The sequence below is a fragment of the Lactuca sativa genome, chromosome 9, assembly GCF_002870075.4.
Source record: "Lactuca sativa cultivar Salinas chromosome 9, Lsat_Salinas_v11, whole genome shotgun sequence".
Classification (NCBI taxonomy): domain Eukaryota; kingdom Viridiplantae; phylum Streptophyta; class Magnoliopsida; order Asterales; family Asteraceae; genus Lactuca; species Lactuca sativa.
Genome location: NC_056631.2, coordinates 56,089,524 through 56,161,612, shown reverse-complemented (window position 1 = coordinate 56,161,612; position 72,089 = coordinate 56,089,524).

The following is a 72,089-nucleotide window of genomic DNA, read 5'->3' as shown; positions in this document are numbered from 1 at the left end:
ACAAATCGAAGTCTAATTATATGCCTCCATAGTTGCTCTGACACAGAGCGGGATTAGTTGGTCTTTGGAACCCAGTCCATTTTGAAATTGGGTCGACCTTTGTCATCAATGCAGGGTGCTCTCTCCATGACATATCCTGCAATGTGTCCAGGTGTTCCACAATGAAAACATGTCTTTTTTTTCACTGTGAAGTTGTTTATTCCTGCCCCTGGTGGCGTATCCATGCCTTGTCTCTTGCTTTTCCCACACGCATAGTTACAACAAGCACTCTGCTTCACTAGAATTGGTGGCCTGTATTTCTCAACAGCAGGTTGATCAGAAGTAGTTGAGTTCAAAGCAACAGATTTAGAGTTCAAGGAGGTGTTAGTTTGTTCAGTAGTGTTCTCCTTGTTCTCATCTTCTGCTACTTTACCTGCACATAAAGTAGAAACATTAGTATTTTCAACCAGAATACCTCCTGACACAAATCCAGATTGCTTGCCATAATAAAGATGTGCCTCCTTGTCAATTTCTTCCTGTGTCATCAAGATGGATGTGTAGTTATGATTGAAAGGTGGAGGAACACTATCATACCCTATACCCTTGTTTTGATTATCCTTGAATTTTAATTGGGTTTCAAATAGGGACTCGACTATCTGACTTGACACAGTATAATTTTTAAAACTAACATCTGTTTTTCCACACTTAATTTATAAAGTGTCAAGTTCTTCAGTTACAGCAGCAAGTTGTCCCTTAATATAGTCATAATTTTCACACTTGTTGCTATACTCTTCATGAAGTTTCCTAAAGTCCTTGGTTTTTGCTTCTAATTCAGCCTTCAGGGGTTTCTGTCCTTTCCTGAGTTGATATCCTTCATATCTCAGGTCCTCAACTTCTCTTTTTAATAAATCAATTTGTTCCCGAATAAATTTAATCGTAGTTTCACAAGCTGGGGTATATGTAACTTCAGTGACCGGAATGTTTTCAGAACGCATTGTTTTTCTACACTTCAAAGCATCAAGTTCTTCAATTACATCAACAAGACTAAGATGATTGAGATCTTTTGTCTTCTTGATGATAGCCACGTTCATATCCCACAATTTTGGAAGTGAATTCAGTAGCTTTTTGTTTATCTCAGATTTAGTTAAGAAGATCTCAGTTATATTCATCTCAGTAGTGAGTGTGGAAAATCGTTCCAACTGAGTTTTGAGGGTTTCTCCAGGGATATAATCGAAAATGTTGAAATTTTGTCTTAACAAATCCTGACGACTCTCTTTCATGTTTTCAACTCCCTCGTAGACCTTGAAAGCCATTAAAAAGCACAAGTAGAAGCCAAAATCAAACTTAAAAGTCAAACCCTTTGATTATAAACCTCAAAAGTCAACCTTAAAAGTCAAATTTAAAAAGTTAAACTCAAAAGTCAAACTTGAAAAGTCAAACTTAAAAGTCAAACCGAAAAGCTAAATTTGAAAATTTAAAAGTCAAATGAGAAAGTCAAAGTTTAAAATCAAAGGTCAATCCTGAAAGTCAAAATCAAAATTTTAAATAAAAAATCAAAAATATAAGTTAAAAATATTTTTTTAAAATTATTTTATTATTATTATTATTATTATTATTATTATTATTATTTTATTTTAATTGTTTTTTTATTTTGGATGAAAAAAGGAATTTAAAACTAAAATAAATTGAATTTTGGGCTGAAAGTGACAAATTAACGAAATAAGGAACCGGACAGGATTGTTTTTGAATTAAATTTCGAAGGAGGATATCATCTTGCAGTGTAGTTGAGCTGGTTAAGGCGCTGAGTTGATTTCAGGCGAGACCCGGGTTCGAATCCCGAGATTCCCCATTTCTGTTTCTATTTTTGAATGCGATGCGAAGCTGATTGCGAGGCCAAGGGGCGAGGATGAGCTACGAGGCCGTAAACCACCAAGGCCGAGGCCGCAAACTCCGAGCCGTGAACCTCGGGCCACAAACTCCGGGCCGTGAACTCTGAAACCCTAGCCGCCGGCCGCAAACTCCGCCACCCCCCTCGCAGATTTCGATCAAAAAGACCAAGTTTTCGACTTGAAGCTCCAAAACTTGATCAAAAGCCTTTTTTTATGAAAAACACGAAAAACAACCCCCCCCCCCCCCCTTATTTTTCAGAGATCTTTCTAAAAACGCAAAAATATTTCGAAAATAAGATCAAATAATGCTCCAAATCTGACAAAATTGACTGGTACAAGCAAGCTTTGATACCAATTGTAAGTCCCTAAATTGTCTGTTTATCAATTAGATCCGTTTGATGGTGCAGAATCCCAATCAAACGGATGATGTCAAATCAAATAGAAGAGAAGGAGAAGAAGAATATGATGAATCTATGTATGAATTGATTAGAATGAAGATCCGGATACAAAAGATTCACACACACACAAAAAACTTCTCTCTAGTTTCTCTCTTGGCCATACACTCCTTGCTGTTCATCAATCTCTACTCCTCACCCTAACACCTATATATATACAAGGGGAACATGGCCGGATAACATGGGCCGTAAATAGGTTTACGGCTGTAAACACTGACCGTAAACCCCACCTGACCGTAAACTAGACTGAAAGTTCATAAAATATTACATAAAAATATAATTGCCCAGAAAAGCAAAGTATAAACCATATTTTGACCCAACACAAGCATCACAAAGACAACTACCATACATACTATGCTACTTAGCTAATTAGCATACATTGTGCTAAGAGCCACCTCCTGGTCTTTCATACATAATGCCTAGGGCTAACCCTTGGGATCCTCCTACCATACATAAACTAAATAGGCCGGCATTGGTGCCTTAGACCCATACAAACAGTGAGGAGACTCACCTCACACTACTAAAGTCTTGCGGATGAAGCTGTCGCTGTTGGCTGACAGATACCCAAACTGTCAACATCAAAACAACACCCAATTAATAATTGGGTTCCAATGCATAACCCTAACTCCATACTTGTGGAAAAGAGACTATTTTACCCCTAACCTAGCTTCAACCAAAATCAAGGCCTAAACTCAAACTCTGGAGGCCCAAAAGCCAAATAGTAAATCAAGGCCCAATATATGGCTCAATTTTCCAAATTGGGCCCAAACCCCTTACATGGGCCTTATCCTAAAGCCTATCCTTATAACCTATCCATACACCTGCTCTCAGATGGCCCGACAAAATCCCAAACACCTAGGCCCAAAAGGAAGGCCCAACTCAAAGCCCTAATGAAATTATGGTTTTCACATAAAATGTTGATTAGGGTTAAGTAAGAACACTTAACCCATTAAGGGCTTAATATATTAATTCCAATATTGCGTTAAGTTAATTTCAAAGGATTATTAATTAATATTTTAAGTCTAGTAAATAGTTTCAGTGTGGGTCCCGATCCATTCCGAGATTAGGGTTTCATGATATTAGGGTTTTCTAAACCCTAATTAGGGTTTACAACTCATAATTTAGTTAATTAGTTAATTAAATTGTAGGGTTTCAAAGCACTCCATGGATGATGACAATGGGCCCCTTTGATGAATTCTAGGTTAAAAGCCCAAGACTTGTCTTTTCCCTATAAATAGTCATGTATTATTCATTATTAGGGTTAAGAGTGAGGCAAAATGTAGCCGCCACGTGAGGTTTCTTATGTAGTGTTAGATTCTTTAGTCTATGCTTTAAGTGTAATTTATTCCTCTTGTTTGAATAAATCGAGTGATCATTTGACATAATCTTCATATTTGTGTTTGTTCTTATTTTCCGCATCTTGTTCATCAAATCTCAATTAGGGTTTTAGTACCAACAAGTGGTATCAGAGCGGGTCTTTGAAGATCTATTGATTTTTGAAGTATCGGTTCTTGATTTGATGTTTTTCTACACAAGTTATTGAAGATTTTTTGGTATTTTGGCAGTTTGGAATCAAGATTCTTGTACAAGCTACTGTTCATGTTCATGAAGATTTATGGTGTTTTTCTACTGTTCATGTGGCATCGTTTCAATCCAATTCGTTTTTAGTTCGTATTTTTTGATTGGATCTGTTCATTGGTTTAGTCAATCGATTTTATTTCTTTTGTTTTGGCCTAAAGATTTGGCACATTACTGTTCGTGATCCACTATCTAAAGCCTATTTCCGTTTGCATCACTTGTTCTGTGTTTCAGTCATCCGGTTCGATCTTTCTTGGTTTGTCAAAACTAAACATCGACGACTTGTCTGAGGTTATTGTTTGTCGACGTATGTAAATCAATCGATTCTTTTCAGTTTTAATCCAAGATTTTTTTTATCAAATCAATTTTCTTATTTCTATTCATATAATCGATTTGAATTTATGATTAATTTGATTCATGTTGATCTTGAAAATTTCTGATGATCTGTGAATGAAATCGATCTTTGAAGAATCAATCTTTGGAGAATCGAGTTGTTGTCTGTTGAATGCAGTCTTTGAATTCTTATGATGAACAGTTGACGAATGGATGAACTAGGTTGAATCTCGATTTGGATGGTCCAACCAGAAAAGTCAAAATTGGAATTATGGATTTTGAACGTTGTTCTCCTCTGTGATTGTGATCAGAAAGCAGTCGGGTTTGTTCAAATGATTGAAAAACGACGTTGAGGCTTCAATTGGCTTCTCGGAGTTTCAAAAGAATACTCGCAATTTGGTGCTTAACGGGTCTCAAAATCAGAATTGATTATCTACAATCGGAAAAGGAATATGGGACTTAATTCGAAATTATTACATCAAAACGAATTCGAAATCGGAACTGGATTTTGGAACTTTTATGACGAGCGACTCGGAATCGGAAATTGTTAATCATACTTGGAATCGTAATCCACATCTGCAATCGGAAGTGTGATGTTGGATGACTTGATTCGGTGCGAACTGTTGCTCGGAATCGGAAAAGTTGATTGGAATTATTTGGCATGCGGAGCTATCAACAAATTTTCTTTTCGGAATCGCAGTTCTTGCTTCACGAATCGTTGTTGCTGTTATTCGTTCCAATTGGGAAGATGACTTGGCTTTACATATATGGTCCCTGTATCTTTAGTGATTTGATAGTTTAAGTCCATTTTCTACTTTTGTTCAAATCAAAGGGAGTATGATGCAGAATTACCATTTCAACCCCCTGTCTTTCAGCAAGTGACGGTTTCTGCCCAATATTCAGAAAAATTTACAAATTTGAGGGCCGGTGAACAATTTTGAATTCATTAACGCACATATTTTTTTGTGAACAGAAAAATTACAGTTTCCATCAAGTCTTGGTGGTTCGGAAAGTCATTTTTCGTGATAACGTCAAATTTTTCATGACTTTTTTCGGATTTTATACTTCATTGTATATATCATTTTGTCGCGGGGGAGCTTAGTAAATTTTTATCCATTCAAGATCATTCTCATGACCATTTGAAGGCTTTATAATCCTGTTTTTTATTATAAATCGGGGGAGAATTTGATATGGCCATTCGAAATTGGATTTGTAACTTTTCAAATTTGAAAGATTTTTTATAAAGTTCGTGGTAGAATTATGAAGGTAGCTTTTACAGTGGAAGTTCTTCATCGAGCTCTGCTAAAGCTTTTACAGAGAAGTATCCTTTACAGTAGAAGTTCTTCATCGAGCTTGGCTAAGGACTTGTTATATCTCCGACTTCTAGTATTTTCTCGATCAAGTGGCGTTCTGAATCTTAAATTTTGGGTTGTTACATGATATTTTTTTGATGGCTTATATCATTAGCTTATTTGAAGATTATTGTGACTTGGAGGGGGAGCTCTTCAAAGAGAAGAAGTGATTCGGTTTCTTTGTTCTGAAATGGGTTTTTATGGCGGGTTTGGTTTTCATGAAGATTCTTTGGGATTACATTCGAAAATGAAGTTTAAATACATTACTTCAGTGCTTGATTTATATATCCTAGAGCCCGTGTTTGAAGACTATTGAAGAATCAAGATCCGTGGATTGCTTCATATATTCCTCGTTGTAGATCTTTTCATTTGCTAGATTCTTGTTTTGGAAGTTAAAGCATTGTCATCCATTCCATACTTTGAAGGGGAGATTGTAGGGTTTCAAAGCACTCCATGGATGATGGCAATGGGCCCCTTTGATGAATTCTAGGTTAAAAGCCCAAGACTTGTCTTTTCCCTATAAATATTCATGTATTATTCATTATTAGGGTTAAGAGTGAGGCAAAATGTAGCCGCCACGTGAGGTTTCTTATGTAGTGTTAGATTCTTTAGTCTATGCTTTAAGTGTAATTTATTCCTCTTGTTTGAATAAATCGAGTGATCATTCGACATAATCTTCATATTTGTGTTTGTTCTTATTTTCCGCATCTTGTTCATCAAATCTCAATTAGGGTTTTAGTACCAACATAAATAAATATATATGTGTTTATAAATCGAGCACCACCCACTGCCACCTCGGGCAGTAGTGGTCGGCGGCGGTCCAAGGCAGCAGGAGGCAGAAACCCCCATTTTAGTGGTGAATGCTTATAATTTTTAACCCAAAACATGATCAAAGCAAATCTAGTACACAAAAAAATGCCCAAGGTGGCAGTTGGCGATGGTAGAACAGCAGTAGGAGGCGGCAGCCAACACCTCACGGTGGTTGTAGTGGTGGTTTTCTTTAATTTACGGCCAAGGATTTGCTCCTTTACACTTACAACAATAAAACACACACATTCACACAAAGCACACACACACAACCACTTCTCACGGTGGCTGGTGGTGGCAGAAGGACATAACCGGCGGCAGCCACCATGGCTGGCTGCCATGGTGGCCCTTGCATTTTCCAGCCAATAACTCACACACAACCCACGATAACGTCTAAAACATGCACATACACACACACAACGACATGAGCTGAAATATGAACACACACACACATGAAACACCCACAACAACACCAAAACATGCACACACGCACACGCAGAACACCCACCACGCCGGACTTCGGTCTTGGAAGAGGAGAATGATTACGAAAGGCGACGGACGGAGCTGTGGAACACACAATGACAACAGCAGCGACGACAACACCAACCGACGATGTTCAACAATGGCGACGCAGCCCAACGGTGATCACGACGGCACGACGGACGTCTCGGAAGAAGGATACAATGTAATAGCAGCCGTGGTATTGGCCTTCAAGCCTGTCGTCAGAGTTGCAAAAGGGTCGTCGGTGGTTCACTATGGTGTCACGAAGGCGGCAGTTGTATGGAAAGATAAGGGTGGTGGCGCCGGAGGTGGTTGATGAGAGGGTGGTGGCTGAATAGTGATGTCTAGGGTTAGGGTTTAGGGAGGTGACGGGTTTATACTCGCTGATATAAGATCTTTGCCCATAATACACTTTCAGCCCATCTAAGAAAATTCTTTTCAACTTAAGTACTTAATTTACCATTCAGCCCCCAACATTCCAAAATCCCTTCAAATTAAGTCCAATAATTTACCAAAACACCCCCTGGCTTCTAAAAATCTTTACAAAATATATCTCGAAGTTACACTTTAACCCCCAAAAACCCAAATTATATCATTTGGCTCCCCGAGACCAACACCTCGCTAAATATTATGGATTTTAGGGCTACTATTCCTTTATTAATTTTTATCTATTAATTTATTTAATAAACGAGATGTTACAATCATCCCCAAAAGAGGCCAAAACACAAGAATACCCAAAGTAAGGAGATCTAATCATCTACAAATCAAGGTATGAACTTAATACCTTAAAGTGACTGCAAGAAATGGAGTGATTCTGGATCTATGACTTCCTTCTTCAAGAAAGAAACTTCAAGATCTTCTAATTCCTTCACAATGCACAAAATGAACACCAAACTTCCTTCCAAGGCTCAAAAACTTGACAATAAATGCTACAACTCGTTTTAGGATTTTGATAACAATGGAGGCAGATAAGGAGGCCAGAAAAGGACTTAAGGCCTTTAAATAGGGTGCAAGACCCTAAAAATTAGGGTTTTCTTCCTAGATGGCAACTCATCAAGTTGAGGCTCCTCAACTCGTCGAGTTGGTTCATTTAATTCCCGCAGTTCTTCCATCTTCAACACGTTGATTTGGTCCCTCCAACTCGTCGAGTTCACCTAGAAATAGGGTTATTCTCAATAGTTTTTCTTCAAGATTTCGGATGTTACATTACCGAAGTTTGTGTTTTGATATTTTTCTGAAGTGCTTAACTTGTTTTGTTGTCACCCAACATTTTATTAAAACACGAGCAATATTTTCTACCAAATCGACATCATTGTTGTAAGAACTTGAAAAAATTTCAACATCTTTAATAGCTCGAAGAAGCTCTGTATAAACCTAATTAAAAAAATAATAATGATTATCTTAATATCCACATGATTTATCTAATTCCAACTATGAAATGATACAAGTGGTAATTTCTCATAAGATATAAATCAAAATAGATGGACAAAATTCAGTGTTATTTGTTGCTACTTTAAGATGTTCGGATCATATAATGTTCATGGAAAGATTTGCCCCCTGTCGTTGGTGGGTAAAGCTATTTCTCTGGTCCCAAAAGTTGAAGATACTTTTGAAGTTTGCTATTTAGTTGGGTGCATCTTATTTCATGTTTGATGTTATTTGAAGATAGCCTAGGACTTTAGCATTGTGTAAAATAAAATCATGTGTTTTGTAGTTTAGATGTATGGAATGGTTTCATTAGGTGTATTGTTTTTGGCTTTTTTGCTTTTAGATTAATGGTAAAATGTTTATATTAAAAAGGCAATAAAAATATTAAGAAAAGTGAAAGGATAAAAAAAATGAAATGCACATATTTGGTAAATATTTTTAAAAACCACACCTATTTAGGAAATAAAACTCTTATCTTATTATTTACTTTTCAAAGAAAAACTCTTATATTATTATTTACGTTTCAAATAAAACCAAATTGTAATTTTTTAAGAGGAGTTATCGGATAAAAATATGATATGACATACATATCTCTTACATTTTTTTGATTGTGAAAACAAGATAGAACCTAAATTTATTTTGATTACTTTTGTTTGATTTTGTTCTCCATATTATATACGATTATTTTTCCCTCCTTAACTAATCGTTTTTATCATAACTAACCTCAGTATTATATTAAAAATTAAAAATATAAGCAAAATCATATTTTAACTATTAATATAAGGGTTTTTCTCAACATAAAAATAATATAAAAGTTTATACGTATGTATATATATATATATATATATATATATATATATATATATATATATATATATATATATGTCTTGTGTTTTTCTATATTTATCCTAATTTTCAAAGTATACTTTTAATTTATTTTAAGATTTTTCGAAATACATAAAATTTTATGCACACTATGGGGGTGTTGTGTCATCGCATTGGTGCAATGAACACGATGACACCGATGGGGGGTGTTAAACGCGGTAAGCCCACCGTACAAGGAAGCTATCCGGCACCGCTTTTTTTACCATTGCTTGACCCACTCTGCACAAATTGCACAAAGAAAAAGAGAAAAGATTGAGCAAACAAAATTGCTTGTTTGTTTTGGCTACAAACGAATCACCCTTTATTTCGGCTCAGTATAACTCATGTTGGGCTAAATAATTTCTAGTGGGCTGCCTTTATTTGGGCTTAACTAGTTCATACACGACAGGGGAGTATTTTTTATGTTTTTATTTTATGTTTTTGATTTTAAATTGTCCGGTTTGATTTATGACTTATTATCTTTTAAATATGCCTGGGAAGTAAAATAAAAAAAAATAAAAATAAATGAGATAAGGTATGATATTATTTATATTAGTTTTGTGGGTGAGGGAAAATGATATTGGTGCTGACATGACACAGCAAAAATATGATACAACTCCAACCGGTCAACAAATTGTTTATTATTTTTTGTTTTTTGTATCTTTCTAAAGCATCTCTAACTTTGTTTTTGTGATATTTCCTTCGTTAAAAAAAATAAGAGAGTTAGATATCGGACGGAAACTCCCCATTATTGACGACATGGACGGGCCTCAATTCCGTTACCACGGCTTGAACACTATCACAGGCCGACATTATGGTGAGACGCATTTTGCTGACATCGGCTTGCTACGCGGCCTTTTTTTGAACAGTCAATTGACCGAACGATCTAATACAAAAAAAAAATTATCCATTAATAGACAACTTTTACAGACAAATTTTTTTCTTTCTCACTATATTTAAAAAATTTAATACTTTTTTTTCAACTAAAAAGTGGAGCAAAACCCAAACACCCCTCCACCAAACACAAACTCACAACCAAACACAACCACTCCGGTCGGATTCGCAAAATATGAGAATTACATAAACCTACTAAACTCTCAAACGTCACCACAAATATCATTCCAAGTAAGGTCTCGTTTGATAGTTGCTGACTGAAAAAGTGTTGACTGAGATAGGTCTGTCCGAGTAAAAATTTTGACTAAGTAAGAAATCATGTTGTTTGATTGGAAATCTGACCGAATGTACTCACTAATGCAAAACGATCATTTTATCCTGATGCTCTATACGCTTTATGCAATACAACAAAAACAACAACAATAATAATAATAATAATAATAATAATAATAATAATAATAATAATAATAATAAGTTATACAAAAACTTCGAACATAATTGACATTAAATATAATATTTTAGAGATTAAAACAAAAAAGGTCCTTTGGTTTGCTGGTAAACACCATTGATTCTATATGGGAGACCCGAAGTCTATTCCCATAACCTTTGTTTTCCACTATTGGTGCTGCGAATCTTTATCCAAGCCAAGGGTATTATTGGAAAGTCTTGCTTCCTTTCTCAGTCAGCCATTTGCCAACTTCTTTCTTGGTCAGGCCTTGTTTTCTGAGTCAGACGCCAAAATTTTGGATATCAAACACCTTCATCTAGCCGAGTCAGCCAAAAATGTTTGACCGAGTCAGGTCAGACGCATATCAAATAGGGTGTAAGTTAGTTTAAACTCACATCACCTGGAATGCAATTTCCTTCCTCGCCCTACATTCAACAAAATCTTTTTGGGCAAACCCAAATTTACAACAAAACTTTTTCAATACTTTTTCTTCGATATCACAAACAACCACCAAACCATCACCCACACAACCACCACCAACACAACGATCGGTAAAAATGCAAGTAGGGGTTAATAGGAGAGAGAGAGAGAAGGGAAAGAGAAAAAAGTTGTCACGGAAACTAGAGAACTTTCATAATGGTGGACACCAGAAAATGAGTATTGTAACAGGCGCAGCTATGGGCTAGTCAAATAAACGACAAAACGATATTTTGATAGAAGATTATTTAAGATAATCTTAACCGAAGTTATTGTATACGTGACAAGGATTTTGTACGTATATAGAACACCCAAATCTGACTTCGTGAGAAGAAGTTATGATTTTTCTAATGTATCAGTGTAGCAGTATACGACTCGGAAACCGAAATTAGAATCGGTTAATTTTTAGGAAAAACAATCTAAACGAGAGTTGAATATCTCGTCAACCACCACCAACACACTGATCGGTAAAAATGGAAGTGGGGGTTAATAGGAGAGAGATACAGATAGATAGATAGATAGAGAGAGAGAGAGAGAAGGGAAAGAGAAAAAAGGTGTCATGGAAACTAGAGAACTTTCATAATGGTGGACACTAAAAGATGAGTATTGTAACAAGCGCAACTATGGGCTAGTCAAATAAACGATAAAATGATATTTTGACAAAAGATTATTTAAGATAAATAATCTTAACCGAAGTTATTGTATATGTGACAAGGATTTTGTACATATAAAGAACACCCAAATCTGACTTCGTGAGAGGAAGTTATGATTTTTCTAATGTATCAGTGTAGCAGTATACGACTCGGAAACCAAAATTGGAATCGGTTAATTGTTAGGAAAAACAATCTAAACGAGAGTTGAAGATCTCGTCAATACCTATCCGTTGATATAAAGACAAACGAGAACGTACGTCCTATAAAAGAGTTATGAATTTTTAACGGGCTTTAACAATTTAAGACTATTAAAAATATAGCTTTAAAAATAAATTGAAAATTAGTCGACGAACTGTAAATGAAAGTTATAGATCTCGTCGATAGATACGTGTGGATATAAACATTTCGAAAACATAGATCGTATGAAGAAGATATGAACTTTCTTGGGAACATAAATTCTTCGTGTGCACCCGCGTGCAACGGCAAAGTGTGTCGCGCGCACTGACACTCCACCCAGGATGCGACATGTGGCACCATGCAGAAAGTGACACGTCACTCTCTTCCGACCATATGTGTCGCGTACACCTTATCCATGCTCGTAGATGAAATACTCTTATAAATAGTAGTTGAATTTCAGTTCAATCCCACACCATTCCTACGTTTCTCTCTCGATTCTCTGGATTTTGGTCAACATTTTGCTTAAGTTTTTAGTCGGCAAACAATGCGGTGTCTGATAGTCGGCGATTAGGAGCTCTGGAGTTAGAGATATGTCCGCTTAATTCCCGATTTTCATCAGTGTGCTCTGTAAGTTAATCTACACCTATTTCATTCAAGTGTAACTTTTAATTATAGTCATAGTAGTTATTATGAACCTATAATTAAGATTTATCAGTAATTCCAAGTCATTATACTGATTGATCTACTTAAAGGGATGATGTCTATGGGGATTTAATGAGGTGTTTAAAGTGGGATATACTTTGTATACTAACTGTACCCTACCTTTGATATGATCCTACTTGGTTTTTCCTTACTTGATACATATTGATGTAGACATCAGGATTAGTGAGGAATCTAGACTATCATTTGTCGTCAGGAATATTAAGTTAAGACTTAGTGACATTTGTAACTAGCTCACATCAGAAGAAAAGTCAAGGAGTTTGGCGGAGCTCTGCCGAATTCTCTAGTCTCCCACCTAAGTCAGGTGAGTGCATAGTTACTTTCAATCTTACACATAAATACAAGTAGTATAAATGCTTAATTACTATGTATGTTGTCTTTGTTGTATTTAATGTAGTTGTATAATATGATTGGTTCTTGATCTAATCATATATTTATAATTAATAATATGACGGGGTAGTGAAAGGTTATGCGTAATAATAAAGGATAGGTTGTGATAGGGTAGTGTGAAGTAGTGGCCTTGATAGGTTAGTGAGAGTTGTGCAAAATAACTAATGAGTGGTTATGATAAGGTTGTGTGAGATAGTGGTTGTGATAGCTTAGTGAAAGTCCTACGAGATAATAAGTTGTGTATGTCATGCTAAACCATAGTATTATTGTACTGCTGTGCTAAACCAAAGTACTATTGTACTATTGTGCTAAACCAAACTACTATTATATTGTTGTGCTAAACCAAAGTACTATTGTACCATTATGCCTACCATGTTTGTCCAAAGTACTAATGTACTGTTGTGGTTACCCAAAGTATTATCATACTGTCATGCCTATTCAACTAGGAGATATATGTGTCTATTGATAAATGTCCTTTAAGTGAGATCCCTTGAGATCATCATACTAGGATTAGAAAGTGAAGATAACGGTAATGGGGTAGTTGGGGTATTTGAATGCTGAAGATATATATAAATATAGATTATAATATTATGGGTTGAATACCCTATGTCCTCACCAGGTTTCCCAACCCGACCCACTCAGTTTCTTTGTATCACAGATAATGACACGACGGTACTAATAGATAATTATTTGTTGAAAGATTCAAGTAGATGTAGGTCGTTAGTATATTTAGACATTGTAAGTCTTTGTTTATGCTTATGTTTCTTGTATCATTTAAGGCATCCCACGCCTTAATAAATCAATGGAAACATTTCTTCGAAAATACTTTTGAGGGACCAAATTCCACATTAGTGAATAAGATCTGTAATAAATAAGCATACCCGACCCACTCAGTTTCTTTATAGCATAGGTATTGATAAGAAAGTACTAATAGATAATTATTTGTTGAGAGATTCAAGTAGATATAGATCGTTAGTATATTGATACATTGTAAGTCTTAGATTATGCTTATGTTTCTTGTATCATTTAAGGCATCCCCCACCTTAATAAATAAATGTAAACATTTCTTTGGAAATACTTTTAAGGGACCAAATTCCTCATTAGGGAATAAGCTTTGTAATAAATAAGCATAATTAAAAAGTTTTAGAATGACCATAAATTTAAGGTATCAGAGCATTAGGTTAAGCGAACTAGGAATTTTAGGGAATTTCTAGACTTAAATTTAAAATGTTAGGCTATGATTATGATGAGTGTGTCTATTTTATTTTAGGTAGTATACCTAAGTTGACATAAGCACTAGAATACTTTAGGGAACATGCCTTAATTGTTATTATGTGTTAAATGATTTATATTATAGCATGTCTTAGGTTGCCCATCAAAATTCCTATTAGCTTTAAGGTTGGTTGCCAACCTAGAATTAGGAAATTTTATGTGTTCAGGCTTCTAAATGTTTAATTACGATATTAGAACTGACATATAACTTTTTGGAGTAATAAGGAGAATCATACATCAAAACCTTCCTTATATATATTCTCTTCTCGGTACATCGAATGTCTGCTTTGGTGTACAGAACATCATAAGAAGGACTCGTAGGGGACTGGGCAAATGGAGAAAATTAGAAGGCTTACGATAGTGAATGATAGCTATCGGAATATATCATAGGTAATACCTATAGAATATATCTTGCCTTTAGAATACATAATAGTATGGTGTGTCTAAAGTACACCTTCGATTAGAGGGATGGTAGAACCTTTGGTATGATTGCCGAAGTCGTCCTATTGTCTGGCATTTCCACTATCAACTGAGTTGAAGCAGAATTGCTATTAAAGATACACATGGAACAAATCCTAGTGGAGTTTAGGGAAATTCATTATGCTTGTTTGGACACATTCGTATGTGTTAAATCATTTTATGAATTTAGGAATAAGAACTTGTGGACTGTAAGGAAATTCTTGGGGTGAGTATGAGTAGGTGTGAAATATAGTAGAGACCCATACTACCGGAAGCATAGGACTCACACTTGGATCAGGAAGGGTCACAAGGTACCAAGGTACTAGTAATTTATTTCATTTTGAACGTGTCTATCATTATCATCGTTTCGGTAATGACTAAAGAAAATGATTGTTATTCCGAACCTAGTGGTTATATCGAATCGAGTCCGGCTGAGATAAGTCTACAAAATAATTTACGAAGAACCATGTTTGATGTAGCATCCGACTTAACCCAGAAAATAGAAGGAAATGATAATTGAAGCGGTCAATAGAAGTATCGCATTCATCTTTAAGACAAAAACAACATCTAGTTAGAAGTGTTACACGATATAATGTGATTATATCACATTAGAACGTGAAAGAATGGATCTTCCATCCTGAAGTCTAACTCAAAGAGACCCGAGTCTAGCCATTGCATTGTACGACAAGAGGTCATTAAAACATGACCCATCATTTATCCATGATAGTCAAAGTAGATGGAGTGGGAGTCTCCAATGAAGGTCAAATCAAAGAGTAGGTCCAAAATTGAGCACCGTCAACAATCGAGAAGTCTAAGAGTTAGAAACTCGATAGAAAAGACATGAGAGTTACGATTATTACCTAGGATGGAAAGGAAGCATGTGGGGTCATCATAGAAGCCTTGTTTTGTTGATGATTTTGGGATGTAATCATCCTAAGGGGGAGATAATTGTAACACCAATAGATACCGGCTAGTCAAATAAACGATAAAATGATATTTTGATAGAAGATTATTTAGGATAAATAATGTTAACTGAAGTTATAGTATATATGACAAGGATCCTGTACATATAAAGAACACCCAAATCTGACTTTGTGAGAGGAAGTTATGATTTTTATAATATTTTAGTGTAGCAGTATACGGCTCAAAAACCGAAATTGGAATCGGTTGATTGTTAGGAAAAACAATCTAAACAAGAGTTGTAGATCTCGTCAATACCTAGCCATCGATATAATGATAGTCGAGAACAGATGTCATATATGAGAGTTATGAATTTTTAACGGACTTTAATAGTGTACGCCTATTAAAAGTATAACTTTAAAAATAAATTCAAAACAAGCCAACAAAGTCTAAATGAAAGTTATAGATCTTATCGATAGCTACGCATAGATATAAAATTCATCAAAAACGGAGCTCATATGAAGAAGATATGAACTTTATTGGTAATATAAATTCTTCGCACGCACCTGTGCACAATGAAAAAGTGTGCCACACGCATTGACACTCCGCCCATAATATCACACGTGGCACCACGCAGAAAGTGACATGTCACCCTTTTCCGAACAGACGCACAATGTATACCTTATATATGTGCGGCACACAGTGGAAATACCCCTATACAAAGCAGTCAAATTTTTGTTTAATCCCACTCCATTCCTATGTTTCTCTCTTGATTTCTCTAGATTTTGGTCGAGAGTTTCCTTAAGTTTTTAGTCAGCAAAGTCCCGCGGTACCTGATAGCCGTACAATATGATTGTTTCTTCATTTAATCATATGTTTATAAGTAATAATATGATGGGGTAGTGAAAGGTTATATGTAAGAATAAAGGAGAGGTTTGTGAATTAGTAGCCATGATAGGTTAGTAAGAGTTGTATGAAATAACAAATGAGTAGTTCTGATAGGGATGTGTGAGATGGTGGTTGTGATAGGTTAGTGAAAGTCTTGGGAGAAAATATTTTTTGTCTAACGTGCTAAACCAAAGTACTATTGTAGTATTATGCCAAACCAAAGTACTATTGTACTGTTGTGCTAAACCAAAGTACTATCATACTGTGGTGTCCACCGTGTTTGTCCAAAGTACTAATGTACTGACGTGCTTACCCAAACTATTATCATATTGTATGGCCTAATTAACTAGGAAATATAGGTGTCTAGTGATAAATGTCCTTTAAGTGAGATCCCTTGAGATCATCATACTAGGATTAGAAAGTGAACATAACGGTAATAGGGTAGTTAGGGTATTTGAACGCTGAAGAATATATATAATTAAAGATTATAATATTGTGGGTTGAAAACCCTATATGCTCACTAGGTTTCCCAACCTGACCCACTCAGTTTCTTTGTATCACAGGTATCGATACGAAGATAGTAATAGATATTTATTTGATGAGAGATTCAAGGATAAGTAGATCATTAGCATATTGAGACATTGTAAGTCTCCATTTATGATTATGTTTCTTGTATCCATTATGACATCCCCCGCCTTAATAAATCAATGAAAACATTTCTTTGGAAATACTTTTAAGGGACCAAATACCTCATTAGTGAATAAGCTCTATAATAAATAAGCATAAATAAAAAGTTTTGAAATGACCGTAAATTTGGGGATGTCACAGTTAGTATCAGACCATTAGTTTAAGCAATCTAGGAATTTTAGGGAATTTCTAGACATAAACTTAGAATGTTAAGCTATGATTGTGAGGAGTGTGTCTATTTTATTTTAGGTAGTATACCTAAGTTGAAACAAGCACTAGAATACTTTATGGAATGTGCCTTAATTGAAATTATGTGCTAAACGATTTATATTATAGCATGCCTTAGATTGCCCATCAAAATTACTATTAGGTTTAAGGTCGGTTGCTGACCTAGAATTAGGAAATGTAATGTTTTCAAGCTTCTAAACATTTAATTACAATATTATAATTAGTGTATAACTTTTTGGAGTAATAAGGTGAAAGATCTAATTTGCTCAAGAATCATATTAAAGTGATATTGCTAATTAACATATGATATTAAAGGGTCACACCAACAACAACTTGATATAATTGATTATTTATTAGAAATTGATTTTAATAAATATTCAATAAACTCATATAATTAAATTGTAAATTATTAATTTCTAGGAAATAATAAACTTCATTAGCAAATATGATGATATATAATTCATATGGTATGAATTAATAAGTCACGCATAACATTTTGGACTAGATAAATTCTTTTTGCTTTTACCAAGAAGTTAAAGTTTATATTTTATAAACTTGGTTTATAAAATATAAAAGGATTTGTCTTCTTTTGCCTTTATAATAATCAAAATTTGGCTACACAAAAGAGAGTATGGGCTCTTCATTTGTTTAATGAAAAAAACACTTCTCTAAAAAGACAAGCTTGGACAATATGATTAAAAGAAAGAGTGATGGTCTTTTGATTAATTTATTCAAAATAAAGGCATGGCTTGAAGCACGGGAAACACATAGGATTTAGGGGCATGGGTTCTTAAAATTTTAAGAATTTATGTACCAAAGATTTTCTATATAAAGTAAGGCTTTCATATCTCTTTCACTACCCATGCAAAAACCATAACTATGTACGTATGTGTGTTTCTCTCTAGTTTTAGTTGAACACTTGAAGATCACACTCTTTCTTATGTTATCTTTATGTTCTTATTTTGATAAGAACATAAACCTTAAGAGTCTTAAGAGTTTATACAGAAGAACTAGCATTCTACATCAAGTTGATTTATTGTTGGTGTGAAACGTCCCAAAAATAAGACTAAAAAATTTCGATTTTAAATTAATAAAACTATCATCTAAAACATCATAATAAAAATCATGGTGAAACAAGTCTATCAACAACTTCACAAAACATTAGAGTAAATCAAAATGTGGAACGAGGTGGTGTATGGACTTCAATCATCACGGGCCCTTCCCCTACGGACCAGAAGTACCTGAAAACATAAACTGAAAATTATATGCACAAAACTTAGCGAGTTCCCTAAAATAACACATACCATATATAATAAACGAATAATGGGCCCCGCTCATCATCATGCCCCACCCGACATCGGGCCTTGCTCAGTATACAGGTTTGTAAGTCATCGGGCCCCGCCTGGTATACATATAAACATATAAACAAATAAACACATAACACATGCAATAATCACAAAGATACATAGCATACAAAATTGTCATTTCCTCTCGATAAACATATAAACACATAACATATGCAACAGTCATGCAGACATCATCCTAAACATAATAAACCATTGGCCGACATTGGTGCCTTCGACCTGCTAAACACAGTGATGAAACTGACCTCTAGCTGTTGAACACTCAAATGGATCTCGGTCTGTTGGTCTGGGAAATCCCCGCGCTAACATCATAAAAATAACATCCAATTAATAATTGGATCTCGACCCATAAACAAGAATCTAAGACACTTAACCCATAAGCAGGGTAAAACACCATTTTACCATTTTTCTTACTTTGTCCAAAACCAAGGCCCATCCCAACTACTCAAAAGGCCCAATTTCCTAAATAGAAACCCAAAGCCCAATATGGCCCAATCTTCCAAATTAGGCCCAAAACCTATCATGGGACTAAATCCAAGGAAGCCTAAAATATTAGTCAAAATCCCAAATCAGAAGTATAACGGCCCAACAAGGCCCAATCTTAAAATTCCAAGGCATGGCCCAAATCTGTAAACACCAAGCCCATGCATCAATTTATTGAGCATGCGGGGTGTACTCAGCTCGTACGCCCAACGCACATCTCAGACTCCCAAACCATTTCCTTAAGAACTTAAACAGTTAAGACCTTTTTCCAAACTCTCAGATCTGGTCCCTAAGCATGACATAATACATAAAGCTGGCAACTTTACACATATTCATAACTTAATGGGACCCAACACTCAAATAGAAGCTTAATAAAGCTCTTAACACTTGCATAGACCAATATCTTTCACAAAGTTTTCATTTTTTTCTGAACAAGGGACCTCCATGGAGCTATGATCTAACATCCATTGCTTCTGGAGTTGATCAAGAGCTCAACTTTAACTCAAAGGATTCAAAAATGCATAAATTGATGGGTTTTGGTCATAAGACATCCTATGTGCTCATACAAACCCTAAAGCTTGGATCTAGGTTTCTCTATTGTACATACTTTGAATCCAAGACTTTGAACCCTAATTCTAGCATATGGAAATCAGAATTCACATGTAAATAGGTTTAAGAACATACCTTGATTGTTATATAGCAATAACAATCCAATTCCTCCTTGAATTGACCTTGGAAGGCTTAGAGTCACAAGTATCACTCCTCTAATGGCTTACAAACACCATAAGCAAGTGGAGAAGGTATAAAGAGAGAGGAGGGAGGTTAGAATTCGTATTTGGGACTTCTTGGGAAGGGATACACGAATTCATGACCCCAGGGGTGTTTATATAGGTGTAGAGATAGGGTTTCAGTCATTATCCTTATCTAGTTGATTATCCATTAAGCAACTAATAAGATAATCCTTGAATCCTTATCATACTCGAATTCTAAGGCTTTCCAACCTTAAATTCGTCCACCATACTTATAAGATAATTCTTACCTTATTTTGTAACTATCACATAATTACAATTCAGCCCCTCTAGTTTAATTAATTACACTTGATCACAAAATTAATTCTTAATTAATTATTGACCAATATTAATTAAACAAATATGATTTCTCCTTTAATATATTATCCTTATAACATATTAATAAATCATAATAACCTCTCTTTCTATTTATTTCTCCAATCAAGTTGCTTTGGTGAAGGCAACCCAAAAGGACCATGCACCATTGGGTCAAGTACATACCAAAATAGTTATGGACTTAGACACTAATCCAACAGTCTCCCACTTGGATAAGTCTAATAACTATTCTGCGTATGACTTCGGATCCCGATCTGCAATCGTAGCTTTCCAAAGCCGCTGTCAACTCTGATCATATCAAATACGCGTGTCCTTAGATAAGGGATCATATATTCCTCCATTCTAGATATCATATGAGATATGATTTCTAATCATTCTCTTTGTACTACTTCTCGATTTCTGATTTATGACGACTGACTAATTGAACAAATCAAATTAGCCCTAGCCCGGCCGAGCATTTACGTTTGTCATCACTAAACCATCGAGGGGCCCAAAGATATCGCTTTTATCCTACTTTGGATAAAAGGAATGGATAAAATTTGATACAATGCTCGCTTGCACTCACTCACCGAATTACACACAATAATATGTTTTATAACACCAAGTTACTGGTGCGTTTACATATTATCAATGTGTAACTGATTTGCAAGATACAACTCACACATCTCGGTTTCAAGAATATAAGATGTTATCGTCTCACCAATCACTCGTGATACAATCCATGGAGTGATCCAAGTGAGCGTGGGTCTAATCCAATGCTCAAATCACATTCATAAGCACTCATGAACGTTGCAGCAAACATTTGTTTATGTCTAATACTTTTCTAGACATTCCACACACCAATTCACGAAAGTCTTCATTCATACCTACTTCCAACATATGAACGACTGTGGCCCGTTTGAATAATTCGATTATTCTTAATAAACTCAATTATTCTGGAAGTCAAAACATGCAAATGTGAAACACAAGAATAATACTAATCTCATATGGCCTCAAACCTTTGAGTATAAATAAAACACCTTTTATTTATCACCATATTGATTACTCATTATTTGTCGTTTCGGGTAATCAACTTCTCACTTGAATTCCAACACTTGTCTCATGCTCCTAGCATGCACACAATGTTTACCTATGGTTCTTACTTTGTGAAATAGATCACATTGAACACATTTCCAATCCTTCTTATTTCACAACTCCAAATCCGTTTTTCATAAGTCAAAGAATATCAAATTCTTGCTACTTATAGAATATGCTAGATTCTAACATTCTATGCAACTATCCTTTCGTAATGTCACTGCAGCAAAGTCACAAAGACTATTGCCAATGATATTACAAAGTCCTCTATCAGAGATTGTTACAAGACAATTCCATAGACGTGATGTCTCTCACTCAAAGTACATTCTTTGAACATCCTTTTGCATAGAAGTTTCTAATCTAGTCATAGATTTCTCAATATTCAATTCCCAATATGGACACACTTCCATATGTTCCATATGACAACTCATTCTTAATAGAATCTTATCTATTCGTAATGATGTCGATATGGTTCATCCAATATGGAAACATTTCCATATTTTCCAATACTATACTTCCAACTACTCACAAGCGACCAATCCTCGTCGAACTTGGATTGTCCTTTGATAGTTGTTTAATTATTTTAGTCAAAACCAATTCTAGTCCCTTTTCCCTCTAAATGCGCTCTACATTTGGAAAATTTTAGAATGGTCAAACATTAAAGCATTTGCAATCGATCCTATACCCGAAGCGTATGGGACACGACGCATAATGTTTTATTTGCTATGTTCTCAAAATTCAAATTGTGAAGAGGGATGCCGTAATCATAATCGAAATTTTAAGAACACACTATGTACCTTTAACTAAATTTATTAACATTTCTCAACCTAATCCTTTAGATTTGAAATGAAGCATAATATTCTCTCCCTTAATTATAGCAAAACAACCTTTCAACTCTTACAACTTTGCAAAGTATGACTCTTGTTTTCTATAATTAATATTGCTAACCTTGCAATACTTTCCTTAATAATCATACAATCATAACTTTTATGGTCCCACTATCATGATGATTATTATAAAACATAACACCTATGCTCCCACTAGCTTCGACATGTATTCATAAACATCTTAACTTTCAGAAAAACAATGCTTATTGAATTTCTTAAGTTCATGTTTCTAATACTTAGTGCTTTGATAATATTTTATCAAGGATTCTCTATACACCTTTGCCTTCGATAGTTCATATGTGTGTCTAAACAATTAAGACTAATTGCCAAACCTCACAATTCAAATTATGGAAAGGGATGCCGTAACCATAATTGAATTCGAGAATGCAATTTTACAATCACTATCTTCTTAAAATCTGTCTTAGTGAAAGCATTTCCTCACAATCATTTTCATGAAGGAGGAAATCTTATGACACTTAGATTTAAACAGTGTATTTGTTCCTATCCATGTGAATTTGTCAAAACCAAGGTTTACGACAAATTCAAACTCTTATGGATCGAACTTTCTTGATCTCGATTTCTTGCCTTTATGGTAGCACAGCTGCCCAATAAGTCTTCCAAGTAGTTAAGCAGCTCACCCTTTCCTATCAATGTACCTTTCATTGATTAAGGTGCTTTGCCTTTTATGCGTTCAAAATGAGAACTCATAGAACTCACATGCATAATTAACTCGATTGGATTGGCACAAAATCAAAATAATGTCAACACGATAGGTTGTAAACCTCAACTCGTGTGCTAGTGATGATCGATAAGGTTTATTTGATTTGTTCTTGAAAGCTTTCAAGACCATTAAGACTCCCACTGACTCCTTGACATATAAGATTCTCTTGTCAAAAATCATTTCTTGACAAACAAATATTCAAGAGTTAGTGTAGCTTTTATCAAAAGACTTCATAAATTGGTCCTAGTTGGTCTTTGTCTTATCCAAGACATCACAACTTTCCACATTTAATGAAAGTTATAAACCTTTAATACTTTTCACTCATTGTCACAATCTTAACTTTAAGACTTGTTATTGGAACGAAGTATGATAGACTTCTTGATTTAACCATTTCTTCAATTCTTGATTCCTCTTCTTAGACATACAATTGTACTAAGACTCACATAGAGGATCAATTGAGATATGGTTCTTAATCATTAAGACCTATCATAAAGCATAAAAGCTACTCTCCCTTCTTTTTAGAATGGAGAAACTTTTATCTTTCTGCCTACTTGATTCTTCTTATTCGTTCTACTATTGATCTAAACCCTTTAATCAATTTAGAATTACACATAATCTTGTAAGTATAATCATATTTACTAAGCCTTTAGTAAATCATGACGAATGTCTTTGTTATTCTTATGGTGAACTTGATCAACACACTACTTTGTGTACTTGATCTCCTAGTCCTTCACTTGACACTTTGTCAATGAATTTGTCTAATTTCCAAATATGAAATTTCTCATTCATCGTGCAACCAAGTTGCATGATTCCAAATTTCTGTCCGATTGAAATTTTGGGCGATGAGAAACTCTCCCTATTTGGTAAATTCTTGACATTTCCATAAATAACATAAACAAGAATCATATCCATTCGTTGTAGAAATATTCAAACATCGATTTTCATAATGATTTCATTGTAAGGAAATAAACAATTAAATAAATAAGTCAAACAAAATTTATTTTATTTATAAAAGCAGCGGAAAAAATTTGTCCTTACAATGCAAAATCCATTGAAAACTATGTACAAAATTAAGAAAATTTCTAACAACTCTATCATAACTTTCTAAGCTCAAAATCTAATCTTCAAGTCCATGCGATCAAGATCCATCTCTTGTGATTAGATTCATCTTGCTCTCTTATCAAGCTTCCTTTCTTTTCACCGACCCTACAAAACACTCAAATGTAATCTTATTACATCATGTATTAAGAATCAATGAGTAGGAACTTAATGGAGTTAGATAGTGGATTTTTACTTAAAGTGCAGTCATACCTTTGACTCTCCCATCTCTTAGATCTCTTAGGTAATTAGGGCAACTTCGTCTCCAATGCCCCTTCTCTTGGCAATAAAAGCAAATTGACTCTTTTGGAACAACACATGGAACTACTTCAGACATCGCCTTTCTCTTATGATCAAACTTTTCGATCATTGCATGTCTTTCATTACCATTGTCTATATCCATAGAGGTCTTGAAGGCAGATTCACCAATCAACTTTGCTTTTCTATTGCGCCAAACCATTGCTGATTCGGCAGCAATAAGCATATAGGTGAGATCTATAAGGGTCACGTTGTGGTTCGTCATATAGTACTCTCTTACGAACTCACTATATGAGTTGGGAAGTGACTGAAGAACCCAATCAACAACCATCTCTTCACTAACAACGGATCCCATCATTCTTAGTCTATCAATGCGCGACTTCATCCCTAGGACATGTGCACACACTGAATTTCCTTCTTTATGTTTACTTGCCAATAGGCTTGAGTGATATTGAACCTTTCAATTTTACAATCTTGTGGGTTAGGGAGAATAATTGGAGGAGGAGGAGGAGGAAGTGAAGCATGATTTCTTGATCCTCGATCGAATCGTGGAATATCATCTTCATGTGGAATGCTTGTTCCACGGGATTTGGGAAGACCATAGTTGTCGAACTTTGACATCTATAATACGGGAGAAAACGAATTCATGTTAGTTGATAGATTGAGTCCTTAGTAAATCACCCAAATGAGATACTAAGGCTAGGACCCAACACAATATTCTACAACTCGGGAGAGGGATGCCGTAACCCTAATTGCAGAATATTTTAAGGTAAGTGAATGACGATTCACTAATTTCCACCATGAAAAACGAAAAAGAATTTTAAGTTTTAAATCTATGAAAACTCCTAGATCCTTTGAGATACATTGAACTTTCAATGGCATGTTTATATCTCGATATGCCCCTCTTGTTTGTGACTGGGATGCCGAGGATCACAAAGCGGGTGTGAATAACCATGCAAACTACATGGTGCCCTCACATGTTACAGTCACCTATTCGATGTGCCGGTAAACCACACACGCTCCACCGAACTATGACAAACATTGAGTCACCCTTTGCTACCTTTGCTTAGACCCATTTAGTGTGCCGGTAAACCACACACGCTCCACAAACGTCTTCGCAAGGGCACAAAGTGTAATTTCATGGAATTGCATCAATTCACTTTTGCCTAAGTAACTAAGATTGGGAATTTTGAAAAACATTTAGTTACTTTTATAATTCATTATACTTATAATGGAAGGTTTCGTCCTATCCTACCCGTTCGGCTAACGACCCTCCACTAGTCAAGAGTGCGGTGGGTAAGTGGATACCCATTCAATCGCCATTTTATAGGCAATTTCCTTAAACACCCCTTATAGACCAGCTTCGTGAATGAGGCCTACTAACGGTAAGACTGACATTTACTCATACATATATATAATGTTAGACTTTTAATGTTATATATATAGTATAGGGTGTATTTTACACTTTTAAAATATTAGGTGGTTCAATTTAACAATTATACTTTTAATTTACTTAAATTGTAAACCTAAACTTTTATGGATTTATTAAACCTCTTTAATTAAACACCTTAATTAGTTAATAAAACCATAAGGGTGTGATTTGAACTTTTTCAAAACTATACTTGAGTTTTAGAATTTAACATTCCTAATTAAACTTTTAATCAACTTTTAAATTCCAAAACTTGAGGGCAAGTTTTGAAACATTTCAACACATTAGGGATTAGAATTTAAATATGCATCAAAATTAAACTATTTAATCAAAATTTAAATTCCAAAATTTGAGGGCAAGTTTTGAAACCTTTTTCAAAATATTAGGGTTTCAACTATTTAAATTTCAAAACAACAAAACTTTTGGGGTTCAAATTTAAACTATAAAACCTAAAGGGCCAAATATGAAACTTTTCACAACAACAAGGATCAAATAACAAATAATTCAAATTAACATTTAATCACATAATTATCCATATTTGATGATTTCTTGCAAAATAATTTATCAATTTACTTAAAATAATTAATCAATTATCTTATAAGGAAACAATTATCATATTAATTGATAAATATCTTCAATTAGATTAAAAATATAGTCAAATATATCATATAATCGGATTAATATTAATCTAAGATGATAAGGTAATTATCCCAATGCAAAAACAGCAAGAAATCCCGAGATAAGCACTGTCTGACGCACCGACTCGCCGAGTCACCCTCTGGAACTCGCCGAGTAGGGGCAACTCGCCGAGTCCACAGTGGGACTCGCCGAGTCCATCAAGCAGAACACCAAAAATCGAATTTTTTAAACATATCAAGCATCAATACAATAGAAACCAGTCAAGGCTCTTATACCACTGATGGGTTTTGGTCATAAGACATCCTATGTGCTCATACAAACCCTAAAGCTCAGATCTAGGTTTCTCTATTGTACATACTTTGAATCCAAGACTTTGAACCCTAATTCTAGCATATGGAAATCAGAATTCACATGTAAATAGGTTTAAGAACATACCTTGATTGTTATATAGCAATAACAATCCAATTCCTCCTTGAATTGACCTTGGAAGGCTTAGAGTCACAAGTGTCACTCCTCTAATGGCTTACAAACACCATAAGCAAGTGGAGAAGGTATAAAGAGAGAGGAGGGAGGTTAGAATTCGTATTTGGGACTTCTTGGGAAGGGATACACGAATTCATGACCCTAGGGGTGTTTATATAGGTGTAGAGATAGGGTTTCAGTCATTATCCTTATCTAGTTGATTATCCATTAAGCAACTAATAAGATAATCCTTGAATCCTTATCATACTCGAATTCTAAGGCTTTCCAACCTTAAATTCGTCCACCATACTTATAAGATAATTCTTACCTTATTTTGTAACTATCACATAATTACAATTCAGCCCCTCTAGTTTAATTAATTACACTTGATCACAAAATTAATTCTTAATTAATTATTGACCAATATTAATTAAACAAATATGATTTCTCCTTTAATATATTATCCTTATAACATATTAATAAATCATAATAACCTCTCTTTCTATTTATTTCTCCAATCAAGTTGCTTTGGTGAAGGCAACCCAAAAGGACCATGCACCATTGGGTCAAGTACATACCAAAATAGTTATGGACTTAGACACTAATCCAACATAAATAACATCATAAAATAGATCTAGCACAAATGACCATCAAGGTGTGAGCTTTTTACCTCAAAGGCTTGAAAAGGTTGAAGTAACTATGGATCTAAAAGCTCAAGCTATTCCTACAAGTGTTCTTGTTCTTCTTCTTAACCACAAAACACCAACAAACTCACTTTCAAGCTCAAATCTCACCAAATGCACTTACGTTTTCGTTTTCAAGGTATAAAGAGATGGAGGCTGGTTAATAAATGTCCAAGAGGTGGTTTAAGTTATTTAAATAGTGTGCAAACCCTAAAAATTAGGGTTTGCCCAATGCATACGTACGCCCAATGTATTCCCACATATGCCCAGTGTACGTGGGTGAGCCCCATGATGAGCAAAGAGCTAGTACACTAAGCGTACTCATAGAGTATGCCCCGCATAGTAGCCAATGACCAAAATGAAAAGAATTTTGCAAAAAGGGATAAAAGGAATTAGACTTCTAAATCCAAAAATCACATTTGGAGAATTTAGCATACAACTTCTCCTTCTTCAAAATTCAAATCCTTCTCGCAAGTGCTTGCCATGCTCCTGCTGGCTCTTTGCGTAAATCATAATGTTATTTATGAACACTATTACAGATTTATCGAGGAATGGTTTACAAACCATGTTCATCAAATACATAAATGATGTTGGAGCATTGGTTAGTCTAAACGACATAACCAAAAACTAATAGTGTCTATATCTTGTTCTGAATGCGGTCTTCTCGATATCTTGCTCTCTCACCTTTCACTAATGATATCCTAACCTAAGATCGATCTTGGAGAAATAGCTCGCACCTTGCAGTTGGTCGAACAGGTCATAAATCCTTGGCAATGAATACTTGTTCTTCATCATTGCCTTCTTCATCTCCCTATACTATATGTATATCCTACTGCTTCCATCTTTCTTCTTCACGAATTACATCGAAGCTCCCCAAGGTGAAGAACTAGGTCTGACGAACCTTTTTTCAACAACTCCTGAAGTTGCATCATATGCTCCTTTATCCCTGTCGGTGCCAATCAGTATGGTGCTTTTGCTATCGGTATGGATCCTGGAAACAAGTCTATTTGAAACTCTACTTGTCTATCAGGGGGCAATCCAGGAAGATATTTAGGAAAGACTTATGAATAGTCACATACCACCGGTATTCTTTGCATCTCTTTCTTCTCCTACGTTATGTAAATCACAAATGCCAAGTATGATGTACATCCTTTGGATAAACACTTTCTGGCTTTCATCAAGGAGATGATTCAATAATTCACTCCATGTTTGTCCCCATACACCATAAACAACTCTGCTTCTGGTGGGTTCACTCTCACCATCTTCTTCCTACATAGTATATTGTCGTCATTCGCACTAAGACAATCCATTCCTAGTACTATGTTGAAACCGTTCAACTCCATAGGCAACAATTCCTCATGGAATTTATTCCCATTGAAGTCGATGACGATGTTTTTTATGCAATCGTTAACAGGTACGAATTTTCCACAATCAACCTCTACTACTAGAGCACTATCTAGTTTATCTACATGAAATGCTACTCTTCTACCAAATTTATGTGATATAAAGGAGTAATTAGCTCTATAATCAAACAGTATATTGGCAAGCAATCCATCTATAAGAAAGGTACCTGAAGTGACATCTGCTTCCTCCCTTGTTGCTTCCAGAGTTATCTGGAATGCTCTTGCCTTTGACCTAGATGGCACATTAGGCTTTGCAATCTCCTATTATATATATATATATATATATATATATATATATATATATATATATATACATATATATATATATATATATATATATATATATATATATATATATATATATATATATATATAGGCCCACGATGAGAACACTCAATAAAAAAATTAACATACCTTCAACTAGGATGTGTTATCAGTCATATCGCCATCATAGAAAGAGCTACCTATTGACAAGGATTCCAAGTATGAGTGTCCCTTCGATATCTCATCTAGACACTTTCTCTTACCTTTCCCGACCCATCAGTGGTCAGAACAGGAAACTGAGTTCACCCCCCTGAGCCAACCGGGCTCATTGATATGCTCAGAAAGAGGAGGATTATTGATGGTCCTCTATAATTTGAGAGAGTCGAGTCTTCTCATGCTCCGTCCCATGAACCATTCAGAGGTAACTCTAAGGATCAGGACGACGGATTATCAGACAGAGTCTCGTCTTTAGAGGATTTTGTTAGAGCTTCAGGTACTACCTCAAGAGCGATCGAGCGGTAAGTCAAAAGATTCAAGGAGGAGAAGAAAGTTGATTCAGAAGCCACCCAAACCCTTTATCATAGTATGGGTGCCCATATCAGAGCCTTAGAGTATCGGATTCAGGTGATGCAGAGTCGGCTGGATACAGCCGAGCATAGAGTGACCATTATGGCATAGGAGTGGTGTCACCATCAGGAGCAGTTTGAGGAGCTAGTTTGCTACCTGTTTATCTGCTTAGGATCATATACATTCATCTATGGTGGTTTGTGCCCTAGGGTAGGGTTAAGATTTTTTTTTTTGGAATAGAGAATTGTACTACAAGTGTGTATCACTGCCTATTTAGAATTGTCATTTGGTAAAGCATTTCCATTTCTAACCTTACACAGTTTGTACTTTTGTAACATTTGTAACAAAAAACAAGCAACTCTAAATTATGAATCTGTTTTCAATATTTTGTTAAATGTTGAAACTCATTATTTGTAATACTTGTAAAATATTACGATTACTTAGTGAACTATCGAATAAGAACTTTCACTACATAACTTGGAGATCTGTGAGATGTTGAAGAACAAATTACACAAAAATACAACTCATACAAACTTGTTCATGGATAAGAAGTACAAACAACTTAAACGTGTCTTTTCCAAACATTTAGGAAAATGGCCCCACGAAAGAGTTTGCGGGTTCGTCCAGCACTAACTCCTCGAAGCAATAGAAAATGTGAACTAGTGGTAATTCAAAATCCAGAAGGAACTCCATACGAGACCCCACCGGTTGTCAATACCTCAAACCCACCATTTCAAATGGATCCCACTTTGATGCAAACCCTACTTGTGCATGGAATTGCTACAACCTTAGCTGTATATGAGGCTACTCAGAATGAAAACTCTGAGAACAATAGAAATGGTGGCGACACTCCTAATGTGCACCAAAACAATTCAAGGCCTTGTTTATACAAAAATTTCATGGGCTACAAACCCCCATCCTTTTACGGCACGAAAGGAGCTGTTGGTCTATCACGCTGGATAGAAAAGATGGAGGCAATATTTCGCATCAGTGCTTGCACTGAGGACTGACATATGAACTATGCTACTTGCATACTGATGGATTCCACCCTAACTTGGTGGAATAACCATGCTAAGTCTATGGGGATGGATGAAGCTTATGACATGGGTTGGGAACCCCTGAAACAAATGATGATCAAAGAGTACTGCCCTCGATAGGAAGTTTCGGCTCTGGTGTAGGAGCTCTGGAATCTCACCATGAAAGGCTTAGAGGTGGCTTCCTACACTCCTCAGTTTAACGACCTTGCAAATATCTGTCCAGGAATAGTGAGCCCAAAATATAAGAAGATTGAAAGGTACATTAGGGTATTGGCTTCACAAATTCAAGGTTTGGTGACTGCATCTAGACCCTCCACATTTAATAGTGTTATGCAATTGGCCTATCAATTGACTAAATAATGTATCTGTCAGGGTACCATGGCCCCACAAGCAAAACAAAATCAGTATACGAAGCAAAATTCCATGGAAAGTCAAAAGGGAATTCTAAGAATCACAAACCCAAGTCAGAACCTGTGGTTGTCTATGCCGTAATCACAAACACTTCCATCCCCATTCAACTCCTACACAAGAACCCTACCCTACTATACCAACTGCAACTTTCACCATGCTGGAAATTGCAGGGATATGACCTGTAACAATTATGGCATGAAAGGTACATCACAAGGTACTACAGAAAGGCACCAAACACAACGAACTCAACCACTATTGTAGGAGGAAGCCATAACTAGTTTGAATGCAATCAACCAGGGCATTTTAAGAAGGAATGACCCGAAACTGAAGAATCAGGGTGGCAAAGGAAGAGAATTTGTGATCACTGCTGGAGATGCACACTAGGAACCAACTATGGTTACTAGTATGTTTCCTATCAACAATATTTATTCTTCTGTATTATTTGATATTGGTGCCGATAGAAGCTTCATTGAACATAAGTTTAGAAGCACGCTAAACCTTAAATCTTGCGAACCTAATAAGGCTTATATGGTAGAAATGAAAAATGACCAAGTAGAAAGCACCTTAGAAATACTCACTAATTGCATCCTCACCTTGAATAACCACACTTTTCATATCAACCTAATACCAATGACCATTGGAAGTTTTGATGTGATTATCAGAATGGATTGGTTATAACATCATCGAGTCGAAGTTCTATGCTATGAGAAAGTTGTTCGACTACCCTTACCCAACGACGAAGCCCATGTGATTTACGGGGATAAATCAGGTAAGAATTTAAGAGTCATTTCTTGAATGAAGGCAAGAAAGTTATTACAGAAGAGATGCTTCGCTTTCTTGGCCCACGTGGAGGATATGCAAGGCAAGGGTAAGGAAATCAAAGATATTCCACAAGTGTGCGACTACCCAGACGTATTCCCAGAGTACCGAACAAGATTACCCCTAGTCAAACAGGTTGAATTCTGAATTGACTTAATGTGCCAACACGAAATTTCTATTCTGTACAACATATCAAGTCAATAGAAGTCAGAACAATTATTGTTAATTTTCAGACTTTTTGGATTAAGTTTGAGTATTTTAGGATTAACACTTTAGGAGATATCAGGAGAGAGGATGCCCTACGGATTATTGTGTAACAATAAAGTCCCGTCACATCAAAATATTGGAGTTTACAACCTAAACAATGGTGTTTATGGCGGTAAACCCCAAGGAAGGGGGTATATAAGTGACACTTAGTCATTTATATCATTTTCCACCTTTTTCAAAGCAAATCTCAGAGTCTCTCAAGTATCATCCATGTTTTCTTCAAAGAAAATCTAGTAAGTGTTCCTAGCCCTTTCAAGTTAGTATATCACTTAATCTAGTGATTTAACACACTTCCATCCGTGAAATTGTACAAAAGGTTGATTCTTCAAGTTTCGCCAAGAACACCAAGAACACACACTAGTGTTCTTGGACTTTTAGCTCATTTCAAGCTTCTATATTGTAAGTACTTCTATCCTAGAGTAGCATAGAGCTTTTTATACTTCTTTACATCAAGAAAACACAAGGAAACACCAAGATCAAAGGTGTTTATAGTCCAAGAACACCTTGGACCGTCAAGCCTTCTTTAGGGGCCAAAGTGACCCTAGTCCTTTCCTATGCCTTAGTACTATCATGGATCCCTTCATTGATATGTTAAGGACTTGAAAACACCATAATACCATATTCCATAGGGGTTTACAACCGTAAACCCAAAGGGAAATGGTCTTAGGGTCGTAAACTCCTCGAAAGAGGGAAATGGTGCCCTAACTTCTTCCTTAGGCTTATACTTCAAGTGGAAACACTTCTAAGGACTCATAAGGCTTCAAATCATCAAATGGTCAAAAGAGTATGAGCATACAGCTGTAAACTCAAGGGTTTACAACCGTAAACTCAATGAGTTATGGTCAAGAAAGCGTAAACTCAAGTAAGGGGTTCCCTTGAACCCTAAACCCAATAGCTTTGTCCTACAGCACTTAGATGCACTCCTAGGGGCTTATAACACTTATTTAAAGTGTTTAACTTGTCTTAGGATGTCTTAACTTTGTTAATTAGTTGTTTAAAGACTAATTGGATACATATATGTGTATTTATATGTTAACTAGGATCATTGTGTGTGTACAAGTCTTCACTTGACACCTAACAATCCTATTTCTTCAGTTCATCCATACCACTCACTACAGGTGAGTTCATACCCCTTAATCAACCTTTTAAATGTTTTTAAATGCTTTTATGGGGGGATACAAGTTGAACAATTCTAGTTATTATATCAATCACATGTGATTAATAACTACCAAACTAGTGGATTCTTACTTTCAAACTGTGTTACCAAACTGCTTTACTTCAAATTGTTTTACAAACTCTTTTACTTGTCAAATACTTTTACTTAAACTATTTCATACTTATATATTGTCAAATGCATGTCTATTTATGTATAGTTATATAAACAATGTTTAAAAGACTTAGGAAGGCCAGCTCGCTTTAATTCCTTTTCCTTGTTTGGATGAGGCTTTAGGGCATCGGTTATCCATCCGAAGGTCGTTTAAATATTAGTTGTATATCATGTATACATACATAGTCATAAAAGTTCCTTCAATCAGTTCTATACCTTTGGGTAAAAAGGGTATACAAACATGTTCATACATTACTAGTAAACTACCATAGGGGTAGTTTAGGAAGATACTAAAACTATTGCTAGAACAATGAAACATACAATGAGTCAGTTCATTCATGAGTCAATACTTGCTAGATAGAGAGAGACCACACAATAAAACTAGTACACACAGTACATTACTATACATGCTAGATAGAGAGAGAACACACATTACAGCTAGCACACGCAGAACATTACAGTACATACAGGCTAGACAGAGAAAGAGCACACAATACAGCTAGCAGATTCATTACATATACATTCATGTAGTTATGTGAACCGTTAAACGGGGCATGGCATTGCCTGCCATGACCGTTTTTGTATCCAGAATCTCCTTAATTGGGGAGCGTATGAGTTTGCGTATAGATCTATACTGGATTGACTATCCTACACCTTGTTGCTCGCTACAGTGGGACTTGCAAGTCTATGGGGTCCAAATGTCATTTCTTACGGCGTCTTACATCGTTGTTTTACTAGAGTCGGTAGCAAGATACAGGTCGATCACATGTTACTTTAAATATCAATTGGTTTAAGGTAGTTAGTACAACAGTAGTCACTTATTACAAATACTATAGTACTATGATATTTTCCCATTACGTTCACTTCGTGAATATTCACACGATGCACAGTAATGTTAAAACTATATTTTTGGTTAATAATAGTCGTACTTGGGAGAATACACACTCTTACAAGAGACAAACACACAGAGATACTAGATGCCTTGGTAGAAGGCTACAATTAGTTTCCTAAAAGGCTACAATTAGTAGGAAACATAGGGTTTTCTAGGAGAGTTCAAACATTTTACAAAACATCTTACAAATGTTTTCATACAAACACAGACACTAATATACTTATGATCTTACCAGCTTTAAAGTTGATACTCGCTTTCAAAATAACTTGTATTCTCAGGTCACCAGTAGACAGGTACAGGTGCCAGGTATTGAGAAGATGGAGTTCGTTCAAGACTTGTCTTTTATTTTGATATGTATTTTTGGTGTCTATATAACTTGACAGAACACACTTGTATAAAATTATATTATTAATGCAGTGGATGATGTTGTTGCTTGTTTACTACTATTCATTGTTATGATATTGTACATGACGTCCTCCGCCCCAGAGTGTTTCCGCCGTTCATGGTTTTGGGGTGTGACAGATTCGTATCAGAGCATTGTTTATAGTGAATTGAGTATATCAACCCATAAAAGATATACTAACTATAAATACAATGGGATTAAAATACTCTGACCAAGAGTTTATACTTTAAATAAGAAAATATTTAATTAAGTATATGTGCATGCATTCATACAAAAATCAGTGTCGCTAAGACACTATAAAAGTATTACGATTGTTGGGCAGCACAAGTAGACTTAGAGACATATAGTCAAAACTAGGAAGATATAACCTGATCAACTACATTATCCGAGGGTTGACTAGCATGTGCCTAAGTGTGGTTGTGAGGTTGCAACAAGTCTAAAAACTTATCCACAATACCACAATGAGAACAATAGAACCTAAACTTAAAATACTATAGGAGTATTTTGTATTACTATAAGTTACTTATGTGTTAGATTCTTATACCTCTCTTCTCGCGTAGATTAAATGGCTGGATTCCACCTTCTGGGAGACCCGTACAATCCCAACCACGGCAATGCAGGATGGTTGGAAGAAGAACACGAAGATGATCACCTAATTCCTTTGGATGATCATGAAGCTGAAGGCTTTTTTGATGGTTCTGACTCAGAGCCAGAAGTCAACAACCTACCTCCAGCCGATCAAAACCCAAACTCTTGCCCAGCATTTCAAGGACCCATACCTCTGTGGGCCACAAACTTGAATAGATGGAGTCAGGAATAGGGTCAACCCATTCCCTACACTGGAGACATAAGTTTCTACAACCTCATTGAGGGAGGTTCTGCTGACAGAGTCATACCAATCGTAGTTCGTAGGATTGCTCGGAACACCGACCAGGGTCGAGCAGCTATCAACCGAGTCATGGAGATTGACGCCAATTCTGGCGTTAACACTGACCACATTCTCTAGCTAGAGTCTGCTCACGAAAGGGCTCTGGTTCACAATGCAGCTCCTCGGAGGGAACTCGCTGAAACCCAAGCTGAAGTCAGGGAACTTCAAGCTCAGCAAGCAAGGTCTTATAGGCGCGCAAGGGACATAGAACGTCTCCTGTCGGGATCAAGAACTCACTTTGGTATTTCTCGTCGCCGATAGATTCTCATCAACTTCTCTCTTTTGGATATAACCTAGTTATGTAAAACTATGGTCTAATTCCCTATCTTTGTAAATCATAGGCCTGTTAGGTCTTGGTTAGGTTGTAATTCTGTCAAAATTTTCCCATTTTGGTTGATGTAAGGCCTCTTTCTGTTGGCCGTTTTTCCCGAACTTGTTACATCTGTAATTCTAGTAATATTGACAGGTACCTAATCTTATGGGAATTATTATCCAAATGTGATCCTCCATTAGTTCTAGATCTACATTCAATCATACTGTTGGGCTATAAAGAGATAGTCCATGAGTCATTCTCATCAATTCTTCCATTAAATTCTTATCAATGTTTTCATCTTCATAAACTTATAGATCAAAGATGCCGCCTCGCAGAAATCCAAGGCGAAACCTTAATAACGAAACACCGACACCACCACCTCAACCACCTACTCCTTAGTTCCACACGACAGCCTTAAATGCTGCTATAGCTGTAGCTGTGGCTACAGCCATGGCTCAATATCATTCATCTGGTTCCACTGGAGGAGGAACCCCTGTCCTGTCTACTCATGGTGAAATCCCTATGCGCTTGAAAGAGTGCTCCTACAAGGACTTCACCAACTGCAATCCATTGTCCTTCAAAGGGACTGGCGGAGTCATTTCCCTCTCGCAATGGTTCGTGAAAACCGAATCGGTTTTCGAAATCTGCTCATGTCCCAAGGAGAGCAAGGTGAAGTTCGCTGCTTGCACCTTTGAAACAAAAGCCCTAACATGGTGGAATAGCCATGTTAAGTCGCTATCTCTGATAGTGGCTAATTCTATGGGTTGGGAAACCTTGAAAGACCTCATGATTGAGGAGTACTGCCCGAGGGGCGAGATCTAGAAGCTAGAGGCAGAACTATGGAGCCTAACCATGAAGGGCTCCAACGTAGTCGCCTACACCGCCAGGTTCTGTGAACTGGTGGCCCTCTGTCCCAAGATGGTTCCTACGGAGGGAAAGAAAATCGAGAGGTATATATGGGGGCTGATGCCACCATACCAGGGAAATGTATTGGCATCACACCCCACTACATTTGATAGTGCCAAACGATTGGCACATCGGCTCATAGACCATGGGGTTCGTACCCCGGCCGCAACAACTACCCTGGCCATCTCAGAACCCGTAAGAACCGTTGATTCCAAGCGGAAGTTTTGGGATGAAAAAAAGAAGGCTAAGGCTACCATAAAGCAGCAGGTCGTGGCAATACATGCTGTGATAGCACCTGTCGCTGCTGCTTCGGTAAAGCAGTACGCTGGAAGTTTGCCCAAGTGCAACAAATGCAAATTCCATCACGTTGGTGCCTGCCGGGAGATGCAGTGTCTGAACTGCAACAGGAAGGGGCACACTGTCGGTTTCTGTAAAGCTCCAGTGAAGCCAATCAACCAAGCCCCCGATGTTGGAGTGGGCCAAACTTGCTACAGATGTGGTGAGGTAGGCCACATCAAAAGGAACTTCCCGAAGGCATGGTTTGCCGGTGGAGCAGCAAGAGTTCTGGCCATAGGCCATGGGGAAGCGGTTACCGACCCCATAGTGGTCACTGGTACGTTCCACCTCCATAACTCTTATGCCTGCATTCTATTTGATAGTGGAGCGGAGAGGATTTTATGAACCAAAAATTTTCTCATTTACTTAAGAAAAAACCACGAGCACTTAAAGAATCGTTCACTGTAGAAATGGCTAATGGAAAGACAGAGAGCACTAGCAGTATATTCATAGGGTGTACCCTAACTTTAGATAGCCATTCATTTTCGGTTGATCTCATGCCGGTCTCAATTAAAAGTTTCGACATCATTATCGGCATGAATTGGTTGAGTTTACATCGTGCCGATATCATGTGTTACAAAAAGGCTGTTCGCCTTAATCTGCTGTCTAGCGAAACCCTATTAGTTTATGGCGACAAACCCGGCACGAACCTTCGTATCATTTCGAGCATTCAAGCTTAGAAATTCTTGCAAAAGGAATGTCGTGCATTCCTTGCTCATGTGGTCGATGTGATCCAAGAAACGAAGGACATTCAGAACCTTCCAGTAGTACGCGACTTTCCCGACATCTTTCCAGAAGAACTCCCAGGATTACCTCCGCACGTCAAGTCGATTTCCGAATCGACTTAGTACCAGGGGCTACCCCCGTAGCCAAATCTCCCTATCGTCTAGCACCTGCAGAGATGCAAGAACTATCCTGTCAACTTAACGAACTGCTCAGCAAGGGCTTTATAAGACCAAGCTTTTCACCATGGGGAGCTCCAGTCTTGTTCGTCAAGAAGAAAGACGGATCGTTTCGTATGTGCATCGACTACAGGGAGCTCATTAAACTGACTGTCAAAAATCGTTATCCGTTGCCTCGTATCGACGATTTATTTGACCAACTTCAAGGGGCGAACTTCTTTTTGAAAATCAACTTGAGATCCGGATATCACTAACCACGAGTGCTAGGGGACGATGTTTCGAAGACAGCCTTCTGGACTCGTTATGGGCACTACGAATTCGTAGTGATGCCGTTTGGATTAACAAACGCGCCCGCAGTATTCATGGACTTAATGAATAGGGTGTGTCGTCCTTACTTGGATCAGTTCGTCATTGTCTTCATCGATGACATACTTATCTACTCTCATAGTAAGGAGGATCATAGTCAACATCTATGACAGGTCCTAGAAACATTACGTTCGGAGAAACTCTACGTGAAGTTCTCGAAATGCGAATTTTGGATTCGACGAGTCGAATTCTTAGGGCACGTTGTTAGCAAAGAGGGAATACACATGGACCCTTCCAAAATCAAAGCCATTGAGAACTGGTTAGCACCGAAGCCGCCTACGAAAATTCGTCAATTTCTAGGCCTCGCTGGCTACTATCGCAAGTTCATTCAGAACTTCTCCCGCATTGCGAAACCTCTTACAACACTGACCCAGAAGGGCAGGCCTTTGACTGGGAAGAGAAGCAAGAAAGAGCATTTAAAACAATCAAACGAGCCTTGTGCACCGCACCAATACTATCCCTTCCCGAAGGGATAGAAGACTTTGTTGTCTATTGCGATGCGTCGAATCAAGGGCTTGGATGTGTTCTGATGCAGCGAGGTAAGGTCATCGCCTATGCCTTAAGATAGCTGAAGACACATGAGGTCAATTACACGACCCACGATCTTGAACTGGGAGCAGTTGTGTTTGCTCTGAAGATTTGGAGACACTACCTGTACGGTATGAAAAGCACTATCTTTACAAAACCACAAAAGCCTACAACACATTTTCGACCAGAAGGAGATCAACATGAGACAACGATGGTGGGTCGAGCTACTTAGTGATTACGTGCGAAATTTGTTATCATCCGGGTAAAGCCAATGTAGTAGCTGACGTCCTAAGTCGGAAGGAATATTCTGGTCGTAGAGTCAAATCATTGACTATGACAATCCATTCACACTTGTCCACACAAATTAAGGTGGCTCAGCTCGACGCTTTGAAGCCTGAAAATGTGGTAGGTGAATCCCTAAGAGGGATGGATAAGAACTTGGAGGTTAAAGGTGGCGGAGCTTATTATTTCATGGACCGGATCTGGACCCCGAAACTCGGTGGTTTCAGAGACTTGGTCATGAACGAGGTGCACAACACTCGTTATTCCGTGCACCCGGGATCAGATAAGATGTATATGGATCTTAAAAAGTTATACTGGTGGCCTAACATGAAAGCGGGGATAGCTACCTTCGTGAGTAAATGCCATACTTGCGTAATGCTCAAGGTCGAATACCAGAAACCCTCCGGTCTACTACAACAGCCTGAGATACCGGAATGGAAGTGGGAGCGGATCACTATGGATTTCATAACCAAGTTGCCCAAGACAACGGGTGGACTTGATACCATATGGGTCATCGTCGACAGATTGACCAAGTCGGCACACTTCCTGCCTATCAATGAAACAGACAAGATGGAGAAACTTACTAGAACTTACATTAGAAAGATTATACGACTGCATGGTGTTCCCCTATCCATTATCTCGGACAAAGATAGTAGATTCACTTCGAGGTTCTGGCAGTCGTTACAAGGTTCCTTAGGAACTAGGCTGGACATGAGTACAACCTACCATCCACAGACCGACGGGCAAAGTGAGAGAACTATCCAAACCTTGGAAGATATGTTGCGAGCCTGTGTGATCGACTTTGGGAAAGCATGGGATACTCATTTACCCCTTGTCGAATTTTCCTACAACAACAGTTATCACACGAGCATAAAGACTGCTCCATTCGAGGCCCTTTACGGCCGAAAGTGCAGATCCCCTCTGTGCTGGAATGATGTGGGTGATACCCAGTTAGCTAAAGGATGAGTTCCTGACAGCACTCTCACAGGTCCGGAGATCATACGGGAAACGACGAAGAAGATCATTCAGATCCGTGAATGATTGACAGCCTCCAGAGACCGAAAGAAAAGTTACGCTGATAAACGTAGGAAACCGTTGGAATTCTAGGTGGGTGAACGCGTTCTATTGAAGGTCTCACCCTGGAAGGGCTTGACAAGCTTCGGAAAGCGTGGAAAGCTAAATCCAAGGTACATTAGGCCTTTCGAGATTCTCGCAAGAATCGGTCCTGTAGCTTACAAACTTAACTTACCGTGAGAACTCAGTAACGTACATTCTACCTTCCACGTATCGAACTTGAAAAAGTGTCTATCCGACGAGACTCTTGTAATCCCACTCGACGAGATCGAGATTAACGAGAGCATCAACTTCGTGGAAGAACCAATAGAGATCATGGACCGGGAGTCAAGCAAACAAGACAAATTCGTATCCCGATAGTGAAGGTTCGCTGGAACGCCAAGCGAGGACTTGAATTCACTTGGGAGCGTGAGGATCAGATGAAACTGAAATATCCTCGTCTTTTTACTTAGTTACTTGTAACTACTTATTTGCTTAAACTCTAATTTCAGGACGAAATTCCTTCTAAGGAGGGGATGATGTGACAACCCGAAATTTCTATTCTGTACAACATATCAAGTCAATAGAAGTCAGAATTGTTACTGTTATTTTTCAGACTTTTTAGAATAAGTTTGAGTATTTTAGGATTAACACTTTAGGAGATATCAGAAGAGAGGATGTACTAGGGTTTATTGTGCAACAATAAAGTCCTGACACATCAAAATATTGGATTTTATGGCCTAAACAATGGTGTTTACGGTCGTAAACCCCAAGGAAGGGGGTATATAAGTGACACTTAGTCATTTATACCATTTTCCACCTTTTCAAGAACAAATCTCAAACTCTCTCAAGTATCATCCAATATTTCTTCAAGATATTCAATCTAGTAAGTGTTTCTAGCCCTTTAAGTTAGTATATCACTTAATCTAGTGATTTAACACACTTCCATCCGTGAAATTGTACAAAAGGTTGATTCTTCAAGTTTCGCCAAGAACACCAAGAACACACACTAGTGTTCTTGGACTTTTAGCTCATTTCAAGCTTCTATATTGTAAGTACTTCTATCCTAGAGTAGCATAGAGCTTTTTATACTTCTTTACATCAAGAAAACACAAGGAAACACCAAGATCAAAGGTGTTTACGGTCCAAGAACACCTTGGACCGTAAAGCCTTCTTTAGGGGCCAAAGTGACCCTAGTCCTTTCCTATGCCTTAGTACTATCATGGATCCCTTCATTGATATGTTAAGGACTTGAAAACACCATAATACCATATTCCATAGGGGTTTACAACCGTAAACCCAAAGGGAAATGGTCTTAGGGTCGTAAACTCCTCGAAAGAGGGAAATGGTGCCCTAACTTCTTCCTTAGGCTTATACTTCAAGTGGAAACACTTCTAAGGACTCATAAGGCTTCAAATCATCAAATGGTCAAAAGAGTATGAGCATACAGCTGTAAACTCAAGGGTTTACAACCGTAAACTCAATGAGTTATGGTCAAGAAAGCGTAAACTCAAGTAAGGGGTTCCCTTGAACCCTAAACCCAATAGCTTTGTCCTACAGCACTTAGATGCACTCCTAGGGGCTTATAACACTTATTTAAAGTGTTTAACTTGTCTTAGGATGTCTTAACTTTGTTAATTAGTTGTTTAAAGACTAATTGGATACATATATGTGTATTTATATGTTAACTAGGATCATTGTGTGTGTACAAGTCTTCACTTGACACCTAACAATCCTATTTCTTCAGTTCATCCATACCACTCACTACAAGTGAGTTCATACCCCTTAATCAACCTTTTAAATGTTTTTAAATGCTTTTATGGGGGGATACAAGTTGAACAATTCTAGTTATTATATCAATCACATGTGATTAATAACTACCAAACTAGTGGATTCTTACTTTCAAACTGTGTTACCAAACTGCTTTACTTCAAATTGTTTTACAAACTCTTTTACTTGTCAAATACTTTTACTTAAACTATTTCATACTTATATATTGTCAAATGCATGTCTATTTATGTATAGTTATATAAACAATGTTTAAAAGACTTAGGAAGGCCAGCTCGCTTTAATTCCTTTTCCTTGTTTGGATGAGGCTTTAGGGCATCGGTTATCCATCCGAAGGTCGTTTAAATATTAGTTGTATATCATGTATACATACATAGTCATAAAAGTTCCTTCAATCAGTTCTATACCTTTGGGTAAAAAGGGTATACAAACATGTTCATACATTACTAGTAAACTACCATAGGGGTAGTTTAGGAAGATACTAAAACTATTGCTAGAACAATGAAACATACAATGAGTCAGTTCATTCATGAGTCAATACTTGCTAGATAGAGAGAGACCACACAATAAAACTAGTACACACAGTACATTACTATACATGCTAGATAGAGAGAGAACACACATTACAGCTAGCACACGCAGAACATTACAGTACATACAGGCTAGACAGAGAAAGAGCACACAATACAGCTAGCAGATTCATTACATATACATTCATGTAGTTATGTGAACCGTTAAACGGGGCATGGCATTGCCTGCCATGACCGTTTTTGTATCCAGAATCTCCTTAATTGGGGAGCGTATGAGTTTGCGTATAGATCTATACTGGATTGACTATCCTACACCTTGTTGCTCGCTACAGTGGGACTTGCAAGTCTATGGGGTCCAAATGTCATTTCTTACGGCGTCTTACATCGTTGTTTTACTAGAGTCGGTAGCAAGATACAGGTCGATCACATGTTACTTTAAATATCAATTGGTTTAAGGTAGTTAGTACAACAGTAGTCACTTATTACAAATACTATAGTACTATGATATTTTCCCATTACGTTCACTTCGTGAATATTCACACGATGCACAGTAATGTTAAAACTATATTTTTGGTTAATAATAGTCGTACTTGGGAGAATACACACTCTTACAAGAGACACACACACACAAATACTAGATGCCTTGGTAGAAGGCTACAATTAGTAGGAAACATTGGGTTTTCTAGGAGAGTTCAAACATTTTACAAAACATCTTACAAATGCTTTCATACAAACACAAACACTAATATACTTATGATCTCACCAGCTTTAAAGCTGATACTCAATTTCAAAATAACTTGTATTCTCAGGTCACCAGTAGACAGGTACAGGTGCCAGGTATTGAGAAGATGGAGTTCATTCAAGACTCGTCTTTTATTTTGATATGTATTTTTGGTGTCTATATAACTTGACATAACACACTTGTATAAAATTATATTATTAATTCAATGTATGATGTTGTTGCTTGTTTACTACTATTCATTGTTATGATACTGTACATGACGTCCTCCGCCCCAGAACGTTTCCGCGGTTCATGGTTTTGTGGTTTGACAGATTATTTATGTATGTATAGTTATATAAGCAATGTTTAAAAGACTTAGGAAGGCCATCTCGCTTTAATTCCTTTTCCTTGTTTGGATGTGGCTTTAGGGCATCGGTTATCCATCCGAAGGTCGTTTAAATATTAGTTGTATATCATGTATACATACATAGTCATAAAAGTTCCTTCAATCAGCTCTGATACCTATTCTGGGGCGGAGGACGTCATGTACAGTATCATCACAATGAATAGTAGTAAACAAGCAAGAACATCATCCATTGCATTAATAATATAATTTTATACAAGTGTGTTCTTTCATAGTATAAGACAACATAATGAATAATCAAAATAAAAGAGGAGTCTTGACTGCTCCGTCTTCACAAAACCTGGTCGTCGTACCTGTCTATTTGTGACCTGAGAATACAAGTTATTTTGAAAGCGAGTATCAGCCAAAAAGCTAGTGAATTCATAAGTATTAATGTGTCTTTGATCTGTAAAACTTGTAATGAAAGACTTGAAATTGTTTTGAAAGAAAGTTCGTATAAGTATGAAAATGTTTGTAAGTAGTTGAAAGCGTTTGAAAAACCCTAGAAATCCCTATGATTCCTGTTAGTATAAAAGAAATCTTCTACCAAGACCTAACTCTTTTGAAAGTAGTCTTCTACCAAGACCCTCCTGTTTTGAAAGTAGTATTCTACCAAGACCCGACTGTTTTGAAAGTAGCCTTCTACCAAGACCCGACTGTTTTGGAAGTAGCCTTGTACCAAGACCCGACTGTACTACTATTATTAAAAATATATAAGAAATTGTATCCTTTGGTACTAGGATACTCAAATATAATTTACCTCATCGGTTATGTGAATGTGTCACAAGATAAAGGTAATAATATAAATAACTTAAGTATTATCCTTTTGTACTAGGATAACTAATAGTATTAACTGTAGACATCCGTAGATGTACATTTACCTCTGTAGCTAACAACTGGGTGTAGGAATAGTTAGTCCCTTAAAGTATACCTCTAATGGTATCAACCGTAGACATCCGTAGATTTCCATTTACCTCTATAGCTAATAGAGGTTTTAGGAATGGTTACTCCCTTAAAGTATCATTTCGTACTAGGATATTAAGTCCAATCTATCTCATCGATTATGTGAATGTATCACAAAATAAAGATAAGAAGGAGAATTATATATAATAGTATCTACACATATAATATGTAATAGTAACTCATCATATAGTATCTACATAAAAGTATCCATGTAAAAGTATCCATGTAAGAGTATCTATGTAAACGTACTCATGTAAGCGTATCTATGTAAACGTACTCATGTAAGCATATCTATGTAGACGTACTCATGTAAGCGTATCTATGTAAACGTACTCATGTAAGCATATCTATGTAAACGTATTCATGTAGCATGTAATGTATTAGGATAGACTCATGAATGAACTGACTCTTGTGTGATTCCTTGTACTTGGAAAGGTAAGTAGTATCTCCTAACTATACCTATAATAGTTACTAATGGTGTACGTGTATAATCGAAAGTATGCCTTTGCTACCCAAAGGTACTGAACTAATGGAAAGAAAGTTTTATGTCTATATATGTATACATGATATATAAAAAATATTTAGACGACATTCGGACGGATAACTGATACCCTATAGCCACATCCCAATGAGGAAAAGGAAATAAAGTGAGCTAGCCTTCCTAAGTCCTTTAAACATTACTTATATAATTATACATATATGGGAATGTATTTGATAATATAAAAGCATAAAATAAGTTTTGTAAAACCTTTGAAAAAGATTAATATCTAAGACAAAACCGACTTGATGTCAGTTTATAAAACGGTTTGAAAGTATTTGTTTGATAAAACAGTTTAAGTATAAAGAAACCTTTGTTTGAAAGACAATTGTAAAAGAGTTTGAAATGAAACCTACAATGTATAATAAACAGTTTAATAAAGAGTTTTAAACAAATAAAGATGTTTAAGATAAACATTTGAAGAAATCTGTTTGGTAAAACAGTTAACGTATAGTAAATCCATTTGCATGTTAGTTATTAATCACATGTCATTGATATAATAACTAGCATGATTCAACTTGTATTCCCACACCCCCCCCCCATAAAGCATTTAAAAACATTTAGAAACATTTAAAAGGGTAATTCAAGGGGTATGAACTCACCTGCAGTGAGCGGATCAGAAGGAAGTGTCGGATAAGTGCTTGGTGTCGATTGAAGACTTAGACACACACACAATGATCCTAATAACATATGAAGACATATGTATATATATAATTAGTGATTATAACACTAATTAAACATGTATAAACATCCTATTGCAAGGAAAACACTTTGTTCAAGTGCTAGGAGGCTATCGGGTTGCAACAAAGGAGTGCAAGGCCTCATACGGGAGTTTGTGGTCCAATGACCATGTTTGTTGGAGTTTACGGCCCAAGGGAGTTTACTCCTGGCTGTAAACTTTCAATTGTTCACAAAAAGGGGCTTAAAACTCTAAGGGCTTAAGTGGTTAAGTGCTCCAAAGCTTTAAACAAGTGTTTGGGTGGGTTTAAGGTCCTAAAATGACCTTGTATGGTGTTTACGGCCCTGGGACCACTTCCCCATGAGTTTATGGCCATAAACTCATGGTAAGAAGTACCATTTCGTGAATTGTGGTCCTTAGGTCAATGGTGTAAGGTTCTATGTCACTAACCAAGGCTTACTAAGGTGTTAGGGTGTCATTTGCACCCTTAAAAGGGGTTTACGGCTCAAGAACATGTCTTGGCCGTAAACTCCTTGAATCCTATGATTTCTTATGTTTTCTAAGATCTAAATATGAAAAACCTAGTGTACAATGAGTTGGATCAAGAGTACTTACGATCTAGGAGCTTGAATGGTCGGTTTTGGCAAAGAACACGAGTGTGTGTTCTTGGTGTTCCTGGTGGAACTTGAAGATCTACAAAATGGAATGAGTTCATGGATGAAATCATGTAAGATTACTAGTTCATGCAAGATAACAACTAGTTAAGAAAATAAGCTTACGAGTTTTGAAGATTGGGGATGAAGATCGGGATGATACTTGAGAGGATTTGGGCCAAATGGAAGGGAGGAATGAACAAATGACCAACATATGAACTTATAAGCAAGAGTTTATGACCCACATGGAGTTTATGGCCGTAAAGTCCCATGTCTTGGCCATGAACTCCTTGCAGGGATGTTTAAGGTCATTTCTTTGAGCTGTAACTTTAGCCGATAAACCCCGACACTTATTCCTTAAGTGTACAAGGCTCAGAATGCTCAAATAAACTTTTAGTTGCTCTAAAAGATAACAGCAATGAGTTTGACTTTCAATGAAGTGTTAGACTGAACTGGATGGAAAATTTCGGGTTGTCACATCATCCCCCCGTTAGAGGGAATTTCGTCCCGAAATTAGAATTTAGTGTCAGTGGCGAGATCTCCTTATCACCTGGAACCATTGTAAATGCAAGAACGATCCAGTCAACTTCAAAAAATAATAGAAAAAGGCTTTATCCAGACAAGCTTCTCACCTTGGGGAGCTCTGGTATTATTTGTCAAAAAGAAAGATGGATCGTTCAGGATGTGCATCGACTATTGAGAGTTGAGCAAACTCACCATAAAAAAACTGATACCCATTCTCGAGGATCGGTGACCTGTTTGACCAGCTGCAACGATCCTGCTACTACATGAAGATCAATCTAAGATCTGGTTATCATCAACTTAGAGTTCAAGAAGAAGACATTATGAATATGACATTCAAGACCCAGTAAGGTCACTATGAGTTCCTGCTTATGTCCTTCGGGTTGACCAATCTACCAGCCGTATTCATGGACCTTATGAATCGGTGTGCAAACCCTACTTGGATAAATTCATGATCGTCTTTATCGATGAAATTTTAATATACACACAAACCAAGGAAGAACATGGACAACACTTGCGATTGATTCTGGAACTACTCAGGAAGGAGAAACTTTAGGCAAAATTCTCAAAATGCGAGTTTTGGATCAATGAATTGCATTTCATCGGTCATATGGTCGGCAGCAAAGAAAGTCATGTTGAACATGAGAAGATTAAAGTGATTTGGGATTTGAAAGCACCAACAATTCCAACTTAAATATGTTAATTATTGGGGCTTTCAAGCTATTACCGGAGATTCATCAAGAACTTCTCTAAGATAGCCAAGCCTCTTACTGCTCTAACTCAAAAAGACAAAAAATTTGATCGGGGAGATAGTCAAGAGTCTGCCTTCCAAAGGTTGAAACAAACATTGTGCAGAGTACCGATTCTGTCTCTCCCAGAGGGAACAAAAGACTTTGTAGTATTCTGTGATGCCTCTCGCAAAGGATAAGGTTGTGTATTGATGCAAAGGGATAAAGTTATTGCATAAGCATCCAGACAACTTAAGCGCAACGAGATAAACTACATTATCCATGACTTGGAATTGGGAGCTATAGTGTTTGCCTTAAATATTTGGAGGCACCACCTATACAAAACAAAGTGTGTCGTGATCACTAAACACAAAATCCTTTAAACATTTTCAATCAGAAAGAGCTTAACATGAGACAACGAAGGTGGGTAGAATTTCTAAATGATTACGAATGTGAAATTCGTTATCATCGTGGTAAAGCTAATGTCTTGGCAGACACTTTGAGCGTAAAGGAACGAGCAAAACCACTTCGTGTAAAGGCTCTAACCCTAACAATCCACTCCAATCTAACTGTTGGGTTTTGAGCACTATAACACTCCTATGGTGCACATGCAACCCTAAATGCTTTGGATATATGTTTTCTCTAATTATACATGCATATTTTCAATTTTCCAATGCATATATACTAACTAGCATACAAATTGTTAATTGAACAATACAACTAGTTAGATAACTTACCTCTTAGAAGGACTTGTAGTTCTTGACCTTTGAAAGCTTGAGCACCTCAAGTGTGATGCCTCCAATGGTTCACAAATACCAATATGCAAGAGGAGGCTTGAGAGAATAAGTTACTTAGCACAAAATCAATACACACTATCCAAGAATGTTGTGGAAAACAATTTTGGTCATGAAGGTGTGCTTTTATAGTGTAGCAAATGCTAGCGTTACACCTTATAAGCGCTAATGACCTTTCATATTACTTAGGCTCCATGGGTTAACCTCCATGGACTATCCATGGATTATCTCATTGGTTTAACCCATCCTAAATAACCATGGATCATTAGCCCACACTATAAGAATCATTGATTTACACAATCAATCCCCATATACTTAATTAGTCTCTTTTGATCACAAAATTAATTCCAAATTAATTCTTAATTAATACTAATTAAATAATATGATTTCATATTAATATATTATACTTATAATATATTAATAAATCATAAATAACCTTATTCTCAAAAGTCCATCCTATCAAATTGCACTGGTGAAAGCAAACCAAAAGGACCATGCTACAATCGGGTCAAGTACATCCTAGTTATAGTTATGGGCTAAGACACCAAATCCAGCAGTCTCCCACTTGGATAAGTCTAATAACTATAGCTTTCAATGCAGCTTCAGGATCTGACTTAGCAATTGTAAGCTTTGAAAAGCCGTTGCCGAACTCTGACGTAGTCAGTGATGCAGGGATCATATATTCCTCTGTTCTCAAGATATCTATGCGGAAAAAATACATGGAACATAGTCATACTTATAGTCCTGCAATTTGTTTCCTGATTTCTGATTCGTCTGACATAAAACATAACTGGAGACATCAATTTAGTTCTGACCGGGCTCGGCACATAGTCAAAACAGAATCATCGAGGGGCCCAAGATATCGCTTTTAATCCTCTTAGGATAAAAGGAACATATAAACTTCGACATTATATGCTTGTACTAACTACTCATCAAATCATGCACAACGACACGTTTTATAACATCAAGTTATTGATGTGTTTTCATGCCATCAATGCACAACCAACTTGCAGTCAAAAACTCATATATCTTGGTTTGAAGATTATATGATATTATCGTCTCACAATTACTCATGATAAATTCCATGAAGTAATTCAAGTGAGCGCGGGTTAAATCTGATACTCAAATCTTATTTCAGGAGCACTCATGAATGGTGTAGCAAACTTTTTCTATGTCTAACGCCTTAGACAATCTACAAGCCAACTCATGACAGTCTATTCTCATTACTTACTTCCAAAGTATGATCGACTATGGATGGTTTGGATAATCTTATTATTCTAGAAGTCAAAACATGCAAAGTGAAACAATAGTCAATAAGTGACACAAGACAGTAACTTTACTTACAAATAAAACTCCTTTTATTTAATCAACAAATGTCAATTACAATTTAGCTATTACAAGTTTCTATTTATCTAACCACTAAAACTAATATCGTTCGTTAGCCAAATTCCCCTTGCATGTGCAAGTGCTTAACCCTAGTCAGTCCCTTTGTAAGGGGATCTGTTGGGTTGTCCTCTGACAATACCCCCTTTACCATGAGGTGTCCTTCTTATACTTGATGTCTTATGAAGTGGTACATTCTGTCGATATGCCTGGATCTACCATGATCTCTCGGTTCCTTGGTTAAGGCAACCGCCCCTTCATTATCGCAGTAAATCTCCACAGGCTCCTTTATGGATGGTATGACTCCAAGGTCTTCGATGAAGTTTTTCAACCATATCGCCTCCTTCGATGCTTCGCTTGCTACTATGTACTCTAATTCGCACATTAAATCAGCTACAGTCTCCTACTTGGAACTTTTCCATGTTACTGCTCCTCTATTCAGGGTAAACACCTAGCTTGACTGAGAGCGGAAATTATCTCTGTCGATTTGAAAGTTGGCATCACTATACCCTATCACTCTTAAGTCATCACTCCCACCAAGGGTAAGGACCAAGTCCTTAGTCCTTCGCAGGTACTTAAGAATTTTCATAACCGCAGTCCAATGAGCTTTACCAGGATTCCCTTGATATCTGTTGACCATGCTCAAAGCAAAGGCCACATCAGGGCGAGTACAAGTCATAGCATACATCATCGAGCCAACTGCGGAAGCATATAGCATTCAACTAATCTCTGCTATCTCAGCCTTTGTACTCGGACACCGAGTCTTAATCAGTTTGGTACTGCCTTGAATAGGTAAGTCACCTTTATTGGAGTTCTCCATGCTGAAACGCTTCAACACCTTGTCCAAGTAGGTACTTTAACTAAGTTTTATTAGTCTTTTACTCCTATTTCTCAATATCCTTATCCCAAGGATGTAAGCGGTTTCCTCAAGGTCCTTTGTAGTGAAACACTTCCCAATCCAATACTTAACCTCCTACAAGGTTGGGATGTCGTTTCCTATGAATGGTATGTTATGTACATACAATACCAGAAAGCTTACTATACTCCCACTAGCTTTGACATATACATAGGACTCATCCTCGCTTCTTGAAAATACAAACTTTTTGACATTCTCATCAAAACAAAGATTCCATCTACGAGATGCTTGTTTTAATCCATAAATGGATTTCTTGAGCTTACATGATCTATTACGGTACTCTGCATTGACAAAACCCTCTAGCTGACTCATGTAAACATCTTCAACCAACTTTCCATTAATGAAAGTGGTTTTGACATCCATTTTCCATATTTCGTAGTCATGAAATGCAGCTATGGTTAGCATAACCCTTATAGATTTAATCTTCGCTACTGATGAGAATGTCTCATCATAGTCAACTCCATGAGTTTGAGTAATTCCCTTCGCAACTAGTCACGCCTTACATGTGTGTACTTTCCCATCCATGTCAGTCTTCTTCTTGAAGATCCATTTGCACCCGACTATCTTACGACCCGGTACATTGTCAACCAAGTTCCAAACTTGATTGTCATAAATGGATTGAATCTCGATGTCCATAGCCTCTTTCCATTTTGCAGACTCGGGGCCTGCGATGGCTTCCTTGTAGTTGTTAGGTTCATCCAGATTAACCAGTGTTCGATCATTGACAAATGTATCACCTTCAGCTATTATATGAAAACCATATAGTAGAGGTGTAACACTAACTCTACTGGAACGCCTCAGAGGTACAGACGCGTTAATTGGATCAACATGAGTTTCCTCCTCAAGTTGATTGCTAGTGTTTGAGGTTCCCTCACCACTTGACTCTTAAAGCTATTCAAGATCAATTTGCCTCCCATTGTCCCCTTGGCGTATGAGTTCTCTCACATGAAAGACTCATATCCTCACGACGAAGAAAAACATTGTCACTCGGTCTATAGAAGAGATATCCAAAGGACTTGTATGGGTAGCCGATTAAAATACATCACTCTCTACGAGGTTTGAGCTTGTCATGAGTCTCGCGTCTCACGAAAGCCTCACAACCCCAAAATTTGTGTGGTCTAACGAGGGAACCTTCCCTGTCCACGTCTTGTGAGGTGTTTTGGAAACTTTTTTGGTAGGGACTAGATTAAGGATATGGGTGGTAGTCTCTAAGGCATACCCCCAGAATGAGATAGGTAACGAAGCTCGAATCATCATGGAACGAACCATGTCTAGCAAGTTTCAGTTGCGCCTTTCAGCCACACCATTAAGCTGTGGTGTCCTAGGTGGCGTCAATTGCAAAACAATTCTACCTTCCTTAAGATAGTCTAGGAACTCGATACTAAGATACTCTCATCCTCAATCGGATCATAGCATCTTTATCTTCCTATCCAATTGATTCTCCACTTCCTGCTTAAACTCTTTGAACTTTTCAAAGGTTTCTGACTTATTCTTGATTAAGTAGATATAGCCATATTTGTTGTAATAATCAGTGAAAGTCACATAGAAGCGGTTAGCATCCCTTATGGCAGTCTTGAATGGTCCACACACATTAGTGTGTATCAGATCCAACAGACCTTCACCCTTTCACAAGTCCCAGTGAATGGTGAATTAGTCATATTTCCAAGTTGTAACGCCCATGTTTCTGGGCTTGCCATTTTTAGCAATGTAATAGTCTAAGTTAACCTTTGTAACCCCAATTTGAAATAATAAAATGTATTATTTGTGAATTATTTTAATTATGTGATTTATGTGTGTATTTTCTTAATTATTATAATTTAATGAATTAAGAATAAAATGAGCGTCAAAATTTAAGTGTAAAATAAACTCGATATCTTTGGATAATGTTGTAGTAGTTGAAATGAGGTTTCTGAATATATATAGAACGCCCAAATCTGACTTTGTATGAGGATGTTATGATTTTTTGAAGTTTCGACTAGGCAGTATGCAGCCCGAATACTCGATTTGAGATCGAGCGGTTTTTACCCGAAACAATCTAAACGAGAATCGAAGATCTCGTTGTTAGTAGCGAAACGATGAAAAGTTAGGCGAGAACGGACGTCAGATGAAGAAGTTATGAATTTATAATGAAGTTTTTCTGTCCTGACCTTCTAAAAATAAATAATAAAAATAAAAGTCAAAATTAGCCGACGGAGTCTAAATAAAAGTTGTAGAGTATGGTCTGACCTTCGCGTGGATATAAAGAACGTCGAAAACGGAGCTCGTTTGCGAAAGTTACGCAATTTAGAAGTTCGACGAGTCAATTACGCCCATCTTAATTTGAGTAAGCCCAGCGTACTCAGTCGGATGCAACTTGTCTAACCAATACTCAAGTGCCACCAGTCGACGCACGCAGTGACGTCAAAGTACGCCCCGCGTAACTCGAGTATGCCCAGCGTACTGAGTACGCCCCACGTAATTTGAGATTACGCCCCGCGTAATCCCAGACCCTCAACCTATAAATAGAACTCGAAATCAGCCATTTTCTCTTGTTCAAACTCTTTCTTCTCTCTAGTTTTTGCCTCGTTTTGCGTGCTGTTTGTACCCGAAGCCCCGGTAATATTTCCGAGCCCCGAAGCAAGATCCGAAGCCCCGAGGATCCCGAAGAGCGTTATTCCCGAGCCAAAGCCCTGCCCACGAGGAGCACGGTTTTTGTGAAAATCTTCCAGATCTACGTAGAGACACTACTTCTGCAAGCCGTAGTGTTGCCTGATCATCTTCTGATCAATTGAGTGTGTAGTTATTTTCTTTCCAACGCAATATTATGAAGTATTCTATATAAAATACGTGCTATGTGTATATATTTTGCTGTTATATGTGTGAATGTATATTCACTCTCTTCTATCTCATAGATCTGATATATTCTCTATGAAATACGTGTTATGTGTGTATGCCTCATCTGTTATGTGGAATATGTGTTGATTTAAAACATGCTATATAGGTTTTTAAACAATGTATAAAAATGTATATTTTTATCTACTAATATGTTGGGTAGAACATGGGTAGATAATTTGTGTGAAATAAACAGATGAGAGGCCTCAGTGTTATTGGTGTTATTCTAGTCATTCAGCAGAGTATAGATGACGACCACAGACTATTCTAGACTGTCCTGTGGAACACTAGCAGACTCATTACCTGTAGGTGTTGTGAACGACGTGTTCACCGGTGTACTCTATCCCCCGCATGGTTGCCGTTAGGATACTTATTGTTAAGGAAGCCCCTCTGCAGTAATGTCCGTCCCGACAAAAATCCTAAAATAGGTTCCTTATAATAGACGTTATTTTTAGGAACGTAACGTGAGGATAACGGGAATGGGTAATTGGGTTTATTGTTGATTGTTGTAATTAAATATAATTATTGTGGGTTTGTGTCACACCCCCGAACCAGGCGGCGGAAACGTTCGGGAGCTGTAGTGACTCAATTGAATACCATAACATTAAATATATATGAAACGTAACAACATTCGTCACCATGCATTAATATAGTACAACCAATAAAGTTTACATGAAGTACATTGTTTAAGCATTACATTCCCAAAAAAATAAATTGTTCGATTCGTTAATAAGTAAACTGCAAGCCATCACTGAGTACATTTTCCTTTGATTCACTGGTTACCTGAGAATACAAGTAATTTGAAAAAAACATCAACATGTGAAATGTTGGTGAGTTCATAAGCGGTATTTGAAAAACAATGTTTCGTGTCGTTTGAAAACCACCAGAAAATCCGATATTTTCTGAAAAGAAAAGCTTTTGAAAACGTTTGTGAAGATCCATAGGTATGCTTGTTTGTTTCTATACTTGTAAAAATTGTTCATTAAACTTGTATACATTTCGAATCCGTATGTATTGAAAAACCCTAGGAAAACCCGATGTTTTCCTAATTCTTTGAATTCTATGAAGTTAAAATGAAACCATTGTAACGCGTGAAGTTATCAATTCCAGGAGACGTCGGATTATTTTTGAGCATGATTAATTGCTATAAACATGCGTTACACAAACGACCAGTTTATAACTATACTAACGATCCCGTAGGCGTCGTTCGTACTAATCACGTTATCCGACCGCTCTGACTACGTGTAGTCCCACATCCGAAGAGAAAGAGGACACGAAGACCCCGATGACTCCATTAACCGGTTGGGGATAAAAAAAAGGTACGAGGGGTCCCTGACCCGCCTCGCATGAAATATCGACTTTACTAGCAATACCAAAGGACCCTTGGGGACCAATAGTATACAAGCATTGAAAGTCCTTTTACGCTGTGTTAGATCGGGTAAGACCCAACACCTCGTAAGGTAGAAGTCTTCGGGCCTTAAGATCAGGTCATTGGGCTAGCTAGGCCCAACAAACAAGATTTTACACTTTTGGGGCCCAAAGATGGTGCGTAGACGTCTGTGCACACTCGCATGTATATTGAATTCCCAAACGTTACTTGTATGAATCGAGGTATCGTCGCGTTAGTAGTTTCGGATTTTTATTGGTTCGAGACCGAACCAATTCGTTTAACAACGACTTTTGGTATTGTTGTGTATTGTATTTCGTCGATAGTCGTGGTGCCATTATTTGATCAAATTGCGTGTATTGAATTAGCCTTGGTAGTTTTCTGTTTTCAGCCCCTCATTATTTGTAAAATTTACTTTTTCAACCCTTTAATTAAATAACTTTCCGGTTTGGTCCTTAAATCATTTTTCTTGACATTTTAACACCAAAAATTATTGCAATTAATATTTTTCAGCATATTTTTCATTGAAAACAGTTTAAGTCCCTGAAAATGCAGTTTTCTCGGTTATAACCCCTCCTTTTCGCAATTTTGACAATTTTGGCCCAAATTGGAAAATTTTTGCAACTTTGGTCCTTTTTAAATTTAAAAAAGCATTTTAAACCCTTGAAAAGGACTTGGAACACTAATAGTCCACTGTTTTACATAAAAACACAGTTTTGGCCCTCCAATTCAGAAAATTTCGCATAATGGGCCTTATTGGGCCGAAAATGTCATTTTTAGCCCATTAAGCTTGAAATTTATGTTTTTAATCCTCCAACAAGCATATTTTCAGAAAATACATTATGGAAACTGTTTTGACTCATCTCCCCCATCAGATTTCGAAATATTTCAATTTGGGCCCTTTAACTATATATTTTTAGCATTTTATGTCCAAAAATTGAATTTTTAGCCCAAAGAAAATGTTACTAAGCCATTTAGCTATTTTTCTTGGAACACTTTGTATGTAGGAATATACTTGATGCTAGTATCATTTAACATAAGGTATATCTCGGTTTTGAGGGGTTTTATGGCTAGATCCAACATTATAACACACAAAAACACACATATAAGCATGGAAATCATACAAGGCATACAAAACACATATAGATCTACACTTTCACTTGTATTCCCCCCCCCCCCCCACAAAACTCATAAAAACATAAAATAGGGGGTATGAAGCTCACCTTGGGTGTGGTTTCGGTTTTGGAGAGAAGATGGAAGAAAAATGAAGTGATTTTCGGCCCTAGCACCTTTCCTTGGTAGATCTCGAGTTTGGTGGCTTCTAAGGTGCATGATCACAAGTTGGAATAGATTTAGAAGAGATTTTTGATGGAATGAAGTAGCTAGATCATGGATTAGTCATCAACTTACCTTAGATGATGATTTTGTGGAGATATCTTCTTGAAAGCTCCTTAGATCTCGAAATTATGGAGGAGAAATGAGAGAGTTTCTTTGAGAGAAGAATGAGTGAATTTTGTGTGTGTGTGTTTGAATATGGCCGAGAGCAAGAGAGAGAGAGAGAGAAGAAGAGACCTTGAGGTGATGTTTGCATGGAAGAATGAGAATACATGGATGTTTGAAGGGTAATACCTAGATATACACCATGCAAAGATGATGTGTCATGCAAGAAATCAACTCCTCCCTTTTATTTGGGCTTGGGCCGAGAATGGTGGGGGAAAGGAGAATGTTTGGGCCTTAAATGCTTAAGCCCAATTTTCATGGTTATGCTGAGTGATTTTTGGTCCAAAAATATAAAGGTGATTTTTATGACTTGTTAGGGATAAATTAGGTTAATTATGGTTCATAGTTATTAATTTATTTCATTCTAGGCCCAATGTGGCCCAAAATATCGAAATAAATAAATGTGGGTCCAATTAGAGCCCAATTAGGGTTCTAAGCCCATGATAGTCAAATTGGAAGCTTATTGGTCCATTTGGATCCAATAAGGAAGTTCTAGTCCAAGGTGGACCTAAATAAGAACTTCTAGAGTTTCCAATTGTTTGATGACTATTTGTAGTACTTGTATGATGTATTTGATTGAAGTTTTTGATGTCATAATCATAGGTGTCACACATGTTCTTAAGTTTTTGATTCACATTAACTTGAGTGTATAGATTACATGACACAAAATTTCCAGTTGTGACATCATCCCCCCGTTAGAGGGAATTTCGTCCCGAAATTTTGTTTGAAAGCTAGATTTGAGAATGCTAGAATAGGTGAGGGTACTTTTGCTTCATTTGGTCTTCGCGTTCCCACGTGAATTCTGGCCCACGCTTTGCGTTCCACCGTACCTTCACGATCGGGATGCGACTTTGCTTAGTACGCTTCACCTCCCTGTCCATGATTTCGATTGGTTCTTCGACGAACAGGAGATTCTCATTGATTTCGATTTCGTCAAGAGGAATGACAAGGGTTTCATCTGATAGGCACTTCTTCAGGTTAGAGACATGAAACACGGGGTGTACACCGTTTAGCTCTGCAGGTAGTTGCAGTCTGTAGGCTACCGGACCTATTCGGGCAACGATTTCGAAAGGTCCAATGTATCGCGGGTTCAGCTTTCCCCGTTTTCCGAAACGTATAACCCCTTTCCAGGGTGAGACTTTCAACAGTACTCGATCACCGACCTGGAATTCTAAGGGCTTTCGCCGTTTGTCGGCGTAGCTCTTTTGTCGGTCACGCGATGCTTGTAATCGAGCTCTGATCTGGATGATCTTTTCTGTGGTTTCGCGAATGATCTCCGGTCCCGTTAGTGCCCTATCCGACGTATGTGTTCTTGCTAGCTGGGTGTCACCTACTTCAGCCCAACATAACGGTGATCTACATTTTCGCCCATACAGTGCTTCGAAAGGAGCCACCTTGATGCTTGAATGGTAACTGTTGTTATATGAGAACTCGATCAACGGTAGGTGGGTATCCCAAGACTTCCCAAAGTCTATCACACATGGACGGAGCATGTCTTCAAGCGTTTGAATGGTTCGTTCACTTTGACCGTCCGTTTGTGGGTGATACACGGTACTCATGTCGAGATGAGTTCCCATTGCCTTGTGGAGTGATTGCCAAAAGAGCGATGTGAACCTACTGTCCCTATCCGAGATAATAGATTTTGGAACTCCATGGAGTCTTATGATTTCTCGTAGGTACAAACGCGTTAGTCTCTCCATCTTGTAGGGTTCTTTGATTGGCAGGAAATGGGCAGATTTCGTCAGTCGGTCGATTATTACCCATATGGTGTCCAGTCCGTCCGACGTCTTGGGTAGCTTGGTCACGAAATCCATAGAAATCCCCTCCCATTTCCACTCAGGGATTGCCGGTTTCTGTAACATTCCTGAAGGTTTCTGGTATTCCACCTTTACTTTGGTGCACGTAAGGCACTTACTAACATAGGTCGCGATTTCCGCCTTCATGTTAGGCCACCAATAGTGTTGTTTAATGTCCAAATACATCTTGTCCGAACCGGGATGAATGGAGTATCGTGTCTTGTGGGCTTCCTTCATAACGGCCTCCCTAAATCCTCCGATTTTTGGGACCCAAATACGGTTCATGAAGTAGTATACCCCATTCTCCCTTGCTTCTAGGTTCTTCTCCATCCCGCGCAATGCCTCGCTAGCTCTATTTTCTGTTTTCATAGCCTCCGACTGGACTGATGCAATTTGAGTGGCCAGATGAGATTGAATGGTTATCGAGAGAGTTTTCGTACGGCGATTAGTGTACTCCTTCCGACTTAATGCATCAGCTACCACGTTGGCCTTGCCTGGGTGGTACTTGAGCTCACATTCGTAGTCGTTTAGCAATTCCACCCATCTTCGTTGTCTCATGTTCAGCTCCTTCTGATTCAAGATGTGCTGGAGGCTCTTGTGGTCCGTGAAGATGGTGCACTTTGTACCGTACAGGTAGTGCCTCCAAATTTTCAGAGCGAAGACCACGGCTCCCTGTTCAAGTTCATGGGTCGTGTAATTTACTTCGTGCGTCTTTAGTTGGCGGGACGCATATGCTATCACTCTTCCACGTTGCATGAGAATGCAACCTAAGCCCTGATTCGACGCGTCACAGTAGACCACAAAATCTTCCGTTCCTTCAGGTAGAGATAGTATAGGAGCGCTACAGAGAGCTTGCTTCAAGGTTCGAAACGCAATCTCTTGTCGGTCTGTCCATCTGAATGGTACGCCCTTTTGCGTAAGAGAGGTAAGCGGCTTGGCGATCTTAGAGAAGTTTTGAATGAATCTCCTATAGTAGCCTGCTAGGCCTAAGAACTGACGAATTTCTGTGGGCGTGGTCGGAGTTGCCCATCCTTCCACAGCTTTGACCTTAGAGGGATCCACATGAATTCCGTCTTGGCTAACTACGTGGCCTAGGAAATTCACACTCCGGAGCCAGAACTCGCACTTGGAGAGTTTGGCATAAAGCTTTTCCGATCGCAGAGTGTCTAAGACTTGTCGGAGATGTTGGCCATGCTCCTCTTTGCTTCGAGAATAGACGAGGATGTCATCGATAAACACAATGACGAAGTTGTCAAGGAACGGTCGACAGATTCGATTCATTAGGTCCATAAATGCGGCAGGTGCATTTGTTAGACCGAAGGGCATTACGACAAATTCATAATGTCCGTAGCGGGTTCGGAAAGCGGTTTTAGGAATATCCTCTTCCCGGACTTTGAGTTGGTGGTATCCGGACCGTAGATCTATTTTAGAAAAATAACTAGCTCCTTGGAGCTGGTCGAATAGATCATCGATTCGTGGGAGTGGGTAGCGGTTTTTAACAGTGAGTTTATTTAACTCTCTGTAATCGATGCACATTCTGAAAGATCCGTCCTTCTTTTTGACAAAGAGCACCGGAGCTCCCCATGGCGAGTAGGTAGGTCGGATAAATCCCTTGTCCAGAAGCTCACTGAGTTGGCTGGACAATTCCTGCATTTCAGCAGGAGCCAACCGATATGGTGATTTAGCGAGAGGAGTTGCTCCTGGAACGAGGTCGATTCGGAACTCAACCTGTCTCTCTGGGGGTACTCCTGGAAGATCTTCAGGAAACACGTCTGGAAATTCACACGCTACCGGAATATCTTGAATGTTAGTTTCTTCTTTGGTTTTGTCCACTATGTGAGCCAAGAACACCAAGTTGTTCTTTCACAGATGTTTTTGTGCCTTGATGCACGAGATGAGACGAAGATTCGTGCTGGGTTTGTCTCCGTAAATTACTAGGGTTTCGTGATTTGGGAGACGAAGGCGAACGGCCTTCTCGTGGCACATAATCTCAGCATGGTGGGGGCTTAACCAATCCATGCCGATAATCACATCGAAACTCCTAATTGATACTGGCATTAGGTCTATTCGAAAGACGTGTTGGTTAAGGGTTAGGGTACATCCGATGTAGATCTCCCTAGTGGATTCGGTTTTCCCGTTGGCCATTTCCACCGTATAGGTTTCATTTAGCTTCTGGGGTTGTTGTTTTAATAAATGTTTAAACTTCTCGCTTACGAAACTTCGCTCCGCTCCGGTGTCAAATAAGATGCATGCATAAGTGTGGTTTAGGAGAAACGTACCGGTCACAACTGCGGGGTCCTGAACTGCATCGCCCTGACCCATAGTCAGCATCCTTCCTGCTCCTCTATTTCCTGAATTGTTGTTGTTAGGGCAATCTCGGCGGAAATGCCCCGTCCTTCCACACCCGAAGCAGGTGTGGCTAGGCCCTGCATTGTTGCCGCCGGCATTGGTGGTATTGTTATTGCGGTGGTTGTTGTTGTTGTGGTTGTTTCCCTGATTTTGATTCTGGGGAGGATAAGTTCTGCAGAACCTTGCAGTGTGTCCCCTTCGGTTGCAACTGGTGCAATGGAGTTCCCTGCATTCGCCGTGATGATGGAGACCGCACTTATTGCAATTGGGAAGATTACCGGAATAGGGTCTCGTAGCATTTGAAGTAGCTGAGGATGGAGCATGTGGTATGGCTGCAACCGGTGCGGTGACGGCGTTAACTACCACCGTCTGCTGCTTTTTAGAGGTCTCGGGGCCCTGACGTGCCTTCCTCTTGTTGTTCTTCCCTTTTCTGCCATCACCCTCCTTTTTCTTCTCAGCCTCCACTGGCTTCTCGCCCTTCTTGTTGTTATGATCATATAACCTCTTCGCCAATCTCTTCGCACTGTCAAACGTTTCAGGGTTCGCAGCTATCACATTCCCTTGAATGGGAGGTGTCAGTCCCCAGATGAATCGCTCAATCTTCTTTCCTTCGGATGTGATCATACCGGGGCACAACAGAGATAGTTCGCTAAATCTCGATATGTAGGCATCGATGTTCGCATTCTGCACAGTGAGATTCCATAGCTCTTGCTTCATCTTCTGTATCTCGCCTCGGGGGCAGTACTCAGCCATCAACATTTCTTTCATTTCTGTCCATGGCATAGAGTTGGCTACAGGGAGCGTCATGGCTTCCACGTGTCCGTTCCACCAGGTGAGCGCTTGATCGACAAGAGTGCAGGCTGCGAACTTCACCTTCATCTGCTCAGGGCATTCGCATATCTCGAATACCGACTCTACCTTCTCGATCCATCGCTTCAGAGTGATCACCCCTCCAGTGCCGTTGAAAGTTCGTGGTTTAGCGTTTGTGAAGTCCTTGTAGGTGCACGTTTTAGTGGGTCCTTGATTCGTCCCGTTGTTCGAACTTCCGGACCCTTGCCCGTTGCCTCCTCCGTTGTTCCCTCGGTGAAGTTGTGCCATAGCTGCTGTGACCGCAGCAGACACGGCTGCCTGGAAAGCAGTGGTGTCAACTTCGGGCGGGGTTGGTTCGGGATTTCCGCGAGTAGCTCGGCGAGGCATCTCTCTGTCATGAAACGGAAAGATGTTGAGTGTATGTGGTTTCTGTGAGGTTGTGATCCTACTAACTAGGTGTATGGTACGAACTTAGACATTGCTACCATCAGACATACAATCATAACGTCTCAACACATAACAACTTGTAATATCACAACAAAACACATAAAAGTTCATTAATATTATCCGCATTTAATACAAGAAAATTTGCTCGTAAGAGCATACATAAGTGACACTAATTCGACAGCATAACAGCTCCATGAGTAGTGTAGTCACTTAAACATAGAGCCGGAGTACATAGCATAGTTCCTAATGACCTACTATGATAAGTCTATCCCTAACCGTGATGAGCTGCGTCGGGAGGTGGTGGCGAGGTCATATGCCGAAATGTTGCGCCAGTAACTGCGCCATCTCCGCCATGTCTCCAATAACCTCATTCCTCTCATGCTCTGCTCGCACTGCCCGAGCTTCCATAGTATACAGCTGTTGCCGCAATGCGGCGATCTCAGCTTCGGGGGAACGGTTCCCCCTTGGGGGGTTCACTGATGGAGCGGGGAGGTCTGGTTGTGTCACGTCCTCATACGGCGGGACGGGGTCCTGGTCCCCGACCTGGCCTTCCTTGTCGTCGTCGTCGGTCTCTCCAAATTCATAGTCGGTGTCTACGTATTCGTCGGGTCCGACGTCGTGTGCTTCCCCTGGATTCTCTCCCGGTTCATCCTCAAGCATCCCGTGAGCCACTAGGACTTGATGGAACTGGATACCCTGCTGCTCTTCCTCCTCTAACCATCCGTTGTTTCCCTAATTAGGGAAATAGGGGTCTCCAGGGTGATGAAAACCAGCCATGCTGTCTGCGCGAGTATGTAAATATGCTAACATTATTCCTAGGATGCTATGACTATTGTACGGACTAAACAAGCGTTCTCTTTTTAGTGATAAAGGGTATAGTTTTAGGTTCCCTAGCTATCCCGATCTCATCAAGACGTGTGTTAGTTTTACTTTGGAGAGAATGTAGTTGATCAGGCTACATTCACTCCTTGGTATCACTAAGAACAGTCCCAAATTAACCGAGATACCAGCATTATTGTGTTTAATTCGGCGTTATGTTCTTATTCCTAATGCAAGCAAGCGTGTTTTATTTACTTGTTTTGTTCAGAGTTATGTTAGTCCCTCTTATTGGTTTATAGTTGCATATCAATGTGTGGCTCGACATGCTAGTTCACTATAAACAAAGCTCTGATACCAACCTGCCACACCCCCGAACCAGGCGGCGGAAACGTTCGGGAGCTGTAGTGACTCAATTGAATACCATAACATTGAATATATATGAAACGTAACAACATTCGTCACCATGCATTAATATAGTACAACCAATAAAGTTTACATGAAGTACATTGTTTAAGCATTACATTCCCGAAAAAATAAATTGTTCGATTTGTTAATAAGTAAACTGCAAGCCATCACTGAGTACATTTTCCTTTGATTCACTGGTTACCTGAGAATACAAGTAATTTGAAAAAAACGTCAACATGTGAAATGTTGGTGAGTTCATAAGCGGTATTTGAAAAACAATGTTTCGTGTCGTTTGAAAACCACCAGAAAATCCGATATTTTCTGAAAAGAAAAGCTTTTGAAAACGTTTGTGAAGATCCATAGGTATGCTTGTTTGTTTCTATACTTGTAAAAATTGTTCATTAAACTTGTATACATTTCGAATCCGTATGTATTGAAAAACCCTAGGAAAACCCGATGTTTTCCTAATTCTTTGAATTCTATGAAGTTAAAATGAAACCATTGTAACGCGTGAAGTTATCAATTCCAGGCGACGTCGGATTATTTTTGAGCATGATTAATTGCTATAAACATGCGTTACACAAACGACCAGTTTATAACTATACTAACGATCCCGTAGGCGTCGTTCGTACTAATCACGTTATCCGACCGCCCTGACTACGTGTAGTCCCACATCCGAAGAGAAAGAGGACACGAAGACCCCGATGACTCCATTAACCGGTTGGGGATAAAAAAAGGTACGAGGGGTCCCTGACCCGCCTCGCATGAAATATCGACTTTACTAGCAATACCAAAGGACCCTTGGGGACCAATAGTATACAAGCATTGAAAGTCCTTTTACGCTGTGTTAGATCGGGTAAGACCCAACACCTCGTAAGGTAGAAGTCTTCGGGCCTTAAGATCAGGTCATTGGGCTAGCTAGGCCCAACAAACAAGATTTTACACTTTTGGGGCCCAAAGATGGTACGTAGACGTCTGTGCACACTCGCATGTATATTGAATTCCCAAACGTTACTTGTATGAATCGAGGTATCGTCGCGTTAGTAGTTTCGGATTTTTATTGGTTCGAGACCGAACCAATTCGTTTAACAACGACTTTTGGTATTGTTGTGTATTGTATTTCGTCGATAGTCGTGGTGCCATTATTTGATCAAATTGCGTGTATTGAATTAGCCTTGGTAGTTTTCTGTTTTCAGCCCCTCATTATTTGTAAAATTTACTTTTTCAACCCTTTAATTAAATAACTTTCCGGTTTGGTCCTTAAATCATTTTTCTTGACATTTTAACACCAAAAATTATTGCAATTAATATTTTTCAGCATATTTTTCATTGAAAACAGTTTAAGTCCCTGAAAATGCAGTTTTCTCGGTTATAACCCCTCCTTTTCGCAATTTTGACAATTTTGGCCCAAATTGGAAAATTTTTGCAACTTTGGTCCTTTTTAAATTTAAAAAAGCATTTTAAACCCTTGAAAAGGACTTGGAGCACTAATAGTCCACTGTTTTACATAAAAACACAGTTTTGGCCCTCCAATTCAGAAAATTTCGCATAATGGGCCTTATTGGGCCGAAAATGTCATTTTTAGCCCATTAAGCTTGAAATTTATGTTTTTAATCCTCCAACAAGCATATTTTCAGAAAATACATTATGGAAACTGTTTTGACTCATCTCCCCCATCAGATTTCGAAATATTTCAATTTGGGCCCTTTAACTATATATTTTTAGCATTTTATGTCCAAAAATTGAATTTTTAGCCCAAAGAAAATGTTACTAAGCCATTTAGCTATTTTTCTTGGAACACTTTGTATGTAGGAATATACTTGATGCTAGTATCATTTAACATAAGGTATATCTCGGTTTTGAGGGGTTTTATGGCTAGATCCAACATTATAACACACAAAAACACACATATAAGCATGGAAATCATACAAGGCATACAAAACACATATAGATCTACACTTTCACTTGTATTCCCCCCCCCCACAAAACTCATAAAAACATAAAATAGGGGGTATGAAGCTCACCTTGGGTGTGGTTTCGGTTTTGGAGAGAAGATGGAAGAAAAATGAAGTGATTTTCGGCCCTAGCACCTTTCCTTGGTAGATCTCGAGTTTGGTGGCTTCTAAGGTGCATGATCACAAGTTGGAATAGATTTAGAAGAGATTATTGATGGAATGAAGTAGCTAGATCATGGATTAGTCATCAACTTACCTTAGATGATGATTTTGTGGAGATATCTTCTTGAAAGCTCCTTAGATCTCGAAATTATGGAGGAGAAATGAGAGAGTTTCTTTGAGAGAAGAATGAGTGAATTTTGTGTGTGTGTGTTTGAATATGGCCGAGAGCAAGAGAGAGAGAGAGAGAGAAGAAGAGACCTTGAGGTGATGTTTGCATGGAAGAATGCGAATACATGGATGTTTGAAGGGTAATACCTAGATATACACCATGCAAAGATGATGTGTCATGCAAGAAGTCAACTCCTCCCTTTTATTTGGGCTTGGGCCGAGAATGGTGGGGGAAAGGAGAATGTTTGGGCCTTAAATGCTTAAGCCCAATTTTCATGGTTATGCTGAGTGATTTTTGGTCCAAAAATATAAAGGTGATTTTTATGACTTGTTAGGGATAAATTAGGTTAATTATGGTTCATAGTTATTAATTTATTTCATTCTAGGCCCAATGTGGCCCAAAATATCGAAATAAATAAATGTGGGTCCAATTAGAGCCCAATTAGGGTTCTAAGCCCATGATAGTCAAATTGGAAGCTTATTGGTCCATTTGGATCCAATAAGGAAGTTCTAGTCCAAGGTGGACCTAAATAAGAACTTCTAGAGTTTCCAATTGTTTGATGACTATTTGTAGTACTTGTATGATGTATTTGATTGAAGTTTTTGATGTCATAATCATAGGTGTCACACATGTTCTTAAGTTTTTGATTCACATTAACTTGAGTGTATAGATTACATGACACAAAATTTCCAGTTGTGACAGTTTGAAAACCCTATATGCTCACCAGGCTCCCAAGCCTGACCCACTCAGTTGATTTGTATTACAGGAAGTGGCGCAAGAGCTTAAGATGGGCGAATCATCAAGTTGTTTTTGTTTACAAGTCTGTATATGTATATATTTGTTGAACGACTTGTAATGTTATCGTTTATGCTTTATGATCTGTATCGGAACATGACATCCCGACTTTTGATTATGAAATGAAATCGTATTTCTTTATGAAACGTTTTAATAAATATCTATTTTATCATGTTTTGTTTTTGGGAACAAATTTCGCATCTCTTTTAAAACTAAAAGGATTTACTCTGAAAATGTTTAAAAAGCATAAATGAAATCGGTCTTTTCTGGCCGAGATTTTGGGGATGTCACAGTTGGTATCAGAGCATTAGTTTAAGCAAACTAGGAATTTGTAGGATTTCTAAACTTAAACTTAGGATGCTAAGCGGAGATTGTGAGATGTGTGTCTGATAAATTTTAGACACGAGCACTAGTTTATTTTAGGAAAGTTGCCTAAAATGCTTTTATGTGCTAAATGTTATATGTTGCCATATATGATATTATTTGTTCGGATCTACGGTTTGTTGCCAACCGGATCTGAAGGTTTATGTGTTTAGGATTCTAAGAGTATATGTATACGATATTAGAACTAGCATGTAATCGTTTGGAGTAATAAGGTGAAATTATTCGGTGTGTAGATAAAAAATGGTAAGAACAAGAAGCAGAGTTGGAAATGCTGATGAAAATAGGAATCAACCACCTGTAATTCAACAAGTACCTGTTGTAGCTGACGCACCTGAGCCGATAACAATGGCTGGTGTACAAATGATGATTCAAATGATGTTGGATCGTCAGATGGAAGAAACAAGACGCCTGCTTAGGCAGAATCATGAAGAACCATCAATTCAAGCGGAAGAGCCCGAGGAGAATGGAGGGCAGTCTGAAGGAGAAAACTTTAGTGGGATCATTGGTCAAGACGAACAACCAGTGGTTAGACGCAATAACCAGTATGGAGGAAATGATGGTCGTGGGTGCAAGTATAAGGATTTCATGGCATCCAAACCACCATGTCTATCCAGAAGCCCGACGCCGGTGCAAGTTATGGACTGGGTCTCTGAAATGGAGACTATGTTTGAAAGTTGTGAATGTAGCAACAGGCAGAAGACCGCTCTTGCGGTCCCTCTGCTAAAATCTGGCGTGTTGAGTTGGTGGAAGTTGTTAGCTGACACTATGCCCAAGGGAGAAGCAAGCAAAATGTCTTGGGAAGACTTTGTGGAACAACTAAAACTGCAATACTGCTCCGAGCAGTACCTTCTGGAAATCAGTAATGAGTTTCAGAATTTGAAGAAAAGGAAATTGAGCATTACTGAATACGCTGCAAGTTTCACAGAAAAGATGAAGTTTATCCCATATTTGGTGCCTACAGAACTCTCTAAGGTCAACAAGTTTTCCCTTGGACTACCAGCGGACTATGGTCCAATGGTTAAGCAAGCAACCACATTGAAAGCCGCCATCTGAGCTGCTAGAAATGTTGAGACCCAGATCAGGGAAAAAGGTCTGGAAAGGTCAGAGGTTGGTGAGAAAAGGAAAATCGATGGATTTTCAGGGTCCATCAAGAAAAGTAAATTCTCGAAGTCTAGTTCGAGAGGAAGTGGAGGAAAGGTAGAGACGAAATGGTGCGACAAGTGCAAGAAGAAGCATCATGGGAAGTGTGGCGGGGAAACCACATGCTTCAAATGTGGAAAGCCAGGGCATTATGCCAACGACTGCACCTTCACCAAGAATGTTTGTTATGGTTGTGGTGATGAGGGGCACATCTCAAGGGATTGTCCGAAAAAGAAGGAAGCGGCAAGACCCAACATTCCGCCAAAGCCAAAGGCGAGAGCATTCCAGATGACACTGGAAGCTGCTAAAGATGAAGCTGATGTCGCTTCAGGTACCTTTCTCGTTAACAAATTGCCTGCCCAAATTTTATTTGATTCTGGAGCCAACTACTCCTTTATATCGCATGAATTTGGTAGAAAACTAACTTTGCATGTTGATAGACTAGATAATGCTTTATTAGTCGAAGTTGCTAGTGGCAAGTTTGTACCTGTTAGCTATCGCATGAAAAACATCTTAATTGATTTAAATGGGAATAAGTTCCACGAGGAATTATTGCCTATCGAACTTAACGGTTTCGACATCGTGTTGGGAATGGATTGGCTTAGCGCCAATGATGCCGAAATTTTATGCAAGAAGAAAATAGTGAAAGTGAATCCGCCTGGGAAGGAATCATTTATGGTATACGGAGATAAACGCAGAGTAAATTCTGGAATCATTTCTCTAATGAAAGCCATAAAATGTTTGACCAAGGGGTGTACATCATACTTAGCATTCGTGATCGATGCTAAGAAGGAAAAGAAGGTGATGCAAAATATTCCTGTTGTGTGTGATTATCTGGAAGTATTTCCCAAAGATCTTCCTGGATTACCGCGCGATCGACAAGTAGAATTTCGTATTGACTTGTTGCCCGGAACAACGCCAATTGCAAAAGCACCTTATCGATTGGCACCGACGGAGATGAAGGAGCTGATGATGCAACTTCAGGAGTTATTGGACAAGGGTTTCATTAGACCAAGTTCATCACCCTGGGGAGCTCCAGTGTTACTCGTAAAGAAGAAAGATGGAAGCATGAGGATGTGCATTGATTACCGAGAGTTGAATAAGGCAACAATAAAGAATAGATATCCGTTGCCGAGGATTGATGACCTATTCGATCAGCTACAAGGTTCAAGTTATTTTTCAAAGATCGACCTAAGGTCAGGATATCATCAGCTAAAGGTAAGACAACAGGATATAGAGAAGACTGCATTCAGAACGCGGTATGGACACTATGAGTTTTTGGTTATGTCGTTTGGACTAACCAATGCTCCAGCAGCATTCATGGATTTAATGAATAGAGTTTGTAATCCGTTCCTTGATAAATCTGTGATAGTGTCCATAGATGACATTCTGATTTATTCAAAAAGCCAAGAGGAGCATGGCAGACACTTGCGAGAAGTGTTGGAAGTCTTGAAGAAGGAGAAGTTGTATGCGAAGTTCTCCAAATGTGATTTTTGGATTCGTGAAGTCTAATTCTTGGGTCACGTGGTCAACCAAGAAGGGATAATGGTTGATCCAACGAAGATCGAAGCTGTGATGAAGTGGGAACCACCGAAAAGTCCCACGGAGATCCGAGGCTTTTTAGGATTAGCCGGATATTACCGAAGATTTATCCAAGGCTTTTCTTCGATCGCTAGTCCATTAACAGCTTTGACCCACAAAGGAGCTATTTATGCTTGGAGTGATAAGCATAAAGAAGCATTCGAGAAGCTAAAGAAGAAACTATGCGAGGCACCGATACTTTCTCTACCTGATGGAGTTGAAGACTTCACTGTTTATAGCGATGCGTCTGGGGTTGGATTGGGTTGTGTTTTGAACCAAAGAGAAAAGGTGATAGCATATGCGTCTCGATAGCTGAAAGAGCATGAAAAGAACTACCCGACTCATGATTTGGAGTTGGCAGCGGTAGTTTTCGCTCAGAAAATATGGAGGCATTACCTTTATGGCACGAAGTGCAAACTTTTCACTGATCATAAGAGTCTCCAATATCTCTTTAGTCAGAAAGAATTGAATATGAGAAAACGAAGCTGGCTGGAATTACTTAAAGACTACGACTGTGAGATAATTTACCACCCCGGTAAAGCCAATATTGTTGCTGATGCTCTCAGTCAGAAAGTCAATCTTGAAAGGAGAAGGCCAAGAGCGTTGAGAATTGATGTTGTCTCGACTATTTTGGAAAGTATAAAGAAAGCTCAAAGCGAAGCTTCTGAGAAGAATGACCGGAAGGAGGAACGTTTGGGCAAAACGTTGGTGTTCGGTGTAAACAATCACAGACTAAAGGTGTTCCAAGATCGGATTTGGATACCAAAGACAGGAGGAGTCAGAGATCTTCTGATGGAAGAAGCTCACAAGACCATGTACTCGATTCATCCCGGTAGCACAAAAATGTATAGGGACCTGAAACCCTATTATTGGTGGCCGACGATGAAGCTCGACATTGCGAAGTATGTAGCGAAGTGTGTGACTTGTGCAAGAGTCAAGGCACAACATCAGAAACCATATGGGAGTTTAGAACCTTTGCCTGTGCCTATGGGCAATTGGGAGGACATCACGATGGATTTTGTCACTAAACTACCCAGAACAAAAAGTGGTCACTACATGATTTGGATGGTCGTTGATCGATTCACTAAGAGTGCGCATTTCATAGCAGCCAATGAGAAATGGTCTATGGAAAAACTTGCGAATTCTTACGTGAAGGAAATTGTGAGGCTTCACGGTGTTCCGTTAACGATTGTGTCGGATCGTGATAGCCGTTTCACCTCGCGATTTTGGAAAAGTCTACAAGAGGAATTGGGTACCAAGTTGTGTTTAAGTACAGCTTACCATCCGCATACTGATGGTCAGAGCGAACGGACGATACAAACACTTGAAGATATGCTGAGAGCGTGTACCTTGGAATTCCTAGGTAATTGGGATGAACATTTACCTTTGGTAGAATTTTCCTATAATAATAGTTTCACTCGAGCATAAAGATGGCACCTTATCAAGCTTTGTATGGACAGAAGTGTCGTACGCCGTCTTGTTGGCTTGAGGCTGGGGAAAAGCAGTTTATGGGGCCGGAGATAGTCCATCAAACTGCTGGAAAGTTGAAAATAATTAGGGAGAGAATATTAGCAGCTCAGGACCGTCAAAAGAGCTATGCTGACAAAAAGCAAAGACCGATGACTTTTGAAGTTGGAGATTCGGTTTTGCTTAAAGTCTCGCCGTTGAAGGGACTTATAAGATTTGGTAAAAGGGGAAAGTTAACTCCAAGGTTTATTGGACCGTTTAAAGTTCTTCAAAGGATTGGGAACCAAGTTTACAAGCTCGAACTACCAGAAGAACTGAATGGAATTCTTAACACTTTCCATGTGTGTTATTTGAGGAAGTTCACGGGAGAAGTTCCCGACATAATTCCACTTTCAGAGTTGAGGATCGATGAGAACAAGAGGTTGATTGAGGAACCAGAGGCAATCATTGACCGAAAGACTATGAAGTTGCGACGTAAGATGGTTGAGTTAGTGCTTGTCCGATGGAAACACGCGAATGGTCCGAATCTCACCTAAGAGACGGAGAGTGACATGATGACTCGCTATCCGCATTTGTTTGCTGATGTGTGATTCCGGGGACGGAATCATTCTAAGGTGGAGAGAATTGTAACGCCCGTGTTTCTGGGCTTGCCATTTTTAGCAATGTAATAGTCTAGGTTAACCTTTGTAACCCCAATTTGAAATAATAAAATGTATTATTTGTGAATTATTTGAATTATGTGATTTATGTGTGTATTTTCTTAATTATTATAATTTAATAAATTAAGAATAAAATGAGCGTCAAAATTTAAGTGTAAAATAAACTCGAT